This window comes from Urocitellus parryii, chromosome X (genome assembly GCF_045843805.1).
Source record: "Urocitellus parryii isolate mUroPar1 chromosome X, mUroPar1.hap1, whole genome shotgun sequence".
Taxonomy (NCBI): domain Eukaryota; kingdom Metazoa; phylum Chordata; class Mammalia; order Rodentia; family Sciuridae; genus Urocitellus; species Urocitellus parryii.
The window spans coordinates 70668274-70739673 of NC_135547.1; the positions used below are offsets into that span (position 1 = coordinate 70668274).

Below are 71400 nucleotides of genomic sequence, written 5' to 3' on the forward strand. Positions count from 1 at the left end.
GGACCCTTTGACCATCTGTAGACTAGCTCACTAGAAAAATGACAATATACACATACACACCAAGATTACTTAGTTTATCCTTTCAGGTGTTATGGACTCTCTAGGGATCCTAATTCAGGTTAAAACCTTTATTGAAGAGCTGGGGCTTAGTGTTATAGAGTGCTCCCCTAGCACACACACATGAGACCTTGGGTTGAATCCTGAACACCTGGAGTGCTATGGAACCTTGATTTCACTCTGGTAACTGCATTTCCATCAAATCCTTCCTTGGAATTTTCAGAGTGTTAAGTCTTCTCCTTCATCATTTCTTGCCACGGGAACTTGCAGATACCACTTAAGGTGTCAGATTATCACTTGGTAACTTTCCTTCCTCACCAAACTAAAGGTTCCAAGGGTTGAGAACATAGTTTATTTGTCACCTATCTCTTGGCAGCTCAGGGCTAACACAGGGTAGGCACTGAGGAGAGAGTGTGAGATGAGGACCCTAGGGTGACCACAAAGAAGGGGCTCTGGATCAATCCCTAAGGCATTACTCTAGTTCCAGTGCCCACCACAGGGAAGTCCACTCTATCTTTTCTAGGTAAAAGGATAATCTCTGGCTTTCAACTACTGCTTGGTGCCCAGTGAGGGCAAGATGAGGAGATAAACAGGAAAACCTGGATCTCCTTCCCACTGTCAGTAAGGCTTTGAGCAAAACCAGCCTCAACAAATACATTTCATTTGCTGGGTAGACTCTGTGGCCAGCAATGCCTCTCCTCTGAGGCCTAATGCTTCAAAGTCAGCTGACTCCACACTAAAGCTGAGTGGTGCAGAAATGGTCAAAGGAACCAGGCAGAAGGTATGGGTGGAGTCTGGCTGTGGAAGCAATCAGAGCCAGTGGACTCAAAGAGAATCCAGCTCCTGCTCAAACCCTAGTTATTAGTCCACCTTCTCTGGAGTCCCCACAGTAAAGGAAGAACTATTCTAGTCTGTTCCAGCACATCCTCCCTCATCTCACAAACACCAAAACTACAGTTGCCTGTTTATTGTTTTTCAAAACAAAGCAAAATAAAAAGGGGAAAAACGTTCAAAATTCCATTCTGGTGGAAAGATGAGTTGCCATGACTGATTCAGGCTGTCTCCCAATTGTATCATGGAACATCAGGTGGACTCTGGGGTGGGCTGTTGTCCTGGCAGGGATGGATGAACACTTGCATCAAGGCTGGCATCAGAAGAGCTGCAGGCCAGTTTTGAGCCCATGCAGCTGCCCCTGGCTCCAGAGAAGGCCCTCAAAATTGGTGCTGCTATTGCTGCAGTTGCCACTGCCAACACCACAGCTTAGGCCCAGGGTGCTGTGGAAAGAGTGGGGGGGTCAGTGAGGAAAGAAGGCACTTTAGGCTCCTAGAGGAGCTAAGAGTGCCTGATATGTGCATGTCTATGAGAAGGGCCCACCCTCCAGCCTGGCTTTTAATACAAAAGACTGGAGCAAATCTAAAAAGTGATTTCAGTTGGGCTCCAGGGGTGATTTTGCCCTCCCCACAGTTGAGGGAGGAAGGGAGGGAAGGAAGAGTAAACTTTTCAAAGAAAACACTATACAAAATCCAGTACATAAACCAGACTAAAGCCCACAGAGAGCTGTCTCGGTTAAGGGAAGGGGTCCCACACAACTCTACCCCCAGGAAAATAATGAAGTGGCTGCCTTAACAGGGCCTCCTTTCCAAATTCCTGAAGCTTGGGGACCCAGAAGACTCTGTGCTGGATCCCTCCCACATATAATAGCTGGTTAAAGGGCCCAAGGCCAGGCTTGGTCTTTAGGGACAGGCCCAGCACCTATCCCATAATTGCAAGACTGCCTGAGGGAGATAACTGCCCTCCCTCTCCCTGGCCCAGCTCAAAACACCCTTGCTTCCCCTGCTTCTTGCAGGTCAAAGGTCCTTCCAGCTGGATGAGGTGACAGCTGAGAACAAAGCCATCATCCTTCCCCTCAGGCAGATCCATGGTTATACTACTGCAGCTGAAAAAACCCTTAGAGATGATCTAGTCCCATCCCTCCCATCACCCACAATTTTACAGACAAGGAAACTGAGGTCCAGAGATGAGAAATGACTTGCCCAAGGCCACATAGCCAAGTCAAGGGTGGAGCTGTGGTGGGAATGCCCAGCTCCAGCCCAGGAAGTGTAGGAGCTGGGCCAAATCTGCTTCCTTCTTGATTTAACAGGTTGCTCCACCTGCCTATACCTTGATACCCCTGATACCCTGGTACTCACTAAGCCAGCTTTACCCAGGGCCAGGCTAGCTGGGACTAAAGAGAGAAGGGGTCTTTCAGACAGGTGAATCCCACTCCCATCTGGCTTCCCCAGCTATCTCCTCTCTTCTCCAAGAGGCCTACTGCCCCCTTGCCTCAGATACAGAGTCCATGGCATTGTCTTGGGCCTGGCCTGCTTCTGTGACCCCTGGGATCCAGAGCCCTCTCCCAGAATGCCCAAATGAAGAGGGGCTCATCTCCCAGGGAGTCGGCAAACAGCACAGGGATGGACTATTAATTTCAGGGGCCCAAAGGGGTCTCTCTCTGGTACTCACAGGATTCTCCCAGTCACAGTGGCCCAGCATTCCGGAATGTACAGGCCCTCTGGACGGGCTCCTTTGTGTTACCAGCATAGCCCTTCAGCAAGGGCTGCTTGGTTCCTGGCTCCCTGATGAGCCCAAGGCTCTCCCGCCTGTGATCCAAAGGCGAGTTTCGAGGGAGAACATGGAGCCCTGCACAGGCCTTGCTACCAAAATGCCTGGACAGTACGGGGAGGCCTACTGATTATTCTATGCACCTTTGGACAAATCCATTCCCCTTTCTGGGCCTCAGTTTTCTCCTCAGGAACAGAATGAAGAGCATCTGTTCTTGACCTTTTAGGAATGGGGGACCCTTCAGAGAATTCACTGAAAGCTATGGACCCCTCTCCTCCCAAAACAGACATGCAAATGTGAGCACGTGCATACGTGTGTGTGCACGTGCACATACACAAAATAAAAAAAATAAAAAAAAAAAAAATAAAAAAAACTGGACCCAATCTGCGAAGGGAGCCAAGCCAGTGCTCTGTGCTTACTTCAGTGGCACTCTATTCTAGGGGCAGGGAGTCCTAGCAAGGGCCCAGCCACCTACCTACCCACCCCACTTTGTCTGCTCCCTCTTGCAGGCGGCAGACAAAGGGGGTGAGAAATCTTGCTGCCATGGGCACTCACCCAGCCTTGCCCGTTGGGGGTTCCAGCCGCTGGTCTAGCACAGGCTGGTCCAAAAGATACATGGTGTCATAATTGTCCAGCATAAGTTCTGCTGGGTCCTCAGTCTGACCTGGCATTCGGCCTAAGGGGAACGTGTCCCATCGCACATCCTCTGTGAAGCAAAGAGAGGCATAAAGAATAGGCTTATGAGCTGTTTCTCTAACTGGTGTACAGGACTACCCACCCTGTCCATCCAACCAGCCCACTCAGCCATCTCAATATGAGCTTTCTGCATACCCCCACCCTCACTCCTCTACATCTATCCTCATAAGAATAAGTGGTGACATTTTGTTTCTGGTGGGTGGAGGAATGAACCTAAGAGTGCTATCACTAAGCTATATTCCAGCCTTTTTTATTTTTTGAGACAGGGCCTTACTTAGTTGCCCGGGCTGTCCTTGAACTTACCGAGGATGGCCTGAAACTTGCGATCCTACTGCCATACCCTCTGGAGTTGCTAGGATTACAGGTGTGCACCACAGCACATGCTCACCACACATTCTTCATGGCCCTTCTTCCTTCTCTACCTCAGGGTGGGCCCTCAGAGGTACCATGTTCTACCTGCCCCATTCAAGGTCTTCTTGCCCCAGAGGCTCATACAAAGAATACTTTTTTTCTCCAGGAAAGGGCAATCTCACATGTCCCATCCCCTACTGCCTCCCAAGCATACAAAAGCAAACATACCAAGCCCTCCATTCAATAAATGTCCTCCATTTCACTCCCTGCCTTCCACACCTAACATTCACAGGCATACAAACCAGACAACTTCAAGTTCCCAACTTTGCACACATGCATAGACAGAGAAGGAATAATGGCTGAGGGAAAAAAGGAAAGATTTAACACACTAGCTTTTTGTAGTTTAAACCAACAGCCTACCCCCAACATGCATATGCACACGTGCATGCGCGCGCGCACACACACACACACACACACACTCTCCACTTTAGGATGGACCATGCCAGGCCCTTCCTATCCCTGTCTTATTGCTTCATCATCCCCCATAGTATTATTTTAAATCATTCCTCCCCATCTTTACACAAGTACATCCACTGTTTTCAAGAGAATCCTTTGCTAGTTAACTCTTCCACACATATTCTCTTTCTGACTTCTGACTTCCTGCATCTCCCTGATACTCAAAGAATTCTTCTTTTCATAAGGCCCCTTCAACACTCTATAAAGTATCAAACCTGAACCAGCTGTTTATGTAACACATATAGAAGCCCATCCAAAACTGCTGTCTGTATATTTTAAACATGTATCAAATTATTACAGTGCATCCCATACATATGTACAATTATGTGTCAATTCAAAACAAGATGATGGGCTGAGGGTGTACATCAGTGGTAGAGCACATTTCTAGCATGTGCCAGGCCCTGGGTTCAACACCCAGCATTGAAAAAAAAAAAAAAAAAAAAGCTCTTCCTCTCTTACAAGCATTTGTCCCTGTGCTATAATACAGTTACCTTCAGGCACAGGTACTACTCCACCCATGGGCTATGTGACCATACCATCCACCCCATCGCTAACATCCCCAACACTGTCTATATCACTTGCCCTATCTGACACCTTGTCCAACTCCAGTCCTTCAACATGGACACACAGGCCACATCTAGAGGGCAGTCTCACACCATTTCATAGGCTCCCATCTCTCACTGCTGCCACTTCTTTCCCTCATACAGATAACTCTTGGCCCTCATGGGTCTCAGTGACCCTGCCTCCTCTTCAAAAACAAAAGACATATGACTATGAGTGTATGCACACACAGCTACACTACAGCCCATTTCACAATGAGTTCTTCCCCTACTTTTTTGGTCCCTTCAACATACACACACAATTCTGCTTGTACAAACATCCTTCCTTTTGCTATTTACAAAGACATCCCCCATATGCCCTTTCTTGCCCTAAGAGATATCTCTGTGCCACAATTTACCTAGTAGGTACATAGACACCCCCAACACACACACACACAGAAATGTGTTCACCCATCCCTAACACTCCCACCCAGGGCCTTTATACCCTAGCCCTTCCATGAACATCCACAGAAAGGCGAGAGATACAGCTCTCCCCATAAGCTCATTCACTGCCTTGTCTCTGGTTCCATCTCACTCCCCATCATGGCCACCTTATACCACTCCCAGGTCCAGCTGTTATGCCTCCCCCAGGCCATAGTACACAGGCCATGCCCTTTTCTCTTGTGTGTATATCACCAACCTTCCCTGTACCTCCATTCCCCTAGGCTCTAGACTCATGACCTTGTGTGAACATCTAAAATCCATATCACTCTATTCTCTCTTCTGATCATACTTCCTGTGTCTCTAACTTAATGTTCCTTCAGGTGGCCTCACCAGATTTTGTTGTGTCTCACAACCAGCCAGACTCCATGAATATACAGAAAGCACTCCTTCTTACTGCATATTGAAGCAGAATCATACGTATACTTCCTCCACTTCTCACTTTCTCCTGAGTGCTGCTGCCTGGTGGTCACACCCACGCGGTCCCCTCTAAATGTTCTCTACAAATGAAACAGCGAGCACCCAACAGTGGTCATTGGTGCTTACATGCTCCATTCTCAGAGGGAAGAAAGTCACTTGTCATCCATGTACCTGACTTTCTCCCAAGCTTGACTCATACTGGCTACCTCCTGCCACTTTCTATCTCTTCCCTAGTTCAAAGAGAAACAATCAGTGAGGGGAGAATGCATATCAGGTTCCTTACCTGAACTAACTTGCCATGCAGAACCCTGCAAAGCTCCTCGTTTCTGGACCAGGAGCCTGGCATTCTCCACTGAAGGGGATTCCTGCACAGTAGAGAAAGGTCCCACCTCCATTCTGTCTTCATCTTCATCTTCTTCCTCGTCTTCATCATCCTCATCCTCATCGTCATCGTCGTCATCATCATCATCGTCGTCGTCCTCATCATCATCTTCATCACCATCTTCATCGTCATCTTCAATTCCCTCTTCATCTTCCAGGTCATCGTCATCATCTTCTTCATCATCTTCTTCCATCTGGTCTTGCAACACCTTTTTCTCTTCCTTCTCTTCTTGATTGATATCATTATGGCTGCCCTGTTCCCCCTGCTGCTGGGCCTTTCCTTCAGAACAACAGTTAGAACCAGCTGGTTTAAGACCCCAATATAGGCTATCCAGTGTGTATGGAGACTTCACGCTGGGGGGAGCCTCTGATCCCTCTTTCACCTGGCTGTTTTCTCCATTCTGAGTATAAATGGAACAGATGCGCAGCAGCTTCTCCTGCTCCCCATCTGGCAGGACCTGTCCCATGGCTTTGAAGACACTGAGGAAATGGAGGGATGGGGTAGGAAAGATTCAAAATCTCAAGTCACTTCCTACCCCAACACTCTAGGGTTTGAACTTGGTCCCTGAGCTTCTACACCAGCCTCTGAAAGGCAGTGAGTAGAGCACACAAAACACAGAAACAACAGGACCATGGAACCTGAATAAGTTCTTTGGTTCATCTCTGTACCTCACTTCCATTCTCAGTAAAATGAGGACAATAATGATACCTAACTTCTAGGTTCCTTGAGATGAGTAAATAAGAGAGCTCACATAGAATGCCTGGCACAGTGCCTGGCACATAGTGGGCATGCAATAAATGATAGCTATTAGTCTGTACTGAAACACTACATAGAAACACAAACTAGCCAACAGGCCTGTCAGGCTGGAAATGAGAATGGCAGATCCCTCTCTCCTCTGGCTGGCTGAACAATCTGTCCTGAACTCCAAGGATATGCCTAATGTGTGCTGGGCTCCTTCTGAGTAGAACACAATATGTGATCCCTTTATGGAACAGCTACAGCCTAGCCTGGAATGGAAAAAAAGAAAAAAAAAAAGCAGCAGTTGACAAGACAAAGCAGGATGTGAAAGGGAGGCCTGATGAGCATCATAGACCTTCTAGGGGAACTATAGGAATGGGGGCAGGCAGAGAGCACAAGGAGGGAGGAGCAACTGAGGGCAGGCTTTGTGCTGGAAGTGAGGCCCAGGAGGACCAGACAAAGAGCGAGCACACTGCATTGCTGCGTGTGGTGAGAGTATCCTGGCTAGAGGGCAAGGCCTGTGCTGAGGATCTACACCAGGAAGAGAGAGCTGGGAAGGGAAGTGTGTGTGTTGGGGACCGGGTCGCCTGCCAACTGAGCACAGGTGAAGGCTGCCTGTCTGAAGATCACCATGGTCCCCGTGGTGGGGGCTGGGGTAGGGCAGCATTGAGGCAGGGCAACCAGGGAGGAGGCTGTTTGGACAGCTCAGGCCAGAATCTGTGAGGGCTGGCCTAGGGCGTTGGCAGGGGAGATGAGAGGGAGAAGCTGGGAAGGACAGACAGACAGAGAGCAGGGCTTGGTGACCGATGGCAAGGGTCAGGCAGAGGGGAATTAAAGATGATGACATTGTGCACACAACAGACGGTGCTAACAACAAAACCACCAACAGATACAGTCGCTGGGGAGGAAGAGGGCAAGCCTTCCTCATGGAGCCTTGCATAGAAGCTAGCACCTACCAGGCACCCAGGCCCTACTGGACAGGTGGGCAGGGCGGAGGGATGGGGAGTGTCCTTCCAGGTGTATGGAGTGTGAACTGCATGGTTCATGGAGGGACCACGTGTCCAGTGGACTGTCTGTTCTCTCAGCACCCAAGGATTGGTCAGATATGCCCGGCCACTGGGCTGGGGGCTAGGGACTTGACTGAGAGAGTATCTCTGCAGGCCAGTTTTGTACTCCATGAGGACTTTGGTTCAAACTGAATTGATATTGGCTGGCTGTGGGGAGCTCTTGAAAAGCTTCCAGTTTTATTAGAGGAAAAGCTAGAGTAACTCTCTGCCCTCTCACTGTAGTCCATTAGTGTGATTAATAATAAATATTCTCAGGCACTCGATATTGGCAAGAAGCCTTATCGCCACTGTTTGTTATTACCCACCCACCATCTCCAGCTATCCAGTCGGACCACTCAGGTGCAGGGTGATACAATTTCAAAAGACATTTCCTCCCTTGTGTATGCCTGGTCACAGCTCAGGACTGAGACAGTCACAGGTTCCGGCTGATGGAAAGAAGGTAGACTTCAAACTGAGAGGACCTGGGCCCAGATCCCTGTCCCACTGTCCACTGTATAAACCATGTGACTTTTGGATAAGTCACTTCACTCCTCGGAGCCTCAATATTTTATCTGCCAAAGAAGGGTACCATACCTCCATCTCCCAAGATTGCTGTGTCAAACTAAGTGAAATAATCTCTACAAAAAAACACAGCACCATGCCTGACACTTAATTGCCAGTGGTATCTTTTTATTTTTTTTTCTCTGGGGAAAACAAAAGCCAAGTTCTGTATTCATCTAATAACAGATGCTTTTTGTAACAGTACATTCTATTAGAGCATTATGAAGAACATGGGACTATAGACAGGCTACCTGGATTCTGGCCCCAGCTCTGACTTGCAGCATCATACCTGAGCACATCCCCTTTATCCCCACTCTTTGTAATGGGGTGATTAGGAATAAATTCAACTGGTTATCTGGAAAAGGCAGGATCTGTGCACAAGAAATCGTACCCAAGTAAGCCGCTGTTACTGCTGGCATGTGTCGCATCCCTCTGGTATGCTTGGGTTGGGAGAAGATCTCTGTGGTCCAGACTTCTCCAAGACCAGCAGCTTCCACTCTGCAGGCACTTAGGATTGGAAAGTACCTTGAAGGCCACCTATCCAAACCTCTCCATGCTACTCTTTTCACTCCCTCCCCCACCCCAGATACACATGCCATGTTCCTTCTGCACTTCAAAACTTCCTTTATTCTTTTCTCTGTTTGAATTGCTCAAATGCTTCCTTCATGATTCTCTTCCTGATGCCTCCAGACCCTTCCGATTATCCTCCCAGTTTCCCACCCAGCCATGTCACTTCTAGTCTATAATGCACACATCTGGCAATGTCTGGTTCAGTCCCATCACCTGGAGGCCTTGCCTTGGCTGAATGTGTCTACAAGGTCACATTTTTTAACCATATAAAAACTATTGTGCCCAGATGCCATAAGGATTCAAGAAAGACTCAACCAGGGAATCAGGGACTAAAAGGGCCTTGGCATCCAGTCTCCCACTTCATTCATTCCTCAGGCATAGGTCAGCTCCCACCAACGATAGCACTGCTGGCAAGGAAACAGCAGAGCAGTTTTCAGTTTAATGAGGCCTATTTGGTGCCTGGATTTGTGTGGTGTGGTTGGGCATGATACAGAGCCCTTGCTCTCAAAGAAGTGTAATAGAGGGAAGGAGACACTGGGGGAAGTAGACACGGCAACACAAAATCTCAGATTTGGGAAATATTCAGGAGTCAACAGGACAGGGTAGATGGTGCTGCCAGGGGAGGAAGATCACTTTTGAGTTGGGGTGGAGAATAAGATGACCAATTCTTTTGGTTACACTAAAATGTCTCCAAGGGGAGATGTTCAGCATGCAGTTTATTTCGTATAGGAGGCTGAACCATGGGGGAGGGGAATGCCTGGGCTAGATAAAGAGATTTAGGTAGGCCTTAGAAATTTATAGGCAGTAGTAATAAGCACAGGCATTTCTAGGAGGGAATAGTAAACATTTTCAATGCAGTAAACACAGAGACTAACAAGGGCCCATTGGATTTGGTATTAGGTCAAAGCAGCTCTAGAGGTGAGCACCAAATTACAGTTGGTTGAGGAGTAAGAGGGCAGTGAGGAAATTGAGATTATTAGCTGAGGACTATTCTTTTGAGATCAGAGGGGAAGGAGTGATAAGCTGGTGATAACCCAACAGAGGAATGTGGGGTCAAAGCAGATTTTTCTTGTGTTGCTATTACTGTTGTTTTGTTTTAAGAGGAGAAAAACAGACACATTCATAAATTGAGGAGCAAGAACCAGCAGAGCAAGTGAGAGGCTGGGCTGAAGCCCCAGCAATGCTGGCAGAGGTGGCTCCAGAGCACAGGTGGAGGAGCAGGCTTTGAGGAGAGGCAAGGCCACCTCATCCTGAGACTGGCGAGGTTGACTGCAGCTGCAGATCAGTTCACGAGGGCTGGACCTCAGGTCGAGGGGGCCCTGTTGGATGCCTCCATGTGCTCGAAGAAGCTAGGGTGAAATGGGAGAGAGGGAGGGGCTCAAGGTAAGTGGTAAGGGTTCAGAATAGTCAGGGAATGGGAGAAAAAGTTGTCAGAAAACAAGTCAAAAGTTCAGACAAGCAGAACTGAGGCCTGGCCCGAGATTAAAAATCATACCTCTGCAGTGGCAGCAATCCGCAGGGCTATGTTGCTTTCTCCAGCAGAGCTCAGCTACCCGGGCTGAGGAGCAGGGGAAGCAGAGTGGGGAGGATCAATCCCAGCATGGGGGTTTGCAAGTCAGATATAGCCAAAGGATGAGCAGAGTTGAGGGTGCTGATGATGAGTGGCTGAAGCAATCAACCACAGACAGGACTGGGCAGAAGCAAGGTCAAGGGAGGGAGAAAATGGAAGCATGGAGGTCTGGATGCAGGCAAAGAGCAGGTGTCATGGGATGTAAGGGTGAAAACTAGAAGAACAAGAGGTGGTGGTCACCGAGCAGGATGCTGAAATGTCAGCTTTCAGAGGTGAAATAGCTCTGAGTGATGGAGATGGGTTGCTGAGCGTAGTGGAGGATGAAAGTCATTGGAGTTGAGGAGCTGCAGTGTCAGATGGGTCACCCAAATGAAACAGATATTGCTCCAGAAATCAAGAAGAAAAACAGGTGCTGAAGGCATCCATGAGAATGAGGGAAGTGGTTTCGGGTCATGACATGACAGAGAAGGAAAGAGAGACAACCACAGGTATTTACAGGAACCAGTACAATATTCAGTTTGACCATTAGAACCCAGGGTGGATTGGGTAAAGGGGACTCACAGGAGGTATGGTTACCATGACAGGCAGGGCCAGAATCAGAAAGATCTCTGAATGTTGAGCCAAGAAGCCTTCGTTTCACCAGGAAGGCAATAGGGAACTACTAAAGTTGCTGAGTAACTACCGGAGGTACCTTGGGAAAACTAATAGAGGATACATCATTGGGCTTGGAGTCAGAGGACCTGGGTTTGATAGTAAACAGCAGCTACCATTTATTGTGCACTTACTCTGTGCAGGCCACTGTGCTAAGCATTCTCACACTGGACTCAGTTCAGCCAGGTCATAAATTGTATGATCTAAAAGGAAGAATACTCTATTCACTCCCAAGACTCAGTTCCCCCACGTGTCTATGGAAGGGGGACTGGGTTAGATGTCCTCAAAAGTGTCTTCCAATTACGCCACTCTAGGGCCATGTGGCCCTAAAGCTTGCAGGACCTCACCCTCTTACCAGATGGAATTCAAGAAACTTACAGCTGAAGGAGTTGGGGACTGGCCCAGCAAGGTGAGCCCAAGCAGGACTCAACCACCTGGGGCCAGTCAAGGGAGGCAGAGCAGTTGAATAGCCTCCAGCTCCTTCTTGCTTCCCACTGTCTTGTAGAAAATCGGCGAGCATTCTTTCCTAGGAGAGAAGAGGGAGCCTGAGAAGAAGGAACCAGTGACCCCCACCCCCAGCATTTCACTTTGAAAAGTTTGGCTGTGCCCCTTCCATCCCCCCAGATTCCCTACCCTATACCTCCCAACTGCTCATAGCATTCAGGGCACTTTGCCCCAGCCCAGTTTAGTTGGCTCTGAGAAGAAAAAGGAAAGAGGAAAATTTGTCCACTGGTGCCCACAGGGCCCTCTTAGATGAACCTAAACCTTTAACAAGGGAGGTATCTGTCTGATGATTTTCAGCAGAGAGCTGAGTATAGTGGCACTGCCTGGGCTGCCTTATGCCCTGGATCTAGGGCTAGTCTCCCTCACCAGTTTTGGTGTTGGCCACGATCAGTTCAATGGTCCATCTAAGGATGTAGGTGGGCCGGATCCCACTGTCCCCCAAGGTTGGCAGCTCAGAGAACATCCTCTCCAGCAGGGCCTGCGTGAAGGTCTGGGAGTGCAGGCCCCTGAGCAGGGGCTGCCAGAACTGAGAGAACGGCTTTGGCACCAAGACGTCATTCAAGTCCACGTTTTCTGGTTTGTGAGGGACACCCGTTGACGGAGGGGAGGGCAATGGCAGCAAGAGTGAGACAGCAAGAGAGAGAGCACAAGAGCAAGAGAGGGAGAGAGAGAGAGAGAGAGAGAGAGAGAGAGAGAGAGAGAGAGAGAGGAGAGAGAGAGAGAGAGAGAGAGAGAGAGAGAGAGAGAGGGAGAGGGAGAGAGACAGACAGACACAGAGAGGGGGGGAAAGAAAGCGGACGCGCGCGCAAGCCCCACCAACAACAAGAGTTGCCACCACAGAACAGAAGGAAAGAGAAGAGCAGAACATCAGGAAAAGAGAAACCAGTTAGTATCTGGCAACAAACAACTGACTCAAAAACAAAGTATAAAAAGAAAAAGAGCTCTGGTTCTAGCTTCATCTTTGTCAATAACTCACTGTGTGACTCTGGGTCAGTACCTTCCCCTCTCTGGACCTCAGTCTGACCATCTGTAACATGAGGATGTTGGACTAGATGACCTCGCAAGGCCATACCAGTGCCACTGCTCTAGCTGTCTAGCTAGTGGCTAAATCACAATTAACATGGCACAATAATGGTTTTAAGACTCCCCCAACCCTATCCACCACACCCACCCTACCAAATTCCAGGCCACCTAAGGACAATCCCATATGTTCACATCAGCAGAGCTCCCTGTTCTGCTCAGCCAGGAGGGCTGAGAGGCTTCCACCCCCACCTTGGCACCCAGCCCACTCTGGTATTCCTGCCCAGGAAACAGAACCCTAGGGCTGCACTGAGCTCCTAGAACCTTACCTTCATATTCTATCTGCAAAGCTGCCAACTGCTCAAATGTGGGAATGAGGAAGCCGTCATCCAAGAAAGCATCCAGCACAGCATTCCTGGAATAAGAAGACACTAGTATAGGCAGGTACAGTGGTGCATGCCTGTAGTCTCAGCTACTCAAGAAGCTGAGGTGGGAGGATCACTTGAGCCTAGGAGTTTGGGAACAGAGTAGGTAAAATAGGAAAATCCTGACTTAAAAAATGATGATGACGATGATGATGATGATGATGATGATGATGATGATAAATAAGCTGGGCATTAGTTGCACATGCCTATAATCCCAGCTACTCGGGAGACTGAGAAAGGTGGATCACAAGTTTAAGGCATACCAGGCAACTTGATGAGACTGTGTCTCTACAGTTTAAAAAGAGCTGGAGGCATATAACTAAGTGGTAGAGGCCCTGACTAGCATGTGCTAGGCTCTGGTTCAATCCTCAGTACTACAAGCTTTAAAAAAAGAAAAGGACACAAGTCTAGCAAACTGAAGCTGATATAGGACCCAGAACTAATGTTCTCTGGTTCTTTAAGTGGCCAAGGCAGCATTGGGGGAGATGGGGCAGGTGACAAGGGGATCTTAGACTTGAGCCTCCTGGGGCTAGAGCTGGGATCAGTGGGTTTTGAACATACATTTACCAAGCACATGTTATCTATGACCTGTAATGAGAGCAGTAGTGGCTGAACAAACAGATGGAGACAAGTCTCAGGCCCACAGAGAAAAGTTAAATGCCTGGTATCATGATAAACTTCAGTTCCTGTAGTCTTTTGGTTTCCTTTGGCCATTCTTGATCATTCTCTATTCCCCTACACACACACACACACCCATCTAACTGGCTGCTTTTTTTTTACATCTTAGAAGTAAAAACTGTGGGCATTCAACTGCTGGCTAAAATATGAAATACAATTCATAGGCCCTCTTCCTATTATTCTTTTTTTGCACTGGGATTGAACACAGAACCTCACACGTGCTGGGCAAGTGCTCTACCACTGAGCTGCATATGCTCCCAGACCTCTTTATTTTATTTTTGAGACAGGATCTTGTTAAGTTTCCCAGGTTGCCCTTAAACTTTCGATCTTCCTGCCTCAGCCTTTTGAGTAGCTGGGCATAGGCTCTCTTATTAGGAACTCCAAAAACCCAGAAAAAGTAAGATGGGATAAAGTAGACTATACAGGTAATCTCTAAACCCCATCTAGCTCAAACCTAAACCAGCAACAGCAAGCTAATTGCTCCAGAACTAGTGGCTTTCCAAGAGCCCCTCCCAGCTGACCAGGCCTAGAGGGTGGAAAATAGGTCCCAGGGTATTCCAAAACCTGAAGCTCCCTCCCTCCAGCAGAGTAGGCCTAAGGAGGAATTGCTGACTTTTTACCTCTCATCTTCTTAGTACAGTATCCAAGAACACTTATAGCAGCCAACCTAACTGCTCAGCACTAGCAGTCATACTATGTAGGGGCACAAGGATACTTTCCCCAGCTGCTGGACAACTGCTAGCCATCTCTTTGGTGAAGAATACAGCCAAGAATCCTAGGCTGGGCAGACACTGATAAAATACCTTTGGAAGTAGTCTTATCCTGGGGGTGAAGAGCAGACTGCAAGGGCAATCCCAACCTACATTGCAGGCTCCCCTCCAGGTCCAGTCTAGTACCTATGCCATCTACCCACATTCTGTTCCATCCCAGATTCCTTCCTACTCTCCTTAGTCTATCATTGCCTCCTCAGGTTATTAGTAAAAAGCTCCCCTTTTCATTTGAATTTAGGTAGAATGCTCCAAGAACAAGGGATGAGAAAAGAATGGGTAGATTCTCTTTGTCTGCTCTCATTAAATTGAACATTATTTCTTAGGGGGGAAAATAAGGCTCATGGCCATAGAGAAAAAGGAGCCTAGGGGCCAGGCTCTGACAAGGCCCTTCCTCTGTCCCCCAAACTACAACCACCAAGGTTGATAGCAATTTGAAAAAACAGACTAGCAGTGCCCACCATATGTCTTTGCTGTCAAACTGGAACAAGGGCTGGCAGTGAAGTGCTAAGGATCACAGGCTTTTCCTACTTGCCAAGAACACCACATCCCACCTGACAAAAAGAAACAAAGCTGGTCAGGGGATGGATGACAGTGCATATTCATTCCTCTGGTCATTCTAGTGACTCACTGTAGGCAATCCCAAGCTAGAAGCTGGCAGGGCCAGAGGCAGAGGATCATGCAAAACACGGGTCACCATGTGAAGGATCAGGATTATCTCTGGGATTTTTCCTACAGCAGGTTGGCAAGGTAGGACATGGGAATTGCTTTTAGTGAGGCTGCTACCCTCTATCCTAGTGAGTAGCCAGCCCCTGGTTACCTAGCTACATACCTGTTCTCCCATGAAATGCCCTTGAGCTCTGCCAGGATGCCTTCTACACATGGGGATAGTTTATTCCACGCCTTAATAGCCTGAGGTAAATGCCTAAATTTCTCCAGCACCTGTCAGCAAAAGAGGTTCCATCAGAAGGCTGGTTCTGTCAAGGACCCAGCCAGGCAACCTATCCCCAACCTCTCCAGGATCCCCTCACATAAGACTTTAGGACTGCCCTATGGAGACAAGGCAGGGCATGCAGGGGTGGGCCCACAACTCCCCTATTGCCTCTACCAATAAAAATCACATGACCCTTAAATGCCAGGCTTTCTCCTCCTCTCCTCTCCCTCCTCCTAATTCTTCATGGCTCCCAATAATCAGATACCCCAATACTTTGATATCCAATGGAAGCATTTGGTTGGAGATGGGCAGAAACCTTTGGGCAAAAGAGTAAGGAATGAGGGCAGACAAGGTGTTACAGAAGAAAGGGAATCAGGAGACCCAGATTCTTATTATGGTTCTGTCTTTAACTGTATATGCTATATCATTGGCTTGGGTCTGTCCTTTATTAATTCACAGCTTCAATTTCTTCTTTGAAAAGGCAGGGTTGAACTAAATCGTTTCTGAGCTACTTCCCTTCCAACTAAAACAGCACCCCTCAGGCTTATACATCTAGGGAAGCTCTTGGGCCCCACCTGCTGGTAGACTGCAAAATTACAGGACTGTGCAACTACCCATTCCCAGTTGTTCCCTACCACCCATAGGACAGATTATCCACAAACTTCATCATCTGCTCCCTTCCATCGATGTGGAGGATCATCCAATTGGACTCTGCTGCTCTTGTCTCCTTCCTAGCTTCCCCCCTCTCTTTCTGAGAAGTTCCCTCATGTTTTGCCACATTTCTTTCAAATTCCTTCTCAAGACTTCTCAGGTAGCTGGCAAGAGGGAAGAAATGGCTGGGACAGATGAGAGCATGCCAAGTCAAAGGAACTTTTCTTACCTTAAACTGCTCCTCTTCATATGATACCAGCAAGTCTCGGGCTCTTTCTGAAAACAGAATGGGGAGAGATATAGGATACTACAGCCCCTGAGGAAGTGCTGAACCAGGGAAATAACCAGTGCTAACCTAAGCCTGAACTTTCCAGGCTCATGGGCCCCTTTTTACCCCCATGGACACCTACCATACAACTCCTTATGTCTCAGGGCCTTTGCCAAATGAGCATCCACCTCTTCACTGACTTTACTATCTCCATCAGCCCTGACATCCAACTCTGCACCTTTCCCATCATCCTGAGGCTCTGGTTTCTGTTCTTTGATGTCATCAGCAGTGTTCTTCTCTTCTTCTTGGTCCTCTTCCTCTGTCTCCATCTTGTCCTCCTCCAACTCCCAGGTTTCTCTCAGGCTGTTCTCTAATTGATGGCACCAGAAGGTCTTCTGGAGCCAGTCCAGAACAAAGTAGCAACCTAGAGGAGGGGAAGAAGGAAGGCAGTGCCATAGGACAAGCTGCAGACAAGGAACTAGTAGGTCTCCAGTCCTATGGGCTTCTAGCCTCATAAGCATTATGGAAAAGCCCTAGGAAAGAGGCTTGGCTCCAAGACTCAAATCTCACATATCCAGATACAGTCTACTTCCTTATGGGTTATCTCCCTGTTCTTTGCTTTCTCCTATTCACCAGCAGTTCCTTTCCTAGTCCTAACACTGGGTCTGAAAATGAGAAGCCAAAAACATCAAGGAGTGGTAAGTGAGAGGACTAGGATACTATCCCACTAGCTAGTTACATAACTTTTTGCTAAGTCTCTTCCCTTTTCTAGATCTCATTAGAAGAGAAAAGGCTAAAACAAGGGGCCTTAAATGGGATGAGATGGATGTCCAAAGAACTCCTGAGTTCATGATACTGTGATGGCTAATGCCTCTTAACTTGCATCTCCCTCCCCTTTATGGTGAGGCCATTGAAGTACCACCTCAGGAACAAAATTTAAGGGGAGGCCAAAAAACTGTAATCAAGGCATCAAAACAGTACCCTGCCAAGTCACATTGGAGCCTGAAGCAAAAGAACTCAACGATAGTAATCCTGCTTTTATTTTTCATATTTTGTTCCTGATACATTTTTCCACATTAAAATGCTATTTATTTTGATCTCTGAGCTTTTGACAATCCCTTAAATTTTGTGCCCAAGGTGAGTACCTCACTTGATTCACCGTAATTGCAGCCCTAATGCCAAGTAAGAACCTCCTCCCTATCCGTATATCCCAAATGTCACCCAGCCAGGCCCAGAGGGCTGATATTAGATACCCCTCTGGGTACTCACCTCTGCGGCAATCATTTATATGGGGCATTTTCTTGTGGGTCAACTCATGGCGAAGTTCAACAACCCAATCTGGAATGTTCACCTGATAGGGAGCATAGAAATTTAAAATAGTATAGTTGGAAGATACCCAGGGATAAACTAGCCTGAACATCCATCCCATTGTATAGATAGAGACACTGAGGTCTTAAGAGAAGATTCCAGTCTCACAGAGCCAAGATTAAAAACCAGGTCTCTTGATTATTTTTTACTACTCTGTGGAGGCCGTCTTAAAAATAAGAAAAAAAAAAAGACACCCACCTATCCTAACCAATAACCACTCTCCTCCAACAGAGAATTCTGTGAATTAGCATTAACAATTACCTTCTCCAGCCTCCCTTTCCCCTTTCCAGGTCCCTTTTACTCCTTCCTTTATCCCACACCTCCTCCGGGGAGTGTCTCTTGATGATTGAACATGCCTGCCCTCTGGGTCTCTGCACATTTTAAATACTCACTCAGGGCAGGAATATCTGGCATTTTCATGCTGCTTGGCTGAGCTCTCTCTTCTCTCAGACTGTCAGCTCCCTGAGAGTAGGTGTTGTGACTGCCACCTCTTTCCTCTCCCCACCCAGTGGTACATTGGTACATTCAGGCTCCTCAGCTTCACTGGGCCATCCCTAGCAAGCTAGACTGGTCAAGTCCACTGATACATACTGTGAGGAGCAAGGGAGCAATTCTGCTTCTTTTGAGCTGGAAGCTGAGGCTCTAGAGTTCTTGCCAGGCTTGGTTACTAGTGAAGGGATGAGCTAGTTTGATTGTATATACCTTACCCCATTCCCCATTTAGAGAGCCCTACTGAAGAAAGAGAATTGAGCAAGGCCATTTTATTATACGTACCTCCTGAGCCAGAGACTTGAGGGAGAGCTTGACAAACTTTGGCTTCCTCTCTGAGATAAGATTCACAAACCTGGGTTTGGGGGAGAAATAAGTGGCATAGCCCAAGGAAAAGTTCCATCCAAAGCATCTTGTTGAGTTACTGACAGCTTGCATTTCCACAATTTTCCACTAACTATCCTGTTCTTAAGGTTGTTGCCAGCCAGAACATGGATAGTTCCATGCCCTCCAACATTTACAGAGAGTCTGCCCTATACTGAATCTATACAAATGAATAAGACACTGTTCTGGCCTTGCCAAGTTAAGTTAGGATAAATAATCATGACATAATATTCTAAAACATAACATATCATAGATGTTAAAACAAAGGAAATTGAATATGGGGAGAACAGCTAATGGCAGAGAAGGTAAAAGGATAAAGGGAGGACCTCAAGTCAACAGGGGGGAACGGTATGAGAAAAAGCTACGACACATGAGAAAACTCAGTGGCAACCTTTTTCCTGAAGTGAATGAGACAGCTAAAACCACTGAGTCATTTTGTTAAGTCAGGAACTCCCAGCCCAAGTCTTCACTTCCACAACTCAGCAACCTTTCAGTGTTCATGGGGGAGAGAAAAGGGAAAAGGGTGGTGCCAGGTACAGATGGGGGTAAAGTTAGGAAATCCACATTAAATCACACCCAAGAGCAATAAAGCCATTCAAAAAAGTTCCTCTGGGTGAGGAATTGAAAATCAGACTGTCAAAGGAGGAATAGATCTACAATATCACCTGGTGTAAATCTCCATCCCCCCTCCCCACCCAGCCAAGCATATATTACAAAAGGAAAAGGAAAATAAAAGAGAAAAGGCTTTCAAATTAAAAAGAAATAAAAAGAATATGTTGATGGGGGCAGGTTTCCAAAAGTTGTCAAGTCAAGCAATCAGGCTGAGCCACACTCAGGGACTCCCAGGGCTTTTTGCTTCAGGTTTTACCTAAAGCAAGCCTTGTTTATCACATGCTTACCCCACCTTCAGATCCCAAACCGTCCCCCCTCCAATTTCTACCCCATGCAGGTCTTACCTGACCAATGCCATGCCATAGAGTAGTCTAAGTTCATCAGTGCCCAAGCCACCAGTTACATCCAGGAGCTTACAGCGTATCAGGTCAGCAGTAGAAGCCACTGCCAGAGGCAATTCGTTGCCTAACCTAAAGGGCCACAGTCCAGCACCATCATAAAGATCCTTTACACTAGTCCACCCTCTACTTCAGAACCTTGGTTGTTGCAGGATATTCCCATTATATACTGGCCCAAGAGTGCATGAAGACACAAAACAAAAAGATGGGAATGACAGGGTAATGTCTGTGGGATCCAACACAGGGCATTAGGAAGCTAGCTAGGATGTATACAAGACATCTGAGAAACTACCTATCAATAGTTGTGTGACACACCCTTTTTTAACCTTGCAACCCTCAATCATTCAGCTAGAGAAGCCCAGTATCCCTTGTTAGTCTAGCCCCAATCTTATAAACTGGACAGAGACAACCCACTTGACCATGGTTTTTCAGGTAAGACCCTCTCCCATTTGCCCTAATCAGCACCAGAAATCCACACTAGGATGCTGACTTGCTCCTTAAGTCCTCGCTCAGGCCCATTGCTCTCACCGGCTCCCTCCCCAAGAAAGGGTTACTTAATGGAGGTAAAAGTCAAATCTCACAAATATGACAAGAGGTTTGTTGAGACACACCCTCTTACTTTTCATCCACCAACGGAATTAGTGCAAGAGCTTGCCTGCGACTTTCCTCCAGGCACTTGGGAAAGTGGCATCATTAAGCGATTTAGGGGAGGACTTGAGAACGGGGCCTTTTAGGAATTTGACCAAGAAGAGGTGAAGCACCACCAGCACGCAGGCAAGAGGCCTGAGTCCGCCGCCTTACCTGCTCCTCCACACTGTGATGCGGTTCAGCGCATACCGCTGCAACTTATGGTCATCACAGAACAGGTAAACCGTCACCTGCTCCCACTCCGCCCTGCTGAGCCAGGCGACCACGATGCTTGGAGCCAAGAGTGGCGATGACCCTTTCTCTTCGAAGCACTTTCCGTACCATGCACTCCACACGAGATCCATCCCCTGGAGATCCATTGCTGACCCTGTCCCAAATTCCCACCAGAACTGGGATAGATGCCTGGCCCTGTGCCACCGCGGTCCGCACAGTTCCAGCTCAATGTGCTACCCTCACTCCAAAACGCCGCCGTCCCAGCAACCAATGTGAGAGAATGACCCCGACGCAAGCCCGCCTCCCAGCGTTAGCGTAGCAAATCGAAACGTGGGATTTGGAGGCTGGCTTTACAGCCTGTGTGATTACTTCCTTGCCGGCCGGAAGTGTTCTTTTCACAAAACAGCCTCATCTAGCTGCAAGTGTTTAGCCTCTAGGTTCCGCCAATTTCCAGGTTGCTCTGGAGTTTCTGTCCCTGACCGGAAAGGGTGTGTCTGAACTACAGAAACAAAAATTATGTTGCGCCCCTTGGCGGCCGGTGGAAGGATTGTGGTGTGCCCGTCTACTTCCTGGAAATGGGCTTTCAGGTATGTTATGATTTCCGTAAATCAGGACATAATTCAGTAAAACACTTTGGACACTGAAGAAGGAATACAGAGAAAATACCCATATCGTTACCGTTGGGTTTAAAAAAAAAATCTGCTTTCTTGCCATGCCCGCCTGGAATCCCAGAGACTCAGGAAGCTGAGACATGAGGAGCAAAAGTTCAAGGCCAGCGCTGACAATTTAGGGAGACCCTGACTCAAAGAAAAAAGGGCTGGAGATGTAGCTCAGTGGTGGATAGTCCTTGGGTTCAATCCCCAGTTCTGGGGCGTGAAGGCGGCGTGGGGGGGGGGGGATTTGCCTTCTTAGCAAATACCCAGGGGCCATTTTAAATTGGTACCAGCCTATTGCACAGTGATATGAGGCCCGAATGACTAGAATGAGAGTTATCTTCCAAGGACAAAGACCTGGGTTCTAGTCTTATCTGAATCTTGCTGCTATGTGGTCTCTGTCCCTCTTTGTGTTTTAGTGTGGTTTTTGTTTGTTTGTTTGTTTGTTTTTCCATCTCTACTATAAAGGTTTTAGGCTGGTCCCTCATTCTCTCCCATAGCTTAAAAATGTTGGATTTTTCTCTGCCAGCATTCCACTGCTGTTGGTTTCAACATCCACAAAGGTATGTATACTTAGTTTCTCAGCATTATTCCTTGGGATTTGAGGATTGTAGAAGGAAAGCGTATCATGAAGCCCTTCTGATTTTACAGGTTGTTTAAAATATATTTAAGACTGTCTCAATCCTTTTCTCAGAAGTTATTTTCCAATTTAACACTTGAGAAAGAACAGTTGGTGCAATTTTAATATTGCCAGGAGTCTCTTAACACTTAATAGCAATAAATCACAATTCATTCTCTGTATGTGCTGCTTTCTCCGGTCAACTTACCCTGGAATGTAATTTGCTTATGTATCTTTTAAGTCTGTATGTCTTTGCCCATCTCCTATCCCTCCCTAGAACACACTCCTTCCTTCCCTCTTTCTCGCAAACCACTATTCACCTTTAAGATTCAGGATTCTAGTCTGTGGGGTGGTATATGCCTGTAATCCCAGCAGTTTGGGAGGCTGAGACAGGAGAATCCTGAGTTCAAAGCCAACCTCAGCAACTGTGAGATACTAAGGCAACTCAGTGAGACCCTTTCTCTAAATAAAATACAAAATAGGGCTGGGGATGTGGCTCAGTGGTCAAGTGCCCCAGAGTTCAATCCACAGTACAAAAAAAAAAAAAAAATAGATGCAGGATTCTAGCCAGGTGTGGTGGCACACACTTGTAGTCCTAGCTACTTGGGAAGCTGAAGCAGGAGGATTGCAAATTTGCAACCAACCTAGGCAATTTAGCAGGACCCTGTCTCAAAATAAGAATAACAGAAAGGGCTGGGGACGTGGGTCATTAATAGAGTACTTACTAGCAGTGCAGGGCCCTGCTTGGTTCACTCCCCAGCACCCCACAAAATTCTGGAAGCTTTTATCAAATCCAGTTTCCCTGAGATAATCATCTGTGAGTCTGTGTAAGTCATGAGGAAGGATAGAGAGGGCCTTAGGGAATTTGCCATAGTAGTGTGGTCCTTTGCAGTTAGTTCATAAATATTTCATGCCCTTCTCTGAACTCTACAACATTTTATATTTCATTCTACTTTCAGAAGGCGAGAAAGAAACACTTGTTGAATGCCTACATTGGGCCAGGACTTATGGAAAGTACTTGACAACCTTGAATTTCATCTGAACCAGCAGTAAGAGTTGATAAATCCTCCCACTCTTTTGTGTTCCAAAATTGAATTGCAAAGGACTACATTGCCCTGCTCTGGCAAATTTGCTAAGATAAAACTCTCTCCATTCGTCCTTGGGACTCCCTTAATACTCATGGATAACTCTTTTGTTTACCTGCCTCTATAAAGCTCTGAGTTTCCTTAATTGCCCTGTGTATTTTGTCTTTTCAATTAAGTTGGTTTTGTCTTCATTAATTTACAGATAAGAAAGCTGAAGTTAAGTTACATGGTTTAAGATGGAACCATTAAGAAAGAAGGGAGCTGGGGAAAAAAATCAAAGAAAGAAGATGGGTACAGTGGTGCATACCTGCAGTCCCAGCTACTTGGGAAGCTAAGGCAGGAAGATCGCGACTTCAACACCAATCTAGGAAACTTAGTGAAACCCTGTCTTAAAATATTTTTTTATACTGGGAATTGAACCTAGGGTCATTTTACCATTGAGCTACATCCCTTACCCTTCTTGTTTTTATTTATTTTTATTTTTTATTAGTTGCACATGACAATACAATGATCTTGACAATTCAATTATCTTATTTTTATTTTGAGACAGGATCTCACCAAGTTACTGAGGACCTCACTAAGTTCCTAAAGTTGGCCTCAAACTTATTATCCTCTTGCCTCAGCCTCCCAAGTGGCTGGGATTACAGGTATGTGCTTCCACACCTGGCTTCAAAATAAAATTTTAAAAGGACTAGAGGGGTAGTTCAGTGGTAGAGTGCTTGCCTAGTATGCTAATATATGTGAGGTCCTAGCTTCAATCCCCAGTAATGCAAAAAATAAAATAAAAAGGGAAAAGGAAAAAAAAAACTGTTGATTTCCTCTGAAGCCCATGCTCTGCTACAACCTTTAGACAAGGGACTAAATTTACCTATATTACAGATCTGCATCAGAACAGACAGCTTCAATGGCAGGGGCCCCCAGTGTTTAACACAGTCTCAGGTCCCACTTCTGTTTAATCCTTATTTACTAAATGATTCCCAAATAAAACACATCAACTCCCAGTAAGATAGTGTTGCAACATTTTTCAACCTTTCTTTTTGATAAGTATTAAGAACTCAAGCCTCTTTTTCATAAAATAATTTTCTCTTGTTTAGTCTCTCTCTTTCATACTGCAGTAACAATATGTTTTAGTTCCCCTCTGTGCTCTAAAAGCAAAACAGCACTATGGATTCAAAATTCCCACTCAGTCCCTTAATCTACCTAAACAGGGCCTCCATTCCTTCTTCAAATTATGTATTCTTCCATGAAGTACAAGCTAGTTGAGACAGGCAAGGATCATCTATTTTAGGAGTCTATCACTATCTATTTTTAAAAATTTTAAAAATGTTTTTGTAGTTGAAAAGAAAAAAGAGTGGATTTATTTTATTTGTTTTTATTTTTATGTGGTGCTAAGGATCAAACCGAGCGCCTCATATATGCTAGGCAAGCACTCTTCCCACTGAGCTACAGCCCCAGCCCCTCTATTAGTGTCTTTCTAAGGCAAGTACTTTTCAAATATTTTTGGATCCAGACTCATTGTAAGAAAGACATTTTACTTCATGACTCTTTTCATATATACATATGTGTAACTAAAACAAAAGCTAAAAAAAACTTACATTTACTAAGTGCAATTCAAGCTGGCTGTGGTGACACTTGCCTGTACTCCCAGCTACGTTGGAGCCTAAGTCAGGAGGATCACAAATTCAAGGCCAGCCTCAGCAATTTAGTGAGACCCGGTTTCAAAATAAAAAGGGATGAGGTGGTAAAGCAGTGGTAGACCATTTCCCTAGCATGCACAAGGCCCTGGATTCAATCCCCGGTACTGCTAAAAATAAATAATTAAAATAAATGAACTAGACACTGTGAAGCACACTTTTAATCCCAGCTACTCCCAGCTACTTGGGAGGCTAAGGCTGGAGGATCACAAGTTCAAAACCAGCTTAGGCAACTTAGCAAGACACTATCTCAAAATAAAAAAGTAAAAAGGGATTGAGATGTAGCTCAGTGGTAGAACACTCCTGGGTTCAATCCCAAGTACTGGAAAATTTTTTTTAAAAAATGCAATTCAGCTCTGGACCTGGGAATTTAGCTCAGTTGGTAGAGCACTTGCCTAGTATACATGAGGCCCAGTGTTGGATCATCAGCACCACAAGAGAAAAATGCAATTTAATTCTAGTTTACTTAGTTTCATTTAAAAAAAATGCTACTCATTATTGCCATGTAATTACATCATGGACATATACAACTAGCACCTAAAATTCAAAACATCCCCATATTCATCCTAGACACCCACCTAATACAGTAATGAAACCACTCCTTACTGTCTATATAACATGACTTTGCAGTTCATTATCATTAGCATGACATTACTTTTCCAGAACTCCCCTGTTCAGGCAAATGGACATATTTTTCATTAAAGGATTATCACATCAACTCTTCAATGGAAAGCATCAACAGAGACTTTCAAATTCCGTAATCCTCTTTCCTCACCTCAAAATTCTTTCCTTGCTGTTTCTACCAAACCTGAACAGTTCTATCATAATCCTTACCTAAATCTAATCAAGTCCCTGCATTGAAAGACCCACCTTGAGAATTACACTTCTCAAATTCTGGCCTGGCCTTCCACCCTCTGAGCCCAAGCTTTGCAAGATGGTATTTTCCTTTTCCCTGTAAGCAGTAAACAGCTTTGTCTTATCAACAGCCTAGTGATATTTTGGAAGTCAGCACAGAATACAGATATAACATGGGGTTTGTTGTGAGTTGTGGGGAAACTTACAAGTAAGCAGAGGAGTAGCAGAGTACACACAGTCTCCCAAACTCTCCTGTTCCATGGCATAGTCTGGTCATAGATAACCTATGTGAACTATATAGTCAGAGTACAAGCTAAGAGGGACCTGCCTGGTTAGGCAGACTATACTACTATGAGCACTCCAAGAGAACAGAAGCTCCACCTCTACACTGGGAAATTGAGACAACACCTACTTTCTCTAAGTAACAAGAAATGTATCAGTGATCTCTCAAATCAGGAACAATGCTAGGGAGTGTGCACACCCAGGGCCAAGGTCTGCATACAAAGGGCCCTAGGAACAACAGCCTTGCCCTCCAGGAATACTGACATCAGTGAAAAGCCATGTCTTTCCACAGCTGGCTCAGTCTAGAACAGTGAGCTCTCAGCTGAACCACAGAAAAGAGAAAGAAAATGAACTTGCAGGTCATCCAGATTTATCTCTCATCAGTTGTCCCAGAAGTATTTCCATAAATGACTATTGGGTTGCAATCTGTAGTTTAAAAAAATACTTCTCAATTTTGGGATGATTAATATGTTCATTATATCGGTGTTGGCCATGGTTCATAAGTGTCTGCATATAAGAAACTCATCAAATCTATCTTCTTTCTTTCTTGGGCTCTCCCATTGAGCTATACCCATTTTTTGCACTTAATTAAAGTTTGCAGTTTATTATATGAAAATTATACCTCCAAAGCTGTGAAAAATTAATTAGGGGGCAGGTGAGAATGAAGGGTATAGAAGATGTAATAAGATTGTTCACTCATCAATAATTGTTAAAGCTACTTTTTTATCTTTGAAATTTCCTTTAAGTTTTTTTTTTTTTTTTTGTGTGTGTGTGTGTGTGTGTGGTACTGGGAATTAAACCCAGGGCCCTTTACATGTTAAGCAGGCGCTATACCACTGAGCTATACCCTCAGTCCTAAAAATTTCCTATGTAATTTTAATACAAATTTTGCCACACAAGTGTTCTCCCCCCCCAAAAAAAAACTCTCAAAAAAGAATAACAACAAAATTCTGTCCTAAGAGCTGAACCATGGCTGTACAGTTATAAAGAGAATGGAGAGTTAAAGTAACCTCAAAGCTCCAGCAGACACAGTTTCTTTGGTGTCTTATGCTACTCTGGTGAGAGAATTTCTAATATCCTGAAGACTGAAATCTGAAGCTATATGGTAATTATACATTCAGTAATTCATTGAAGAACTTTAAATAGAGCACCCATGTGTACCAGTTATTATTCTAGGCATGAGGATACAGCAACAAACAGAACACATTCTCAACCCTCATGGAATTTACATTCTATTGGAAGAAAGAAAATAACCTACAAGAAACCCTGTGATTAACTATATGGTGAAATTTCATGTAATGATCAGAGCTATGAAAAAATGGGTATGGATAGATAAGAGAGTACCTGGAAGTTCAAGGTAAGCCTCTAAAAATGGGTTCAGTCTGGACCCAGCTTCTCCTGTCTGAGCTGATTGGTCTACTTCATTCAATTTAAAATTGAAATAGCAATGCTGACTTCTGTACCTCATTTTGTTCATCTGTTTAATGATCCAGTGCGTCTCTGTGTTGAGACTTGTATATAGGGTTGAAAACCAGAGCTTGGGGGCCTGGTATCAATGAGGTGGAGATTGTTAAATTCTGATCCTCTACTGACCATGGTTTGGGAAATACTCCACTTAGGGAATCAACTGTTTTTGAATCAACTGTTATAGCTACACTTATTTTTTAATTTTTAATTTATTTTTTATTTTTGTGCATTGCTGGGGATCAAACCCAGGGTTTCAAGCATGCTAGGCAACTACTCCACCACTGAGCTACACCCTCAGCCCTCAATTCTTCTTTAATGGCTGCATAATACCTGGTAGCCCTGTTAGGAAGAGTAAACAGGCTCTTTTAAAAGAAGCCTTGAATTGTACAATTTGCTTATTTCCATAGTGTAAATTTCTTGCTGTGGGATATTTCAAGCTACTGATATAAAATTACTAAATGCAGAATTGGGAAGAGATTCACACAATTGGCTTTAGCCTGTATGAAACAGCTCAAGAACAGCACTGAAGGTCAGAAGTAGGGATTAAACCCACAGCCTCCCACATGCTAGGTAAGTGCTCTACCACTTAACTACACCTCCAGCCCTGGGCTCAGTCTTATCATGCCAAAACTGCAATATAGCCAAACGTGATACAAAACAAAACATCTTTCAGGGGCATTGCAATATTGTAGGAAAAGAACTGGATCCAGAGTCAACCAGTCTGTCTTGGAGCCAGATATGGGCCACTATCCAGCTCTTTGGATCTTTACCTACTTCCTCTACCTCTCCCAGCCTCAGGGTCTTGGGGGTTGCTTTTGGTTTGCTTGGGGTTTTTTTGTTTTTGTTTGTTTTTGTGGTGCTGGGGATAGCGTCCAGCACTTCTCATATGCTAGGCAAACACTCTACAGCTGAGCCACCCTCCCAGCCCCAGAGTCTTTAGTTTTAGCATTTATTGAGCTAATAATATCTACAACTAGATTATGGCTTCTCAAACTCAATATTGTTTACAAGGGTTTGGGGGGAGTTTGTCTGTTTGTTTGTTTGTTTTTTGGTAGTGCTGGTGATTGAACCATGCTAGGTGAGTGCTCTACAACTGAGCTACATCCCCAATCGCATTATTGATACTTTGACCCAAACAATTCCTTGTTGAAGTTGTCCTGTGTATTTTAGGATATTTACTAACATCTCTGGCCCCTAGCTCATAGTAGTACTATGCACTACTAAGCACACCATACCAGTTGCGCTTTCTCACTTCTCAGATATAACAATGAAAAATACCTCCAGATATTACCAAATATATTTTGGGGGTAAAATCTCCCAGGATTGAGAAGCACTTCCCTAGATCATGGAGTTATTGACAGGAATAGACATAAGAAGCACATTACAGTTTGTTGTATTTTTTTTTTGTTGTGTTTTTTACAAATATTTAGACTTTTGATTAGAGAAATACAGAAACACTGGTTTGTGAGTCAAACAGATGAAGGTATGGGATAATTATGCCTTCATTTGGAGAGATGAGAAGAAATGGATGAAAATAGAGTGACCATTTGTCCCAGTTTGCTGGGTTTTTCTGTGATGCAAGACTTCTAGTGTTAGGTCCAGGGGAAAACAAGGATATCACTCTAGTTTTTAAAAAGTCATTATGTGCCAAGCACTACATGCTATGTGTACTATATGCTAAGCACTGTGCTAGGTACTTTACACATGCTATTTATTTAGTACTAACAAACCTGTGGTGAAAGTAATATCCTTATGTCCTTGGAGAAGCAACTGAGGCTCCATGCAGTAGGATGGTCTAGCTAAAATCATAGGCATCTGGGTAGGTTCACTTAAAGCAGGTGGAAGTGTTTCAGAACTTCCAGAACTGTAGATTCCCTTCTACTCCCTCTGAGGTCTTCCTCTCTCTTTCTTTTCTTGGCCCATAATACAGAATCCCTGTCAGAATGCAGCCAGTGACTTGCTGGTGATCACATCAATACACAGTTCTAAACATATCATGGCCAGACTCTTTAGAATGAAGTGAACTGGAGTGAGCCTCTTGTGAATATCAACAAAATCATCTCCAAGGGTAAGGAAATGGTCAGGAGCAAGGGAGGAGTCACAGGTACATTTATTTACAAAACAATCTTGGTTCCTTCTTAGCCATTGCCCCTTTAGTAGAAGGTGGGAGTGGGAGAAGTGATCAGAGCAAATCCCCTGTGCCCTTCCAGAGCTCACATTTTCTCAGTGCCCCATCATTTTCCAAGAGTCATCAGCATTACTTCCCAGCCCTAGCAAAAAGAGAGTTTTACCCCTGGAAAACTCTTCCCAGTTGCCTGGCATCAAAAGACATTCCCAGGCCTTTTGGAAGGAAGCTGTCTTTCTGAAAATGAGGAATTTCTTTAGGGAAGTCTGAGGCTTTCTCTGCTAATTATGGGGAAATGTATTATCTGTCTGTGCTCTCCTCTCTGACTGCATTTTTGTGTCCTGAACAGCTATCCTTGTTATAGCCTTAACAACTTGAAAACATACTTGCATTTGCTACTGGTACTTCCAGTGGAATCCATGAGTTGCTCGTTTCATTCCCATGAGTAACTTTTGATAAAAGGCCCAGGATTTATTATTATTGTTGTTTGCCTAACAAGAACTGCCTACTGTTGGCACAGTTTTACCTGTTCTCTTGAGTCCAAGGCTACCAGAGAATAATGTTCTTCAGTATCCTCCCTCTCGCTCCTATTCTCTGGCCTCTAGCCAGCCAGAGAGATTTCAGAAAGGGCACTGAGGAAGTGTGCTCACAGAGATTCACTCTTATACTTCAAACTTTTGATGCAAACTCTCCCAGACACATGGACTATTGGAACTAGAGGGACCTTCAGATATCAGCTAGTTTAATTCAGTCTAGAATCAGTAAAGCAGTGATCACCAGAAAGGGCCAGGGTACTAGATCAATAGCTGCCAAAATCTAAATTATCTTCAGAAGATTTCTTACTGTCTGAATATTATCCTATCCCTATAGCAGATAAGGAGATTGAAGTTCTAGCAGGGAGTCTGGCTTCTTGATACCTTGATCTAGGAGAAGAGTGTTCTGCTATCCCCCAATCCATGAAAAGGTCAGTGTTTGTACTCAAGTGCTTACTCCCCTGCAGGAAAGCCTTGGAGTAGGGAAGGAGGAAGCCTGGTCATCAGAGGGTCTGTTGAGTTCACTGTTGTCTCAATGTCTTTCACTGCCAGGATTTTTGTTGTAGTTCATTTAGCTAGCTTGAAATAATTTTTAAGTTGAATAATTGACTTTTCTCTAAGGTTTTTGCTTCTACATCCTTCTTATAGTACCTCCACAAGCCAACAGGCAGCAGTATGTGTTAAGACTAAGGATCCAGGCAGCCTCTCTAGTTTTATTTTGTTGTTTCCTGAATGTGTGGGTTGTAATTTTTGGCACATGAATACAATATATTGTCCTTGAAACTTTTTTTCTTATTTTTCATGAAAGAATGAAATAAAGAGCAGGAACTTGGAAGACTTGCAAGTGAGGATTCCAGCCCCACCTTGAACTAATTGCATAAACCTGAAAAAGTTGCAGACTAGATTTTCTAGCTGCAAAATGAGGGTTTATCATACTCACTTCAGGAAGTTGTTGGAAGGATTATAAGAAATGATGTTGATAAAGTACTTATCATAGTGCCTAGAACACACACTTAATTTGTGTTCAATAAAGTGGAACTATTAATGTTGTAATATTCTGTGGTGTTCTGTTAAGAGCACTGAAGACCTCTAGGTACGTTGCCCTTAGTCACCTAGGAAGCAGTACTCTTTTCCCATAATACCTGTCCTTGCTTCCCAACCTCATCCTCTTGTGTCCTCCAAACCCATTTTGGGGAATGGCTAGGATAATGGGAAGCGTAATGGTTAAACGTTCTTGCTTCCTACTAGGCTGGATATGTTGCTAGTATCATGGGTATGTATAGTTTTGCTTTTTTCCCTTTTGTGATATTCAGGGATATTTGAATAAATTAATAAATCAATGAGCTCCCAAACACAAAGGACTGAGCACTCAAACTCTTTCTGATTGTAAATGGGTTTGAATTACTTCTGAAGAAAAATGGAATTTGGAATTTGCTTTTTTCTGCCTGAAACTTGCATGTTTTACCAGTATTATGTCCTTGTATTTGTAGTTTATTTTATGATTTTTAAACTCTTCTATAGGCATTATCTAGTTTAATCCTCCCTCTATCCCTGGAGGAGGAAAATCAACAGCCTGTTTTATAGACAATGTATCTGTGGCTCAGACAGGTTACATATCCTACTCAAGGTCACATAATGTGTCTGTAGTGCATGGGCAGAGGTGGCCAAGTAAACAAGACTTCTGACAGTGGGTTCAGTGTGCTCCCAAAGACATTCCCTATTGCCCCTCAAATTTTCTAGAATCTATAACCACACTGTCTCCTATCTTTGAGGCTTCTTCCCTGAAGACATAGGCCAATCTATACATTCAGTGAATCCTGAGTCATAGTGCTGCCATCCTGCACAGAATTTTTGTGTATGGTAGCAGGGTGAGGAAACAGAGAGGGCTGGAGTCTTGAGATTATGAGAATTTGTTTGCAGAATGCTTCAACCTGCAAATTTCCTAGGGCCTTGAGATCCTTCTCTGTCTATTGGCAGTCATCCCCCTCTACCCATTCCTCAGGCTCCAGTTACAATTCTGGCTTCTTTTACAGGCTAAGCTTTTACATGTGCTACAGATTATCTTGAGGACACAGGACAGTGTCCCCTAGTGTAGGAACACCTCAACAGCATGTTGGAAGCCAACACATATGCCATGTCACCAACACATATGCCAGCAGAAAGTGAGTACTGGTGGGGAAAGGGTGGTGAACCCCAGCCAGCAGCAGCTCTGAAGAACACCTCTGAACCCACAGTCCATATTACATCAGTGGTTTCTGGGGATTGTGGAAAAATGACCTGGGAGGGTACAAAAGGCCTGGCCTTGGAGTCAAGAGAACAGGATGGGTCATAGTCCCACACTTGCTGCAAGGCAAGTCAACTGCATCTTTCTGGGGCAGAGTTTTCTCCTCTGTACAATGTGAGAACTGCCCCACATGATCCCTCAGGTCCTGTCACCATTGAAATTTCATCCCCAGGGCTAGGCATATAGCTCAGTGGTAGAGCTTATGCTTAGCATGTGAATGGCTCTGGGATTCAATTCTTAGCACTAAAAAAATTTTATCACCATTCTAGTCTTTGATATTAGTTCCTCTGGGATTCTGTCCCTTCAGAAGTGCTGAGCACAGTGCCTGGCATTTAGGAAGTCAGATATTATTATATGAACTATCATTTATGCCTCATAACAGCCCTGTGAGTTAGAGACTATAATTATAAGCATTTTGCAAATGGAAGAAAGGAAGCCCAAAGTAAATATGTCACATTTCTAAGGTCACATAACTAGTAAACATTTGGAGTTACCAGCTATGTGATCTTAGTCACGCTGCAGACGTAGGTCCCAAATATCAAAAGTTGCCTCTTTTCCCACCATGAGAGGTATAGAGAGAGGGAATCTAAAGGTAACTCTTGTCCATGCTGGATCTGACCAGGTAATCTGATTCAAGAGCACACTCTCTTAATTCCTGTGCCGTTGACAATCCCAGAAGCACTTGGGGTGCTGGCTGGGCCCAGGATGCCAGAGAATAAGGAAGAATACCTGAAGGAAGGTCTTCTGAGGAGTCAGTTCTATCTTCCCTTGAGACATGGTGGGAAAGGTACAGAGTTAAGGAATTCCACAGAATACAGGAGCCTGGAAGGGTCAGAGATTTAATTCCTATCCATTATAGCATAGAAAGACCCCCGGTAAGCTCTTTTCAATCCCAATAGCAAAACAGTTTGAACAAAGCTTCCTTTCTCACCTGCCCACTTGCCCCAGCCTGGCTCCAGAGCCAGGAGAGTGTCTCATAACAGGGTCCCTCTACCCTGTGAAAGGGCCCCTGCTTGGATTTATACAGGCAAGTCTTAGAACAGTGCCACCTGCCCTTTCTGGATAATAATAACTCATGGATTTATAAGGTAAATCCTAATTTTCTTTTTTAAATACTTTTTTAGTTGAAGTTGGAGACAATATATTTATTTTATTTATTTATTTTTATGTGGTGCTGAGGATCCATCCCAGTATCTCACACATGCTAGGCGAGTGCTCTACCACTGAGCCACAGCCCCAGCCCTTAAATCCTAATTTTCATATACATATATCACTTTGTTTATAAAGCACTTTCTCACTTACCTCTCTTGTTTTGCTGTTTTGCTTTTATGTGGTGCTGATAATCAAACCTAGGGCCTTGCAAATGCTAAGCACATGATTAAGTGAACTGCATCCCCAGCCACATACCTTTCTTGATTCTCATAATAGCCCTGCAAAGAGAGTCTTCTTCCTGTTTTGTCAATGAAGAAACAGACTCCTCATTGAAGGGACTTGCCCAAAGTCACACCATCTGCAATGTAAATCCCAAATCCAGACCAGTCGCCCCCTTTCCCACCATGCTTGGAATGAAAGGGAATCTAAAGCTAACTTTTGTCCATGCTGGATCTGATCAATGCTCTTCAAGAAGAATTTGGCAGCAAATTCTAAAGCAGGTGACCACACTGTGGACTCAGTATGCACTATTCTCAGGGGGGTGAGAGTCTGTGGATACTTGGCCTCTGGGGACAATCCTCTGTCCTTACAGTTACCATCTCCCATCTTCGCTTAGGCCTTTTCTAAAGTTGTTTCCATAGGGGAGCTACCATTAGGCTCATGCGAGAGAGAACTCTGAATTCTCTCCATCCATCATATAGTTCTCTCCCACTGTTTCTTTGCAATAGTCCCCTTGCTACTCTTGAGGGAAGGATAGTTTGCTGTGCAGCTATAGCTCTCCCATAGGAAATGAAGATGGCCGAACAAGTAGTGGTGTCTGGGGCTTGCTTAAGGAGCTGTAGAGTTTCTGTGCCTCTCAGTGCCTATCTTTTAGGGACAGGCATATAAATTTGAAATCTTTCACTTTCTCGTTTCCAGGTATTCCAAGGAGTCATAGGAACTGAATTCTTACTCACTATTACTTGTGAACTAAGTTTCCTTGTGGTGTGAACTCTGCTGGCCTCCCCAAACAGGTCTGTGAGGTGGGGTGGGTGGGCAGTAAAGGAGAGGATGCTAGCCCTCTTGCCATTCAACATACTAGGTTGAATGGGCCTGTCCTTGCAGAGCCCCCAAGAACCTTCAGCAGAAGTAGGTTGGATGCATCCCACTGTTCTGCTCTTACCATATGGAAACATGTCTCCAGGATAACCTTTCTGCACTGGTTTGTCTATCTTGCCACTGATATTGTATTCTACTTTCAAAACAGCCGCTATATATCTGGTTCCTTCTCTCCTTGCCCTCCTCCACCCTGTCCTTCCCCATTTTTGTGGGTTGTAGGAGACTGAAGTCAAAAAACCTGGATGTTGGCTCCTTTCCTTGCTCTGAGAATCAGTTTTCTCTCTTTCTAATGTGTACTTACTCCAACCTAGATTGAAACAGAAACCTTGCTTCCTTCTTGTGGCTCTGGTAAGATGATTAAGGACCATGTTCTTCTGTCTTCAGTATGTTCCACAGTCTCAGATGAGGATTGTAAAAGTGGAGATTAATATTCACTCATTTAAAAATCATTCTGGGCTGGCCAGGGTGGTACACACCTGTAATCCCAGCTACTTGGGAGACTGAGGCAGGAAGATTGGAAGTTCAAGGCCAGCCTCAGCAATTTAGTGAGACTATGTCTCAAAATATAAAGGGCTGGGAATTATCTCATTAGTAGAGTGCTTGTCTAGCTTGGGTTCAATCCCAAGCATGGCAAAAAAAAATTGGAAAAAAAGTTTCTCAGAGGAAATGATATTTGGGCTAGACCTAAAAGGATGAATGAACACAGGTTGGCTCAGTGGATAAGGGTAGAAAAAGGAAAAATCAAGTCTTAGAGAAAATCTGGAGTCAATATTCCAGGTTTCTGGAAGTTTTAGGGGCAAATCTGCTTCCTTATCTTTTCTTACATAGTACTGAGGATTGGATCTAAGGGAGCTGCACCACTGAGCTACATACCCAGCCATTTTTATTTATTTATTTTAATTTTGAAACAGGATCTCACCAAGTTGCCAAGGATAGTCTCTAGCTTATGATCCTTCTGTCTCAGCTTGCTAAGTAGCTGAGATAATAGGTGTGTATCACCACATCTAGACACAAGGATCCTTACAGGGAGGCAAGAGGGTCAAAATGAGAGAGGTATTGAACAAATTGGAGATCAAGAAAAATAAAATAATTTTTAAAAGAGTTTAGGATGGAGCTCAGTGGTAGAGTACTTGACTAGCATGTGCAAGACCCTTGATCAATTTCCAGTATGAAAAAAAGTTAAGACTCCTCATAGTTATATTAAAACCACCTAGATAATCCAGGATAATAATCTCTCCAGCTCAAAATCTTTAACATAATCAGATCTGCAAAATGTATTTTGCCATATAAAGTAACATTCACAGTTTTAAGGTATTAGGGCATGGACCACTTTTCTCAGAGGCATTATCCAATCTAAACAACTAATTAGATGGGGGGATGAAGAAATGGAGTTGTTTAGAAAATTTTTACTCTTTATTATTGAAAATTTTATACACTCACAAAGTAAAAACAGTAGTGTAATATATCTCCATGTACCCATCTTGACAGTCTCGTTTCAATCACCTCTCCCACTCTTGGGGCAAGAAGATTTTATTTTATTTTTGTTTTATTATTATTATTATTATTATTATTATTATTATTATTATTATTATTTGTGTGTGTTTGTGTGTGTGTATGTTGATGGAGATCAAACCAAGGGCCTCTCCTGAATGCTGAGAAAACACTAAGCTGCTACTAAGCTGCTTCCCAAGCTCATGAAAGACTACTGTGTACAGTGCTCTGCCTCTAGTCCTTGCTGAAGTAAACTGTTTGGCACTAGTGAGAAAATCTGTTTGGATTTAACCAAGGTACACTCACACTTTGACTTTAACCTTGTCTATCTCCTAGTAAAAGTGGCAAAAAAAATTGATTTTGGCAGTACTATACTCACTTTGCAGGGGGGAACAGTAGGTAAAAGTTATTTCAAAATCAACTGGCTTTAAAAAAAAAAAAAAGCAGTATGTGGCCAGATGTGGTAGCACACACTTGTAATACCAGCTACTGGAAAGACTACAGCAGGACAATCACAAATTGGAGACCACTTTGGGAAACTTAGCCAGACCCTGTCTCAAAGTAAATAAGGGATGGGGATGTGGTAGAGTGCTTGCTAGCATGTGCAAGTCCTGGGTTCAATCCCCATACCAAAAAATAAAAAGCAATATGTATACATAGAAAAGTATTTAAATGATGTAAACATCCAGGCTTCCAGGTTGGGTAATCATTGATAATAGTTGCTTGTGTGTTACTTCCAGAAAATATTAGTGTTTATGCAGATCAACATGAATGATACTTTGTTTTGTTACACAAATAGACTCAAACCAGACACACATTCTCTGTGTTGTTTTGTTTGCTTGAATGTATTTTGATGATGTGTTAGTCAGTGTTCTGTCACTGATGAAATATCTAATAAAATCAACTTAAAGTGAGAAAGCTGTATTTTATTTTAGGTTTTAGAGATTTTAGTCCCTGGTCTGTGGCTCTATTGCTTTTAGGCCTGTGGTGTGGCAGAACATGATGGTGGAGGGATGTGGCAGAAGATAGCTACTCACCTCATGGCAGCCAAGAAACACAGAACATGAGGAAGGGACCAAGAAAATGACAGCCCCTCAAGGACATGACCTACTTCCTCCAACTAGTCCTCACCTCCTAAAGTTTCTTCCACTTCCCAATAATGCCATCAAGTTATGAATCCATCAATGAATATTTCAGTCCACTGATGAGGTTAAAGTCCTCATAGTCCAGTCACTTTCCAAAAACCCCACCTCTGATCATTGCTTGCACTGGGGACCAAGCTTTCAACACATTAGCATTTTGAGGACATTCCAGATCCAAACCATAAGAGATGGCTTTCCAAATCAGTATAAATATGTTTACTTTATTCTTTTTATAAAGCTTGTAGATCGAGGTAGAATTTATACCTTAATTTAATTAACCAATCCCTAAATGATTAATTTTTAGGGATTTTTCTTTTCAACAATTTGCTTTTACAAACAGTACTATAGTGCACATACATCCAAGCACAGATATGACACATCAGCAGGCTACATTGCTAGGAGTATAATTCTTAGGACAGAGTATGCACACGTAGCTATTTTGTTGTTGTTGTATTGCAGTGCTGGGGATTGAACCCAGGACCACTTTACCACTGAGCTACATACTCAACCCTTTTTTATTTTGAGATAGGGTCTCACTAAATTGCCCAGGCCAGCTTTGCCTTATGATCCTCCTGCCTCAGCCTCCCTAGTCACTGGGATTATAGGTATGCCCCACCAAGCCTGGTTGATTGTTCTTTTTCTGTGCATTCCCTGATCATGCCCCTTTTCTCTTTGTATTATTATTCACCTTAATTTTATCAATTTATATGATGTCTTTGTTGTTGAGGAAAGTAGCCCCTCCCTGCCTGTTTCAGATATTTTAAATATATGTTCCTAGCCAAACATAGTGGCACATACCTGTAAGCCCAGTGGCTTTGGAGTCTGAGGCAGGAGGATCATAAGTTCAAAGCCAGCCTCAGTAACTTAGTGAGACCCTGTCTCAAAATAAAACATAAAAAGGGCTGGGGATGTGGCTCAGTGGTAAAGCACCCCTGGGTTCTATTCCTGGTACCAAAAAATAAATAAATAAGTATATGTTCCTACTCTATTGCTTGTATTTTATGTGTATATGTGTGTGTGTGTGTATGTATAAAATGTATCAACATTTTGCATTATAGTTTTTGTATTTTGTATCATGTTTAGAGTTTCTTCACTCACATAAATTAGGCAAGTTTTGCCCAATTTTCTTCTTATGCTTAAAGTTTCTTTTTTTTTTTTTAACACTTAAGTATATCTGAAATTCCCTTGATTTATACTTAACTTTTCAAGCTTAGCACCCCTAGATATGTTTTCTTCAGGCTAGTGTTTTCAAACACTTGCACAAAAGGACATTTCAGAGAAATAGTAAGTGCCCTTGAGTTCCTGAGGATCAGGGGAGAAGATTTGGTGCTAGCTACAGTGTCAGATCCAAACCATAAAAGATGACTTTCCAAATCAGTATAAATATGTTTACTTTATTCTTTTTATAAAGCTTGTAGATCGAGGTAGAATTTATACCTTAATTTAATTAACCAGTCCCTAAATGATTAATTTTTAGGGATTTTTCTTTTCAAAAATTTGCTTTTACAAACAGTACTATAGTGCACATACATCCAAGCACAGATGTGACATATCTTTTTTGAAGCCTTATGTTTTACCTTAGTCATACCAGTTTTTCATTATGCCTCATGTTATATTTGTGTTTCCTTTAATATAAAAACAGAAATTTAAATTGTTTATATATTGAGTAAAAGCACTACCCCCAAGAAGATGGGCCATTCCATGTTTAGCCTATGCCATAGCCTCCTGTGGCACTGGTCCTATTGTATTCTCTGGGGAGAGGGTTCTGTTCAAAGCCTCAGGCTCTTGGTCTATAGTCAAGGTGCAGTGCCATTAAGGGAGTATATACAGCCAGTGTTGCCTTTATTAATTTTCTAAGGCTGTTTTTACAAGGTACCACAAACTAGGTGGTTTAAAAACAACAAAAATGTATTATCTCACTGTTCTCTAGATCTAAAGTCTGAAATCAAGGTATGGGGTTTCTTTCTGGAGCCTCAGAGGGAGAATCTGTTCCATGCCCCTCTCCTAGCTTTTGATGGTTGCTGGCAATTCTTGGCATTCCTTGGTTAGTGGCAGCCTAACTCCAGTCTCAAACTCTGTGTTCGCATGTGTTCTCTCTGGGTGTCTGGGTGTCTTTCCTTTTCTTATAAGGACACCAGTCTTATTGGATTAAAGGCCCACTTTACTCCAGTAAAACCTTATCTTAGACTAACTAATCCACAACAACCTTATTTCTAACTAAGGTTACCTTCCAAAGTTCCATAAAGGACTTGATTTAAGAGTGATAGGAGATACTTTCCAAGCCAGTACAGTGCTTTTTGTTAGAAAGTACTGGTTCAAAGAACAGAGTGACCCTGGGTTATGCCTGCCAAATTTTTTCTGACTACTCATTATACTTTCCTATCAAAGCCCTCACTAGGCACAGTGATACATGCCTATAATCCCAGCAACTCGAGAGGCTGAGACAGGAGGATTGCAAGTTTGAGGCCAACCTTGGCAACTTAATAAGGCCCCCCAGCAACTTAGTGACTCTGTCTCAAAATAAAACAAAAGGGGCTGAGGATGTATCTCATTGATTAAGCACCTCTGAGTTTAATCCTCAGGACCAAATTTAAAAAATATATATATTTATTTTTAGTTGTAGTTGGACACAATACCATGATTTTATTTATTTATTTATTTATTTATTTATTTATTTATTTATTAATTATGTGGTACTGAGGATCAAACCCAGGGCCTTGAACATGCTAGGCAAGCACTCCACTGCTGAGCTATAACCCCAGCCCCAGGACCAAAATATTTTTTTTAAAAAAGTCTCCCCATAACTCTTTGCTGAGGATCAAACCAGGGCCTCCCACTTGTGCTGTGCAAATGCTGTATCAAAGAGCCACACACCCAGCACAAAAACCACTGTTTATTTTCTTTATTTTAAACTTTTGTTTGAAAGAGGGTTTTGCTATGCTGCGTAGGCTGGTCTTAAATTCTTGAGCTCAAGTAGTGCTCCCACCACAGACTCCAAAGTAGCTGGACTACAGGTTAACATCACTATGCCCAGATAAACTTTTTTATTATGGAAAATTTTAAATGTATACAAAGGTAGATTAATTTTAAATGTATACAAAGGTAGAGAGTAATGGATCACCCACCCATGTATCTATCATCCACCTTCTGTGAGTGACAGATTAATGATTAATAGTTTCTCCTTTACCCTCCAACTCAATTATCAAAGATATATCATTTTATTCATGTACATTTCAGTATTTCTAAGACATAAGGTCTCTTTAAGAAACCTATCCATTATCTGGGTGCAGTGGCACACACCTGTAATCCCAGCTTCTCGGAAAGCTGAAGAAGGAGGATCACAACTTTGATACCAGTTTCAGCAATTTAGTTACACCCTATCTCAAAATTAAAGTTAAAAAGGGCTGGAGGGGTAGCTCAGTGCAGAGCACCCTGGGTTATATCTTCAGTACCACAAAGGAATTAACAAAATAAAAGTTGATTTTGACATAAAGCATATAATTATACCAATTTCAGTTTATACTAGAACTTTTTCTAAAAGAATCTTCTGGGGAGAAAATAAAATATCTGGTTTTATCTCAGGAAACGTTTTTAGAAACCCAATTCATGTGACTTTGCTCAGGCCCACAAAGCTGAAGGATGGATAGTGATGATCCTCTTCCTCAAACCCAGCCCATGCCTAGCCCTTCTACTTCCAGATAGCTGACACTGTCAAGCATGCTTACCAGCATCTTTTCCTGTCTGTATTACTAAAGTAAAGGAGACTATGCTGAAGCCCACCTCTCACCTGGTGGAGTACCATGTACAAGAACTGTTCTTATGGTTATGGAGTTTTCTGCCACCATTACCAGGTAGTAGGTTTGAGACCTGAATGGTCATAGCCTGTGGGGTATAGGCTTCCAGAAGGGAGTTGAGTCAGATATGGTTGAAGATTATTGATAAAGTCTCCTCAGGATTGAGGCTGGAATTCCTCATATGTTAGAACCTAGGCTAAGAGGGCTATGGATTTCCAAGTTGTTTGCCAGAGACCCACAGTAAAAACTGTATTTTACCTCTCCTTTCCCCCTACCCTTCTCTTTCCTTCATTCATTTTCTAGATATCACACACACAGACACATCTTAAGTTTTATGAAACTGATACTTACACTCACCATGTATGATATATTCTGAACTTATCTATTTTCTCTACTTTATTCACTAAAAAAACTGAACTTGTAAACATTATTTCAAAATTACCTGTAGATATTTTTGAAATGAACTGTCGTAAATGCATTGCTCTAAGGAAGGCTTAAGAATTTAGTCCTGGGCTGAAGATGTTGCTCAGTCACATTGTATATGCAAAGTCCTGGGTTTAGTCATCCCCAGCACCAAAAATAAAATAAAATCCATCCTGCTGAATCCCTTTGCCTAACGATTCTTTTCTTTGTTTTTTGTTTGTTTGATTATTTGTTTTCATTGTTTGTTGTTTTGCTATTGTTGAGGGGAAAATCAAATTCAGCATGGTATTCAAGGCCCTTCAAAATCAAAGCCTCTACTAATTTTTAAATTTTTCCCCTACTTTCTGCCTCTCCACTCCCCCTCTTTTTTTGGGAGGTGCTGTGGAGAAAACCCAGGGCCTTATGCATGCTAGGGGTAGTGCTCTAACACTGAACTATATCCCCAGTCCCCCTCATGTTTTAATTCATAGATCCTTTCATTTTTATGGAAAACATACGGTCCTTTTATGCATCTGTGCCTGCTTTTTTTCAGCTGGAAATTGAATCCAGAGGTACTCTACCACTAAGCTCTTGAGCTATATCCCCAACCCTTTTAATTTGTTTTGAAACAGGGTCTCACTAAATTACCTAGGTTGGCCTCAAACTTGAAATCCTCCTGCCTCAGCTGCTAGAGTAGCTAAAATTACGAGTATCTGAGGTTATAGGTGCATACCACCACACTCGGCTTTATCTATACCTGCTTTTGCCCATGGCATTTCCTCCACTGGGACTGTTCTTTATCCTCTTTACCTAGAATATTCCTCGTCATTCAAGATCCAGTTCAAGTGCCCCCTTGTCTCTGTGACCTGGTCAACTACCCCTCTTTTGATCTCCACTATCATGCTATGCATCCCTATAACAGCACACATTTATGCATGTATGTTCTGTACATGATTATAAGTATAAACACTTCCACATTCCCAAAAGGACTCATGACAATGATATAGAGTGTACTATGATTCATGTGTTACTCAGTGCTTTTACATTGAGATTGAGTCTTAATCTCCACTATGCTCCTAATGCTGAACACAGTGTCTGGCCCAGAGTAAAAGGGCTTTGGAAATGTTTGTGAAATGGATGAAAAAAATGAATAAGTTCTCTGCAGCCTGGGCATTCATTAGACCTAGCTTGTACCAGGTATTATAGCACATGCCTATAATCCTAATAACTCAGGAAGATGAGGCAGGAGGATTACAACTTCAAAGCTGGCCTCCATAACTTAGTGAGACCCTGTTTAAAAAAATTGCTGGGGAAGTAGTTCAATGATAGAGTACCTTGAGTTCAATCTCTAGTACTGTGAGGGAGTAAAAAAAGACCTGACCTAATTTAATTAAATGGTGCTGCTGGCCCCCAGGATGATTATGGATATAGTTCTGAAAGACAATAAGTGCCAACTCCTGGATCTGCTCCAAGGTGCCCAAGCTACTGCTGGAAAAATTGGAAAAGAGGTCATCCCCAGAGAAGATCTGGCCAACAGTCCCTACTCAGAGTCTCTGGATTTGAGTTGCTACCAATGCTTCTTTCCCAAGCTAATGAGGGGCTTGAGCAATAAGAGTTAACTAGTAGGGGATGAAATTTGGGCCAGTAGAAAGGATACATAATTTCTGACAGAAGCCAAGGAGCATCTGGTGGAAAGAAGATTCTGTATCTGGACCAATTCCTTTTATACCAGTCAAATATTCCCTTAAATGAACCCCCAAGCTCTTCACAGTTATCTCCTTACTCTACATAGAACCTGGAGAGCTAGAACAGAGTAGGCAGTATTCACTCTCCCTGGGTATATAGAACGAGAGAAGTTAGGTATCTTGCTGCATTGTCACATAACCCGTGGAGATATCACCTACCCTTCTGCTTCCAGCTCAGGAGACCCTCACTCCCGACCATGGTCATGAGACAGCCACATCCTTTTGTCTGTCTGTCTCTTTCAGGAGACAAATACCATGTTTGAGGTACTCTTTGGCCTGGGGTACTCAGAAGCCATAAAGGCTGTGTATGCTTGCAATGTGTTTACTTTGATCACCCGGATCAGTTGCATCTTTGTGGTCAACATGCTGGATAGCTGCCTCCCATTGCAGGATTTCATTGATTTCTCAGAATTGTGTGACAAGTAGGATTAAAAACCAGCAGGTTAGTGGTCATCACAGGAATGTTAAGGAATGGAGGAAGAGAGGTGTCTTCTAAAGGTTAGGGTTAGGCCCCCAGAGAGGGAAAGTGTTTTGATGAGATCTGAGGGACCAGTTGGCAGAGTCTGGACTTAAACCTGCCTCCTGACTCCAAAACTAGTGTTCTTTCCTTGTTTCCAGGCCTTCTATTCATAGAAGACTTTCACTGTCCACTTGTACACTCTCACACAGCACTACCTTGTTTTCATTCTAAGCTGGGATCATGCGCTTGGGAGATAAAAAGTAAAACAAAACAAAAAACAGGAACAGAAAGCAATATTCTGGGTAAATGTAAAGGTGGTACTGAAATGTGTAGGTAAGCACAGAGGGTAAGAGTATATGTGACTGTGGTTTTGTTTCTATATATCATTGTATGGGTGTGCACAGGGGTATTGCTGTGTGTATACAAAGGAGGTATGAGTGTGATGGAAGGTAGACATATTTAGCCCAAAGAGAATGGGTGTGAATATTGTGAGTGTGGCTGGATGTGTAGGTATAGTTTCAGTTGAGTGTGTAGATACATAATGTAGGGTTTGTCTTTATGTTCAGAGGTGGCCAATCCATGAACCAAAAGTTGTAGATATTTTTTATTGTATACATGTATGTGTGTGTGTACACATATATCTGGGGAAGGTGCATGTTTCTGACCCAAGAACAGGTTGAATGTGAGTATATAATAGTATATTATGGTAAACTAGAGTGATTCAATGTGTTTGTGGGCCTGAAGAGTGTTGGTAAGTCATTCAGAGTTGTGAGTCCAAGTGTGTATCCTGTTCCTCTGGACTTGGGTACAGAAGATGAGTACTATGAAAATAAGGCTAGTATATCTGGCCTGGAGCTGAGGATCATGAAGCTCCTAGAAACACATCCTTCATCCTCCATAAGGTGAGGCTGAGCTGTTATTATATTTGGAAATTTGGTGGGTAGTCTAAAGGACAAGAGAATGTTATCTTACTCCATGATCAGGTTTGCTGTAAGCTCATTTCCTTGTTCTTTCTTCCCGCTCGTGGACTAGAATAAGAAAATGCTTCCTTTTCCCTGCCTCCTCCTTCTCACAGTACTCACAGTGTCTATTAGCAGCAAGCTTCAAATTGTCATCTAAAGTCACTGGATTATCTATTCCCTGTGGTAACTTGATGCTTGTTTTTCCAGGAAGGTCAGAGCCAACCTTTCCTCTTGGGGCTAAGCTTATTAAATAAATTCCTCAATAAAATCCTTAGTTGGTTGAAACCCACCAAACTGCCTTGTTATCTATCTCCTCCAGGACCCAAAAGTTTCCTGTTCCATCTATCCTTTTTACTCTCCCCTTCCTACTTCCTCTGGCTAGGCCTGGGCCAGAGGCCCATCTCCCCCCCTTCTAGAAAATGGGAGTTGAGAACAGTATGTGTGTAGGAGAGAGGAATTGCTGGGGGAGTTCATAGCCCAGAACTGGAGCCAGAGCAGCTGCCTGGGTCCCTCATGTCAGCCCCCTTTCCTTGTTCCATAGACTGTCAAAATCACCTTCTACTACCATGCCAATTTCCTGCCATTGTCAGAACTCCAGAGGATCTTTTTCCGGACAGACTGGGATGAAGTCCTGCAGGCTCTGTAAAATGTCTGGAAGTACTTTGTAAGGAACATTTAATGGTTGAAACTGGACAAGGTTTTAGCCAAGGGCCTGGGCTTTGGATTCACTTATGCCTCTCTGGGCTCTCTGAGGCCTATGACAGAGACCCATGGCATGGCAGCTAGGACCTGGGTTGGCCCAAAGGTAACTGAATGTTAGCCCTGGTCATAAGTCTATCCTTGGCTCCTTCACGTAAATGGAGAACACATTATTGTAAAGCAGATGTAACTACTGGTAGCAGCTGATTTACATAGAGCTTCAGGAAGTCCTACATGTCAATATATAGACCCCATAGCTTTCTCCTTTACATCAATTTCACCTTTCAGGTCCTGACAACCACAGCCATCCTTCCTCTACTCTGGGTTAGAAGCAACCCTTAATAGTCTCACTCTCCTCAGCCTCTACCCTAGAAGTAAAAATATGGGAATATAACTCTAGCTAGAGAGTTTGAAAAACTTAGGTTTGATCCTTCCCTGTTCTGTCACCTTAAGCAAACCTCTTTACCTCTCTGGCTTCAGTTTCCTCCAGCTATAAAATAAATATCTTGTAACTTGCCCTGCTCACCTCCCAGGGCAGTTGAAAGGCCATGCATGATCTTTGAAAGATTCATATAAGCGTGACTTCATGCAAAATAAGCTCGATGACACGGGCTAATTTCCTTGAGAAAGTAGGCTGTTCAGAGCCCTGAACAATGTATCTGGACAGTGATTATGTTTGCAGAACTATATACAAATGACTGCTCTGGTCTTGAGCTGACAGCACAGTTGATTTTTGAAATATTCCATACAACCCTTCTTACAACACATTGCCTCTTTAGGGAAATCCTTAGTTCTGACCCTAAGCCCCTTCTCAAATTGTTTCTGCATTCTTTTGGGGTTTTGAGGCTGGCTCTGGTTGCTCAAGCAACATCTGTGAGCCTCTGGCTTGAAGGAAAATGACTAGCCAAGATCTTCTCTTAACCCTTTCCTTCCCTGGCTTTTGCTTCTTTTAGGACACATTGTCAACTTGTTGCCTGTTATTTCCAGGGCTCTGGAAGAAAAGTGTAGCTCTCCTGTGTAAAGGTAAGGAGGTTGGGTGATCTGGATTGATGGAATGAAAACAAAGAGACTAAGGGTGTATGGGGTCTTAACTTGCTTTTCAGGGTCCAAAATCAGAATTCTGTACCCTAAAACTGCCTCTTCACCATCTTCTGATGTGGGTGCAGGAACATCCCTAGATGTCCCCCACTAAACTACCAGGATTTTAAAAATGTAACACTGGGAAGCATTCATGGTTACAGAAGACTTTGGTACCCTTATTTTTCTCATCTTCCCTTAAGCTAGAGGCATATAGGTGTGGCCAACTTGCTGGAGTAACTTCCCTTTCAGTTTCTTCACCTCCAAGGCAGTGGTGGTAGAGAAGGAGCAGTGTCCTAGATGGGTCTTGAGATCCCTCTTCAAGCTGTGAGTTTATCTCACTAATGTATACTTTAGCAGGGCCATATTTATTAGGTATTCTCTTGGTGGAGTGTTTTCATGGAAGCTGGGAAGGGGGAATCACATTTTGGCCCACTACTCACTGAGGAGGCAGGCACTATCTATCCAGTTGTTGAGGTGCCATCCTCCAATTAGACTAGATAGCAGCACTACATGGGGTACAAGTGGAACGAGGAGTGATTCTCTAGCAGATATTCAGCCCTATGACTTTTTTAAAGCTCCCTGTGCACAACCTTCTCCCCCTTTGTTTCCCCTTAACTTCTTTGGTCCCTTTACTGTTACTTACTACTCTCCTTCCCCAACAATCCTCCCCACCATTCTTGTATTGTTTAGCTTCCTGCCTATCACTCTTTGGCCACAAACATCTGAAATGAATACTCACAAATGTATTCAATTAAAATGGCTCTACAAAAGATGTCTCTCTAACTCCTGGGGGAAAATGAAGCAAGGTAGAGAGGATGCAGATGTTGTAGAGTGATATATTGTTCCCAGGATCTTTAGAATGCAGTTGAAGGGTCAGTGAGGATTTGGAGATCTTGCCAACCTCGGTTGAAAAAGACCCTACATCTTACCTTTTCCTTACCTTCCTTTCTGTTCCCTGTCCTTGCTCCTTATAAAATCCCTTGACCTCCTTTGCTTTGAAATAGACTGAGGCCTCCTTACTAGAGGGTGTCCTCTAAGAGGAGGCCAGGACAAGAAACAGGAGAACGGCTTCCCTCAGCATGGAAATAGCTCTCTCCTTCACCCCACCAAAATTTTCCCTAGATTAAGAGAAGGAAAGGAAATAATTTCCATTCCTATGCTTTCCTGGGTCTCCCCAGAGACAGAGGGTTACTGACAAAGACAGTGAGTAGATGGTGAGTATATAGGCTGGATGAGATGAAGCCCCTGCTAGCAGAGGGGCAGCAGTGTATAGAGAGTTGAGTTCTAGATTAGGAGTCAGAGCCCTTCATATTTCCATGGGCAAAGTAAGGAGGGAAAGGGGAGAAAGAGAGGAAGAAAGCAAAAACAAGAGAGAGGGAGAGCAAGAGAGACAAAGAAAGATTGAGATCCCATAGGATCCTGTTCTTGCTTCTTAGAGATGGGATCCAGGCCTGTCAAAGGCAGATGGGCAGAGGGAACAATGGGGACTGTGGCACAGGAGTACCTCTGTCCTTTCTGCTGAACATCAGGTGAGATGAGAATACCAGAAAATCAAATGAAGTCCAGACTTATTGTCTCCATGAATCAAAAGTCAGGAGTGGAAAAGCAAAACCTTTAGTTGGAGGAACTGTTTATTTTGTCAGTTTTATGCCAAGAAGCTTGCCTGATTGTTTTCCACTGAAGTAATCAGGTGAATCAAGTTGACCAAAACTGACCAAATGATCTGCTTAGTTTTAATGTCATGTAGACACTAACTTCTCCCTGAACTCCAGTTTTCCTACAAGTAGTCTTATGTATAACGGCTTTTACTTATATAATAACAACACTGACAAAATTATTTCTAGGGCTAAGTTCTCTGGTTCTGGACAATCCCCTTTCCCTGCCCCCAACTCCAAAAGTTCTGCTCAAGCTGGAAGGGATCTGGATTCCTCTCTTTTATTTCAGTCTTTACCATTCTGGCAAAGAATGACAAGTTTATCTGCAATGTGGGAACCACTAACATAGATGGTCTGAACAAAGCTACCCTAATGGAGCAGTACTCAAAATTGGGATAAGACCCCAGTGCTGCTGCCTGTTACCAGCACCCCAAATCCTAAGTCCAGCCTAGCTGGATATTCTTTAAGTCTTCTGGGTTCCATTAAGTTGGCTAGGCTTCCCCTTTCCCTCCCACCTCAGCTCTACCCATCTCCCTGATCCTCACCTTGGCCCTTATGCTTTTATAATAAAGATTTATTTTTAACTTTCCATGGTGTGTTATTTATTCCCTATGCCCAAAAGGGTTTTTTCTCTTCCCCTTGATTCTTGATTTTGTTATAATATAAAAAATGTCTGATACAAATAAGATAGAACTATGTAAGAACCCCAAATTGGGGAATAGTAAATACCCCAAATGTCAGCTCTTCTCTAAACTCAGCCTAAACCCTATGTCTCTAGTTAATGCCCCATACCTAATAGGCTTTGAAATTTTTGGTGATTTCCAGGTTATGGCAGGAATTTATATACTGCTACCCTAGTCACTGAAAATGGGAACTATGGAGTGGAAGGAGTAGGGAGTTGAACATTGTTGACTACAATGATCTGTGATCCCTCCAGCACTGAGATTCTGAGTTAATTAACTTCATCTCACTGAGCCTCATTTTCTTCATTTGTAAAATGTCCTACCAACCTCACAGAGCTATGAGGTACTAGTTAGATGGCCATCCAGGTAGAAACCTGTCATGGCCAGATTGCTCCTGTGTTCTAATTGAGTGTTAGACTTGAAAGTAGCTGATTGATGTACTATATGGAATCTCTGTGTATATAAATGGCTTAGATGATAAGAGGTAGAACCATTTCACCTCCAGAACCAGCATCCTCAATGGCATCATGTGCTCTAGGCCTATGGGGGAAAATGGATAAAAGAGGAACTTGTGGTCTGAGTCCTTGGCGTGGGGAAGGGTGTCTTACTTTATTCCTAGGAGTTCCTAGCCAACCAGGAAATTGATTTTCAAGATCATTTCACTTAAACATCAGTTGGCTGCATAAATTCTACCCAAGCCCACAAAATATTCTTCGGCCCCCTGCCTAAACCTCTTTTACTGCCCCCCACCGGTGCTTTCTATTTTCCATCCACAATCATCTTTTGCTCCCCCTCACCCAGCTTTCTAAGCACCCCTCCCTCTCCAGCCTGCCAGCAACCAGCTCACTCAAGGCCCCATCCTTTGGACAGATTCCTGGAACTCACAACCCAGATGGGAGAGGAATGAAGAAAGATTCATTTACCCCAGGACTCTTGCCTGATTTGTTGTTGGGCCTCTGCCTGATTTTCAGTCATCTGCCCCCAATTTCATTCCGGAACCTGGCTAGGGCCAGGCCTCATTTTCCTGGCAGCCCAACTCCTCCCCCCCTCTTCCTTCCATCCAGGCATTCAGCCACAGGCCAACTGTGGGTCAAGTACAACGGCTCATTCGAGGGGCCAAGCAGGTGGCCCTGGCCTACATTTGGCCCTAGGGAGCTTCTTGTTTTCTCCTAAACTTCCAAGAATCTCCATTCCCAGATGAAGCATGCTGTCAGATCTTGGCAGATGACAAAACCTGTCCTCCTTTCCCTCTTCTGCCTGAGACTAAACCTCTCTTTCCTCTGATGTACAATATAGAAGATCCTGCTAGGATCTGGACCAGGAAGGCTTGAGGGTCAACTAGAGGGCAGTTCTCTGTGCAAAGAGGAAAATACTCAGCTTCTGAATCTCCAAACTAGCATGTTAATATTCCTGAGGTAGTCCACCTCTCTATCCCTGATCCTTTGGTCTTTGGATCTGCATATTCTGGGGAGAAAAGCCTATGCCAGAATGTGAAGGCACTTCTTAGCAGCCTGGATGTGGCAAAGAAATATTCAAATTAGCAGCCAACCTAGCATTAAAGACTCAAAAGACAGATTTCTAAGCTGGTTCAGGGAAGAAAGGTCTAGGTCCCCTCTTCCAAGTCCCTTTTATGGAGTGGCACATATCTGTAATCCCAGCAATTTGGGAGGCTGAGGCAGGAGGATCACAAGTTCAATGCCAGCCTCAACAGCGTAGTGAACTCCATCTCAAAATAAAAAAAAAATTAAAAGGGCTGAGATATATCTCAGTGGTAAAATGCCCCTGGGTTCAATCCCAGTATGAAAAAAAGAAAACAGAAAAAAAAGGAAGCCCAACTCTCTGACTCCTAAGCTCAGTGCTATCCTACTCCCAACCCTTCTTGGTAAAGACATAGTGATCATGAGTGGATCCTGTTTCTTTCCTGCAGAAACTGGAACCATGTGCATATCCGGTGGGTTATCCCAGAAGGTAACTCCCATGTACCCTCATCCTTCAGGGGAAAAGGGAGAGCAGGGTGTGGCTGGAAATTCCACTTTCGAGGAATAGGACTATTAGGTGAAACTAAGCCTCTTAGCCACTGTGTGGCACCATTTACCCACTTTTCTATGTACAGTTAATGGCTGTGTGCAAAGCAAACTCAATTTATGCAAACTTTTCAGGGATCTGGTTCTGACTTGGTTAACAATTGGATGAGGGTGTTTGGGCAAATCTTGTACCTTCTATGAGCCTTCGTTTCTCATTTTGTGAAATAGGAGGCAGATGAGGGTCACTCAAGTCCCTTCCAGCTTCATAATTCTGCAAGTATGTGAGTATACTCCCAGTGGTCATCTGAATGATGCAATTTTGTGCCTTGGGGCCACACAGGGTGAGTACAGAAAAAAGCACAAAGGCCAGGGTATGTGTAGAGCTAAGATGAAGAGGGGCATCAGGGAAGCAGGAGGGCTTGGCAACACATGAACCTGGATTTCTCCTGAGCCTTCCATGGTGCCAAGAAAAAGATGAGGGTGCCATTCATTTGCTGAGTAAACACTAACTGACCACGAACTTGGTGCCAGGCACTGTGTGATGGAAGTGAAGTTGGGGTATAGGTGGGAGTGGAGTGGATGTTGGGTGGGACAGTAAGGCGAATAAACCCCCAAAGTGTTTACCAGCCAGTGGGGAAGTAGATAAGTAAACAAACAACCAGCACACAAGAGAGAATGGAGCCTCTACTAAAGAGAAACACAAACTGCTGGATGTGGGGAGGTAGGAAGGATAAATTCTGACCAGATAAGGAAGATTTCACAGAGAAGGAACCATTTTAACTTGAGTTTTAAAAGATGAACAGATGTCTATGAGGAAGGGGTTAGACAGAGGAAGATAAGGAGGGAGAGGGAAAGGCAGATATTCTGGAAGATGGGAAATAGGTATATTTATGTTGTTTTGGGAAAATAGGGACTAGTCTGAGGTGCATGGATGGAATGGAAGAAGAGTTTGCAAAAATGGTTTGGAGCCAGATTCTGAGTTTATGGAGCCCTTTTCACATGCCTAGTTATTTTCAGAGTGTAAAGGACAGGCTTCCAAGATGTGCACAGTTTCAGTCCTTAGGGAAGGCAAGACCTATTCTCTCATGCATACATAAAGGTACAAAAAATTAAACTGAATGGGGCAGGCAAGCCTGATTGGAAACATGGCACACATCAAAAGAAGTAAGAGCCTGGAAGGGCACCATGAGGGAAAGTACTCTTCCTGTAGCACGTATTCCACTCTCCTACTCTCTTCTGAAACTCAGATGGTAGAAACTTAGAAGACCTGACCTATAAGGAACAGGAAGAGGCCCTGTTTTAAGGAAGGGAGAGCCATCCTAGGAGACCTGGAAAACTTCCCATTCAGTGACTACATTTGCAGGACTCCATCTCTAGTTTGTTTTCCAATTAGACCTTATCAACCAGGGACAAATAGCGAAAAGCCTGAGGCATCACAGGAGCTAATATCTATGCTATTAGGATAATAAACTAGGTGGGATTTAGGTTAGACTTAAGGAAGGAAGAAGTCTGTGTTCTGAGAAGTTCAGGAGTTCTGTAACCATGAGAGATTAGAATGTGTTTCTTCGATAGCTGATGAGTGACCACTTAATGCCAAGCACATTGCTGGAGGAAGGAGTGTAGTGAGGGAGGTTGTACCTTGTTCCACCCTTTGGGAACTCACAGTTAAGATGGGTATACTATACAGAATAATTCTCCCACAAAGATGGTCACATCCTTAATCTCCATGAGTTATGGGTATACTATATTCCATGGAAAAGTGAAATAAACATTTCAGATGGAATTAAGGCTGCTAATCAGATGACCATAAATACAAAATGATCCTTAATTATCCAGGTAGGTTCAATATCATCACGAGTCCTAAAAATTGGGAGAAGGCAGCAGGAATGGCAATCAGAGGTGTAACAAGGATTTACCCTTATGTTGCTGACTTTTAAAATACAGAAATGGGGGGCTGGGGTTGTGGCTCAGAGGTAGAGTGCTTGCCTGGCACGCATGAGGCACTGGGTTCGATCCTCAGCACCACATAAAAAGAAAATAAAGATATTGGGTCCACCTACAAGTAAAAAATAATTTAAAAAATACGGGAAGGGGCCACAAGCCAAATGATGCAAGCAGCCTGTAGAAGCTGGAAAAGGCCAAGAAAGAGCTTTTTATCCTAGACCCTCTATAGAGCCTCCAGAAAAGAATAGAGCCTTGCCAACAACTTGCTTTTAGCCCAGTGAGACCTGTGTTAGATGTCTAAGGACCCCGAAAAATAAATAAATGAGTAAATTCATGTTATTTTCAGCAACTAATGGTGTGGCTTATTTTTTGTTTGTTTGTTGGTTGGTTTTTTGAGGGATTGAATACAGGACCTCTCATGTGCCAGACAAGTGCTCTTCCACTGAGCTATATATCCCCAGCCTTTTTTATTGAGACAGGGTGTCACTATATTGCCAGGACTGGCCTCAAACTTGTGATCCTTCTGCATCATGAGTAGCTGGGATTATAAGCATGTGTCACCACACCCAGCTGTTTGTGACAATTTGTAACAGCAACAGTTAGAAAACTAATATAATGTACACATACATAATAATATTCTAGCATGAAAAGTGTTCTAAGAGAAAAAGAAAAAAGAAAGCATGTTGTGAGAATGCAGAGGGCCAGGAGCAGTGGCAAATTCAGGTAGTCCTAGCAACTTTGGAGGCTGAGGCCGGAGAATCACTAGTTCAAGGCTAGCCTCAGCAATTTAGTAAGACCTTATCTCAAAATTAAAAAAATAAATAAATAAAAGGAACTGGGGATGTAGCTCAGTGGTAATGCACCCCTGGGTTCAATTCCTAGGAGAGAGAGAGAGAGAGAGAGAGAGAGAGAGAGAATGAGAATGAGAGAGAGAGAATATGCAGAAGACAGGAACCTGTCTTAGAGGGAATGAATCAAGGAAAGTTACCCAAAATAGTTGACAATAAGATGGATATGGAAGAAAAAGCAGTTTTTAGCAGCTGCAGGAGATGAGACACTGTCTTGAAGACAGAGACACTGTGTACAAAAGTACCAGGCATGAAAGAGGCTGGCAGATTTAGAGAATCAAGAAGCAAAAATGGACTGGAAAAGAGGATGGGCAGTATGTATGGAGAGAAGGGGGCTTACAGGGGTGACAGAGAAAACTGCTGCCTCTACCTTCTCCAATCTGAAAGTGCAAATTGCCCAAGTTATTGTCTGCCTTTCTTAACTGACTTAAGAACTTAACTCTGTAGAGCCAAAGCTTGTCACAGCAAAACTCAGAGGCCCCTGGTACCACTACCCCTTTCCCCATTCTAGCCATAACGTCCACTAAGGGGACCATGCTCTTCCACCAGCTCCACAGCAAGGCAGTGACCAAGAAGGAAGAGACAAGAGCCTGATTGCATGTCTTGAAACTCTCAGTCCATCTGGGGCCTGACTCTAAGGGAATGGGCTGAAAAGGAAGAAGAGAGGAGGGTGTTGTTTTGTGGTAGAAATCTTCATTCCTCATAGAAATTTCTGGAGAGGCATGGGGGCTGGGCCAGGGGGTGGAGGTAGGAACTATCTTGGAATTTAGAATCATCTGGGTGCTCCATTGGCAAACTCTCTGTAGCAAAATATGAAACTGACTCAATCCTGGGGAGGGGTCCAGGAGGCAGGGGTGAGGCAGGATAGCAAGAGGAGGGGATGTGGTTTGTCTCCCCTTAAAGGGGTTTGGGACAAAGAGGCTTCTCTCTTGTTCCTCTAACCTTCCTCTTCTTCCATCCCTACCCCCATCCTTGGCACCAGGGCCTCTGGAGCAAAGGGAAGAAAAATGAGTGGGCAGAAACAGCTGGATGCAGCCAGGAGCACATCTGGCCTCCCTGGGCCTCATTCCCCCTTCCCCCAACACTCTTTCCTCCTTTTCAGGTTTCTGATGGGGGTCTATAGTGGAGCTGGGGGGGAGGGTGGGAAATTACAGCGAGGCTGGGTGGAGGTGGGGTTGGGGCGGGGGAGAATGTTGTTCTAAATATTAGCTGGGCTTGTGAGGTGGCCTCTTGGCTGGAGCCTGACCACCTAACTTCCTGTTTTTCCTACAGCTGCCTCCTCCCCTCCCTCTTCTCTGGGCTGGAACTGAGCCGGGGAGGAAGGAGGAGCAGCAGAGTTGGCCAGGGTCGCTTTTCTGATTCCCTGCAGGCTGGGGGCCAGGACGGCCTCCCTAAGCAAGCAGGCGGAGGCACATATAGCCCTAGGTCCCGTCGTTGAATCTCAGCACTTGCTCCTCTGGCCACAGCAGGAACAAGAGGCTCCTGGAAAGCCCCAACTTCTCACCAGCTCTTCCATGAGCACACCCTGGTCCCAGGGCCTGAGATTTCTCCATGCAGGAGCAGCCAGAAACTCCAGAGGCGGCGGCAACGCCGGACACACCACCCGCCCAACTGCCTCCAGCCCCACCGCCCAGCCAGCTGCTGGTCCCTTCTCTGCCAGTGTTCGTGGACCACGCAAAACAACCAAGTGAGTGAGCAGGGACTGGCTGGGTGGGGGAGTGGGGTTTCTTGGCTGGGGGTGTCTTCCTGTGCTCCTTTTTTTGCCCTCAGGGACAAACATGGGAGACAGGCAGGCTGTCTGTCAGGGTTCGGGGACACTGAAATGTTGGTCTGAGTAGGTGTTTTGACAACTCCTGGTTTGCCCTTCTGTGCTCCTCTTGCCCTCTCTCTCTCTCCTCCACCCCTCCACTCTGTTTTTATCCCTCTCTCTTCCCAGGCAAGGAACTCATTAAGCCCAAAGCAATTTTAGGGCGCCCAGTAGAGAGACCTGCAGAGGCTGCTGCTGCTGCTGCGGAGGCTGCTGGTGCTGCTGCTGAAGAGTGCCCGGCATTGGGCACCAGGGGAGTTGGAGTCAAAAACCATCGCTGTCAGGTCTGCCGGCCCCCTAGCCAGTTCCTCAAGTCAGGCACTTCCTACTCCCTGTGGAGACCTAGGGATCTCTAAGGCCCTCCAGTTTCCCCTGCCACCTCCATCTTCATTCCTCATTCCTGGTACTTAGCCTCCCTTTGTGGCTTCTCTTTTTATTCACTTCTCCAACCAACCCCATCTCACCCTACCCACTCCCTAATTTTCAAGGTGATATTAGAGGATTAAGAGAGGCCCCTATCCCTATCTTGATCGGTTAGTCTGCAATTGCCTGTCTGTGACTTACCCTGCTGTATACGGTGGCACAATTGTTCTCTCAGAGCCACCAGGAGTCTCCCAAGACCCCTGACTGACATCTGTTTCCAGGCTAGGCTGGTTTTTCTCCTGGAACTGCTAGGCCCAGGAGAGACTCTGGCTAGTCACTGTGACTACACCTGAGAGTTTGCTGTCCTCCTGTTTCTTGAAGACCCAGGAGGATCTTGGGCAACCTCTCGTGGGTCCCTGGGCTGCCACATCACTTTTGTGGCCCTCAGCCCCCTCCCTGCCCTGGCCAAGCCAAGGAAGGGAGAGGAAGGCAGGAGGACCCTGTCCTAACCCCTGTCATCCCTCCTCTTGCCAGCGGATCCGAGCCAGCCGAGAAGCAGGCTCACGGTTTGCCATGGAGGGCTTGGATGATAAACTGATCCTGAACGTGGGGGGCATGCGCCACGAGACCTACATCAGCACCGTGCGGGCCTTCCCAGGCACCCGCCTCTACAAGCTGACCGAGCCACCCCCGCCTGGCAGTCCAGCTGCTCAGGGTCCACCGGTCCGAGAGTTTTTCTTTGACCGTAATCCTGAGCTCTTTAGCTATGTGCTGGGCTACTACCGTACTAGGCAGCTGCACTGCCCCAATGACGTTTGTCGGGATGTCCTAGAGGAGGAGCTGGCTTATTGGGGCCTGGCGGAAGCGCCTTTGGCACCTTGCTGCTGGCTCAAGCTAAGTGGCAGGGAGACCCGGACCCAGGACTTCCTCTCCTGGGAGGCCTGTGAGAACGCCCACCTAGATGAACGTCTTCTGCTGAACCCCATGGAAGGCCAGGGACTGCGGAATGCTTGGAAGCCATGGCTCTGGGTGCTTCTTGATCAACCCCAGTCTTCCCTAGGAGCAAAGGTAACTCATTAACAATGTGTAGCACCTTGTTATACACTTTTATCTATGAAGGGCCTGGCCCTGCCAAGTTGCCACAATAACTATGCACTTGGCATGGTGCTTGGTGCCCAAATCTATAACCCCCCCACAGGAAAACTTGAGGGGTTTTCCTTAAAATGGAGGGGGGAAAGGGTGGAAGTGTCAGTAGGGAGGTGGGGATGACTGGTAAATGAGGTTTCTGACATTCATCTTTTTTTCCCAGTGCCTTTCCCTGATCTCCACACTCTTTGCTGTGTGTGCCCTGGTCATCTTCTTCCAGGAGACAGAGGTTCAGCTGGATTACTTCTCTGCCAACTTCACTCCTATGGGACATGGGGCGGGGGTGGGGGGAAACCAGCAGCAGCAGCAGCAGCAGCAAAACAATGGTCTTGTTTATCGCCGTGCCCCCCACCTGCTCTACCTGGAATTACTCTGTGCCCTTTGGTTTGGAACTGAGCTTTTTGCACGAGCCATTTCCTGCCCTGATAAGGTGCGCTTCCTGTGTAGCCCCCTCAACCTGGCTGACATCTTCTGTTTGTTCCCTGTGCTGGTGGAATTAGTGGTGGGTGACAAGGCTGAACGGCAGCCTCGCCTTAGCCTCACCCTTGGGGCCATTCGTTCTCTCTATGTCCTCAAGCTGGTTCGTCTCCTGGGCTTTCTTGAAAAGTCCCTGGCCCTGAGAGTCCTGGTTCATACTCTCCATTCCTCCTGGAAAGAGGTGTGTGCCTTTCTCCTGATTTGGGTGGCTGAAATTTTATTCTTTGGCTCACTCTTCCTCTATGGGGAGCTTTTGGGCATGTCAACCCCAGGACAGAGTGAGCTCCACTTTGGAGACATCTTTACCTGTCTCTGGTGGACTGTCATAACTCTCACCACTGTCGGCTATGGAGACGTCTACCCACTCTCTGCTATGGGCCAGCTCACTGCTGCTGTCACAGCCACCGTGGGCATGTGCACTGGTGTCTTGCTGGTGCCTGTGCTCCTGGTCCGCTTCCAGCGCTATTATGCTGTAGCCCTGGCTCGCCAGAAACTAAGGCCCAGTGGGATCCTATAATAGGCCCATTGGTCAAGAGGGGTGGAGCCCACCTTCCTGTACTTCCTCTTGCCAGTTTTTGGTTACAGATTAGGATTTCTGGCTTTGGATTTGGCAAAGAATCCTTCAGGAGCAGCCCCAGGTCATGGCAATTCCTGCTAGTCAGGAGCAGATAAATATCACCTATAGGTCAGACTCCTCATCCTCATCAAGGGAAGAAGGAGCTTAGGGACAAGGCTAGTTACTTCTTACATTCCCCTGCCCCACCCTAGGCCCTTCTCTGAATACCAGAATGACCAGGAAGAATATAGTTCTTCCTGGATTGGTGCTATATCCCTCTCTCAACTAGATCTCCCTTCACATTCACTCATCCCTTGCTGCCCAACTGGACCCTAGTCTAGATGGGAGACTTTTGCATGATGGTAGCCATAGTATATCAAGATTGGTTGCCCATGTCAATGGTGATTGGCTGTGGGTATCAATGATAATTGTCTGTGAATATCTGACAGCAACTGGTTATGGGTATTGATGACAATTTGTACTTTCAGTGCCCAGGAATAGCCAGATTGTAGCATTGCTCTCTCCGTACTGCTCCTGGGACAAATGTTCCTTAGAGGCAGAAGGAGGCCTTTGAAGAGTCTCAGAGACTCCAATCAGATGCGGGTCAGCCACGTCTGGACCCGAAGCACTCTTAAGTCCATAACCTCCTCATCCCATTATATCCTTGCCCAATTCTGCCTCATCCCCTCTTCTCCCCATCTTTGATTTTTTTCATAATATTTTAGATTTAGTATTAGCCATCATTAATCAAAATATATTAGTCAATATTAACCACAGTATCTCAGTCATGATAACAGTATGTAGTCACTAATAGACATAAAATGTTATCATTGCATATTGTTTGGACAGGAATGAGGAAACTGGGATTGTGGACAAGAGTACACAAACAATTTCCTCTTCCATATTTTTTTTCTTTTTTTTTTTTAATTTTACTCCTTTACAATTCTTTTTTTTCTTCCAAATACTTTTCAGTACCCACAACGGGTCTACCTCCAATCCTCGCTGCTATTGAATATTCCCACCTTCCAACCTCTTCCTCTTTTTTTTTTTTTTTTTTTTTTTTTTTTTTACTACCTGTGTGCTCTTCCCTCCTGGCTTTCCCATGGTGTTCCCCACCATGCACCTCTCTTGGAACTGGCTTCCAGGAGGGACAGAAGGGACCTACTCAGGTCTAACTTCAAATCAAGCCACTGGGTTGTCTGAACAAGTAACCCAGGCAACTAGGCAGAGCCGGGAGGTTGAATTGAGCCCTCACTGTTGCTGAAGCTGTGAGCATAATTCTGTTTACAAAACTTTTAAATAAAATATCCTTTGATATCTCTATTCCATGGTTGTCTGTGCTTTTTCTGGGGGAGGCATGCGGGTATCAGCAGGGGTAGAGTGGTACAATAAATGACAAGAACATTTAGGCAAATTATTTGATAGGGTAAAAAGCAGTTTGCTGGGCTGGGCTGGGCACTTACCTAGCATGTGTGAGGCACTGGGTTCAATCTTCAGCACTACATAAAACAAATAAATATAATAAAGGTCTATCAACAACTAAAAAATATTTTTAAAAAAATCAGTTTGCTGCCTTCCATGTGTCTGGTCCTTACAATAAACTATTATTAGTCACAGATACCTTGACTGGGAGAGGAAAAACTTTTTGTTTGTATTAGGAACAGGTTGGGGAAGGGAAGAAAACAGGTCCAGGAGTTGAGGAATAGAAGTTTGGATATCTTCTTTAGGGCATGCTTCTAGAAATCCTGGGTACTTATACAAGGTGGGAGGTTGTTAGGGGAGGGGTTTCCATATTAGGAGCACTGAAAGAGAACCAGAATCATGGAAGACCATCAAAGACAATATTTATATTCTTACTGCCTGGAAGTAGAAGATGCTGGAGCAATTTACAGCTTTCAGCGACTGTTCTAGTCCACTACCCTTAAGGTACAGATGGGGAAAAATAAAGTCTAGATATTGAGGTGATTTTTCCCCAAGGGAAAAAGTGACAGAGCTGGGAGTTCTGTGACCTCAGAGAAATTATGCATCAATCTTTATTAACTCACTAGCATCATAGGTGAATGATTAGAATTTGCAATAAAATTAAGCAAGACTGCACCCTGTTTCAGGTAGTGGAAATGGTGGTGGTGGATGAAGGGATGGAATTGAGGCTAGGATGTTACACAGAATCTTGGCAGCTTGAGTGAGAAAAGTGGGATGTTAAAGTAGGGAGAGAAGCGCATTAAATGCCATGGCACACAATAAAAAGAATCATGTAGAATGTCAGGTAGATTCCAGGGAAAAACCTGGAATCTCATCAAGACCAATCCCCTCCTAATTGGGGTGGGGGGGCTGAGGCTCACAGAGAAGCTGGCTTTATATATTGACATGGTTTATATACCGAGTCAGGAGCAGAAATAGAGTTGCAATCACCCTGCCACACAGGAAGTAAGACTATTTCCTGTTATTTTCCCCCTTGCATCTTGCCTGGACAGTCAAGACATTAACTAAAAGGGAAGGGAGAGGACAGCACAAAGATTCATGGCCTGCCTGGTACTTCTATTATGAAACACTATAGAATGACAGCGATGAACAGCTTAGTTTGTGCTTGTTTCTATGACAGAACTCTATATCTGAATCCATCCTGAGCCTCTAGCACATAATGCCCTCAAATCCCCTAGAACTTTAAGGCCTTTTCTGAATACTGAGAATGTCCCAGTATTTTGTCTCTTCTCATGATTAAGTTCTCACTCCAATACTAAAGTCACCTCTTCTCCTTAGTTGTGAATTGCCCTTCTTCTGAGGAGGGCAGGGACAAGATGGGTGTTATAGTTTAGATAAGTGTCTCCCAAAGGCCCAGGTGTTAAAGGCTTGGTCATCAGCCTGTGGTGGAGGAGGTAGTGGAACTTTTAAGAGGTAGGACTTAGTGGAGGAAAGTTAGGTCATTGGAAGCATGTTTTGAAGGGAATTTGGGAACCTCAACCTCTCCTCTCTCCTCTCCCACTTCCTGGCCACCATGAAGTGGGCAACTTATTTGGCCACATGTTCCCACCATGATGTACAGAGCTACCATAGGACTAAAAGAAATGAGCCAAATGACCATAGACTAAAACCGCCAATACTGTGAGCCCAAATTAACTTTCCTCCTTTCTAAATTGATTATCTCAGATATTTTGTCACATCAACTGAACGCTGGGTAAAACAATGGGAATGCTGAAACATACCTTTAATTTGAGTAGATCCTGCCATATGTAAAGAAGAGTTCTTTCCTCACATGTGAAAACTCCTCAGCCATGAGCTAACTTTTTCCCTGAACCATTCTCACAATTCAGTCATACTCCACCCCAAATATTTGTCTTCATCCCCCTTAACCTGCCCACTTTGCCTATGGCAGAGACCCCACTGGTCCTACTGTCCACACAGCCCTGGAAATCCTCCTGTTTCTTGTGTCTGGTGAGAAGGGTCAGATGCCAAGCACATACTTCTCATCTGGATCTCTCTCATTAGGAGAGACTGAAAAGTTTGTGGGCTAACCCCGTCCTATGTCTGGCCCTATCTAGTGAAGCACACAGTTGTCTTCTCTGTCTTCCTCCTGCCTCAGCTCTTTAACAGTTGCCTCAGCGTGTTGTCTACTTCAGCCTGCACTTTCAGCTTAGACCGATAGAGGGCAACCATGGCCAGTTTATGAGAAATTATTTTGGGTGTGGCCTCTCCCTCCCTTCACTTCCTTTTGAGTGCTTGTAACATTCTAGAACCACAAGCTCTCTGCATCAAAGTATGTGTTTAAATAACTTATTTCAGCTCCCCTCGTAATAAAAAGAGAAACTGAGGCCCTGAGAAGGGGTGAAACAGTCTAAATTCAGACAATGATTCACTCTGTGGCAGTTAGGGCGAAAACCCAGATTTCCTGAATCCCAGTTCAAAACTCTTGGCACACACTGCTAAGCATCAAATCCAAATGCCTCTTTTTTATAGTTGTGGAAACTGAGGCCCAGAAAATAAATAGTCTAAGATTATAAAATTGTGACAGAGATAAAACTTGAACCCAGGTCTTCTGAATCCTAGTCCAGGACTGTTGAAACATAACATTAGGCATCTAGTTCATGCTGTCTTTTACAGATGATAAGGGTCAGAGAGGGATTTTCATTTGCTTGAAGTCACAGTAAATTAGTGACAGAAGTATAGACCAAGGCTGGCTGTTAGAACTGGGAATCAACAGAAATTGGGACTCTGATTTCTGGTCTTCCAGATACCCCAATGACTTAGAGACCTCCCCCACTCCAAATCGCAGAATTAAATAGCAGAGGTGGGGGTGAGGTCCTTACTTAAGCCCTTTTGTTGTCAAGAAGCTGGAATATAGGGTACAGTTTGTATATGTGACTGTGTAGTGAGGTGTCTGCCTACCCCTCTTCTGCACCCCCTCCACAGGAAAAAGAAAAAAAGAAACTCTCAACAAAAGGCTCACCTCATTTCTCCCCTTTCAAGGCCTCCCGGCTTTGAGAGTGAGAGGATGACTCATTCGGCGCCCACAGTCGCGCTGCAGAGAACATAATTGCTAGCTGGGACATCACCATAGCACCCAGCCATCACATTTGCAGAGCGCTGTCTTGTTTTTGTCAAAGCTCTTTCCTATCTTTTTTTTTTTTCACTGCTACTTCCCCAAGCCCCAGGGAGCCAGATGAGGCATACACCATTACCCCTTCTTTTATAAAAAAGAAAATGATTTATGGCCAGGGTGGGGGTGAGGGGGCGTTTGAGCAAGTTTAGAAGAGACTGATTAAATCCCTTGATCCTTTGATTTCCAAGTTTCTGGAGTGTTCTGCATAAATACCCAGAGCCCCAGAAGAGGCATCAATGTCCCCCAAGTATCTCCTGGCATTGCTCTCTCTCATCTATTAATCACTTGGCTGGGGCCAGACACTGGGTTGAGATTTAATTGGAGACAAAGGAGACTCAGATTCTGTCCTTAAGTATCACAATCTACATATTGATTAGGTCACCACCACACCCAGTGGCCATCCTCAGTTTTCTCTTCTTCTCTTGGCAAAGGGCAAAGTGACCTAGACAATTTCTTTCAGCTGGTGGCATTGAACCAATTTTATATATATATTTTTTTCAGAGCACTTGATTAAGAGTCAGGATATCAGCATTCTCATTTCAGTTCTTCAATTACTTGACTGTATAGCAATAGATTAGTCCTTTCTTTGTGGACCTAGTTTTGCATCTGCAAAATGATGAGGTGTGCGGAGAAGTAGGAATATAGTTGCTAAGAATCATTGGATTAGATCATTTAGGAGATGAATACCATTTGTGATATGTAGGCAGTGCCCTTTTCTTGGGTGAAAGACTGGAGGGTAGGAGCTAACAGGCTCTGCTATGGGACACTTCTTCCTGCTACCTTCTTCCTTAGCTCTGTGAACCATTCCTCAGAGGCAGAGGACTTGAACTTCTTGAAGACCTCAGAAGGACCCCACTTCTACTTCTGCTTACCAACAATATTCAGGAAGCACCAGAATTATTTTGGATGGGAAGCCATTCAATCAAAGCCATTCAGTCATATTCTAGGGTTGAGGATGGATCAGAGAGATGGAAAAAGAGAAAAGCATAGGGGCTGAGGTTGTAGCTCAGCAGTAGAGCACTCATCTAGCACGTGCAAGGCCCTGGGTTTGATCCTCAGCACCACATGAAAAATAAATAAATAAAATAAATATGTTGTGTCCAGTTATAACTAAAAAATAAATATTAAGATTTTTTTAAAAAGAGAAAAGCATAAATAGGCAGAGAGACAGAGGGGGGAGAGATAAGAGGTCAAGAAGGAAAGACTGTGGGAGGCAAAAAGCTAAAGGACAAAGACAGAAAATAGGAAGAGAAAGAGACAAAACAGGAAGACAGGGACAGAGAGAGGGAGAGATAGAAGAAAGAAGGAAACAGAAATGGGAGAAGGGAAGACAGAGAGTAGGGAGAAGGGGAAAAATTGAGAGGGAGGCAGGGAGAGGGAGAGGGAGAGGGAAGGGGAGAGAGAGACAGCAAGAGAGAGAGAGAGAGAGAGAGAGAGAGAGAGAGAGAGAGAGAGAGAGAGAGAGAGAAACATACCAAGTCCCCAAAGGCCTTCTGACAGGAGCTGCATAAAATCCTATATCTTGAAATAATGGAAACCAGAACTGAAAGGATTTAAAAATCAAGGCCAGAGAAGGTTTGACACTTATTCATAGTCACACAGCAACCTCATGGCAGTATGGAAACTCAAACCTATGACTAGAATAAGGTAGCTTAATACAGGTTGGCCTGAGATTCCAGAGGCCTGCAGTTTGTCAGTGTTTCTTTGTAGGACTTCAGGCAATGCACAATGTCTGCCCCAGAGGAAGCACTAGCATCAGAGGAGTACTGTCCTCATCTCCCCATTAACTCTCCCCTGAGGACAAAGACATCCATTCCTGTTAAGGCTGACTGGGGTAAGTCCAGTTCTGTAACACAATGTTTTACAGAAATTAGTAGAAGACTTCATGGAGAAAGTAACTTTTGAGTAGGGCCTTGAAGGATGAAAACATCAAACAATTTTCAAATGGCAACATGTAGTTATCCTTCTTTAAAAATTAAAAATACAGGAAAATATAAAGTGGGTAAAATTTTGATAGATGCAGAAGGAAGTGTTCTTGCTCAAGGGAATACTACAAGGAATAGGAGACCTGTGAGTGGGCACCTGTAGAGAGCTGGGCAAGGTGCAATTTGCCCTCTGAAGGGGAAGGAGCAAGAAAAGGAGCACGAGAGCCCCAGGTTTTGGTCACCCTATGAATGTCAGGTATCTGGGTTGGCTTGTGCTGTCAGTAGGAAGGAAGGGGAGGATTTTGAGCAGGGATGAGACAAGAATAAGGCTGAGCTGTAAAAAGTTTTCCTCTGGCAGTCAACTCAATTGAAGATGGATTAGAGGAAAGATACTGACATCAGGAGCCCTGATAAAAGATCTTTGTTGTAGTCCAGGCAACAGGTAATAAGAATCTAATGTGGTGAGGTGGGGGTGGGTATGGATGCTGGGACGTGGAGAGGTGACTTTCTAAGGCTTCTGTAGATAAATACTCTAAATCTTTAATTAATACCATAGGTGGGGTAGGAAGGAGAGAGATGAGCAAGGTGTCATAACGTACTGCCTCCAACTCCCAGACAACTAGCTGTCTTTTCCTAGCTTCTGATTGGAATGTGTGTGTGTGTGTGTGTGTGTGTGTGTGTGTGTTTTCCGTGTGTCTGCTGCTCAGAGAGTATGTGTGTGTGTTATTTTGTGTGTCTTCCAATGTGCGAGTGCAGCCTCCTGCGTATGCATCTGCGTATGGATGTGCGTCTCCAAGCGTCTAACTGCGTCTGTACCTTGCTGTGTGCGTGTTTTGCCTAATCCACGCTGCGGTTAAATTGATTGGCTAAAGGAATGACTTCACATTGCCTTGCACATCTTTAGGTGCCAGAATAAGCATCCTTTTCCCCCAAACGTGTCTCTGAATTCTGTTTGCTAATCTAGGCTGTGATGAATTTGATTGGTTAAAAGAGCTATTTCGAATTGTCTGTGCTCCATGGCACAGCTACGGCTCGAAATCCAATTACTGCTGGCTGCAGGAATTACCATAATGCGTTTGGCTTGATTTTCCAGACAATAATTTAGGACCTCGCTATTTCTCTATGCAAATCTACCCAGCTAAATGAAACCGGAACTGGGGAGGGTTCTTTTGTTTTGTTTTGTTTTTGTTTTTGTTTTTGTTTTTTCAAGCAAAACTCTGGCCCAATGAGAACACCGCTGCCTTGTGAAGGGAGCCTGCAGGGGGCTGAAGCCCCAAAGGACCCTACATGTCTGATTATGATTTGATTCTACTTGCAGACCGAGGCATGGGATCCACACAGGCTCTAGGTCTCTTATAGAATTCATACCATCTCTTTCATTTCCTTTCAATTTCAATCTGTGAATTAGGGAATGTTTTCATCATGCTTTCCTCTCATCCCCAGTAGCCACCAGTTCTACCAACCATACTAGGCTCTCAATAAATCTTTGTTATTCTGAATTGAATTATAGCTGTTTAAACCAAGGCCCAGAGAGAAAGAATTTATCCAAGCTCTCATAGAGAAATTAAAGCTCAAACCCCAGTTTCTGAATACCCTGTCAATAACTCTTGCAACTATATCATCCTGCTTTAGGATGATTCAGATTCAGACCTCTGGCAGTAGATGGCTTATACTGCTCCGATCAACTGTGGGATTGAGTCCAGTCCCTTTCCCTCTCTGGGTCTCAGCACTCTCACCTGCCCCATGGAAAGATCAGGCTACAAGGTCATGAAAGAACCTTTACAGTTCTGTTTGTGAGAATTTCTGACCAACACTGGGAACATAAAGCAGTGGGCCTTTAGGTGGAGTGCTAACGGGAGGAAGCATTTAGGGACTACTCTGAAGCTGTGTGTCACACTCTCCTCCCTCTCTCCTGACTCCAAATCTCCATTAAGAGTAGTAAAATTATTTTTCCGGTTTGGGAAATCTTTCTCTGACCCATAAGCTTTTGGGTCTCTGGGAAGTGGGACAGCATGTCCGGTCTGCAGCCTCTAATGCCTTATAGGGCAAGAAAGGCCTAAGTGGCTGGCTGGGCAGGTGGGGCATAGTTGTTCTGGAGAAGTTTCTCAGTTCCGGAGGATCTAACCCTGGTGGGGAAGGGGGTGACTGCCACTTAGCTCTGGGTAGGTTGGCAGGCCTGGCTGAGCCGGTGTGTTCTGGAAAGGCCAGGAATGATGTCATGGGACGCTTTGGGCTGCAACAACAGGAAACCACCGAGTGTTTACATTGGCTCTCAGAGCCCAGGCGGCCTGTTTTTTCTACACTTCCTCAGTCTATCTGTTTCCTCTGATTCAAATACTATGAAGAAGGTCTCACTGCACAGGCTAGGGAAATCGGAAGGGAGGCCCAAGAAGAAAGAGCCTCCTTCCCAGCCCAGAGGGGAGATGATTAGGAGGGAAGGCTGGATTTACCCTAACTGGGACCCTGCCAGGGACAAACCTTAGAGGAGGGGAAACAAGGCAATTTGGATGTTCTCTGAGCACTCTACAGCTACACAGAAAGGAACTTCAGAATTCTCCCTACGACCCAGGTTCTAAACTTGGAAGCCATCTTTTTATCTCCTCAAATCCAATCGGTTACTGAATCTTGTGAATTGAATTAGTGGATTTGTGTGCAAAGTGTTGTGCTGTACATGTTTGTGTGGTGGTGTGATACAAAGATGGAAAGGACAGTTCTTGCCCTCAAGATGTTGACAATAGAGTGATAGACATCTCCCATTTGTTCTATTCTCTTCATCCTTAGGGCTGTTGTCCTAGATCAAGACCTCCCATCATTTCCCATCTGTATCCAAGCTTCTCTTAATGGGTCTCCCTGTTTCCAGTCTTTCTCCCTTACATGACTTCTTCATATTATACTAGACTGAATGGCTTACTTCCCCAGCCTCACTCTCTCCAATCGAGTCTCATAAGCTGTACAGCAGGGTGGTTCAGAGTGTGGTCTTGGTCCCATGAAGATCTGAGTTGAATGCCTACCTTACCACTCACTAATGCTTATATAGTGGCCTTGCCTTTCCAAATACCTATTTTTCTAGCCTCATCTTCTTCCCTGGCAAATGAGGATAGTGACTACTTTATAAATCTGTTGGAAAAATTAAATATAATTATGTATAATGCCCAGCACAGAGTTAACACTAGATAAATGACAGCTCTAATTATTATCCCTCACATGTGCTATATCCTTTTCCACATCAACTCTTTTATGCCATTTTAAACAGAATCCTGTCCTATAATGACTATGGTAACTTGTAGGGGGCTTAGAATTCAATAGAATAGCCCAATAACCACATGGAGGATAGTGAAGGGAAACACTATGCCTAAGATTACAAGGAAAATGAATTCCAGAGCCACAACCAGAATACTTTACATATATTAACTCATATATTAACTTATCTCATCCTTACAACTGAAGGTGGGTACCATTTGTTTTAAAATTTTTTTATTCTGATTTGTTATATATGACAGCAGAACACATTTCAATTCATATTATACATATAGAGCACTTTTTTTGTATCTCTGTTTGTATACAAAGTATATTCACACCATTTGTGTCTTCTTCATACATGTACTTAGTGTAGTGATGTCCATCTCATTCCACCATATTTTTTACCCCTTCTCTCCTCCCTTTCCCTCCCTTTCCTTTGCCCTATCTAGAGTTTGTCTAATTAAGAATAAAACAACAATAAGTGTTGGCAAGGATGTGAGGGAAAAGGGAAACTCATACATTGGAGTGCAAAATGGTGCAGCCAATCTGGAAAGCAGTATGGAGATTCCTTGGAAATCTGGGAATGGAACCACCATCTGACCCAGCTATTCCTCTCCTCGGTCTATATCCAAAGGACTTAAAAACAGCATACTATAGGGACACAGCCACATCAATGTTTATTGCAGCACAATTCACAATGACTAAATTGTGGAACCAACCTAGATGCCCTTCAGTAGATGAATGGATAAAGAAAATATGGTATATATACACAATGGAATATTAATCAGCAATACAAGAGAATAAAATCATGGCATTTGCTAGTAAATGGATGGAGTTAGAGAAGATAATGCTAAGTGAAGTTAGCCAATCCCAAAAAAACAAATGCTGAATGTTTTCTCTGATATAAGGAGGCTGATTCATAGTGGGATTGGGAGGGGGAGCATGGGAAGATTAAACAAACTTAAGGTGGGTACTATTATTGAACTCATATAATGGAAGAACAGAAAGGCTCAGATAGGTTATATGACTTATCCAAGGTAACACAACTAGAAATGAGAGATCCAGAATATGAATCAGAATAGACTCACCCTAAGCTGTTGAGCACTTGAAATATGGATAATGTGTGTATCATCATCATCTTCACTGTCATCATAGTTAAATTAATAAGTAATTAACTAAGTAAGCACATACTCTGTGCCAGGCAACTACTCTGAGTGTATCACCTGGATTAATTTATTGAAACCTTACAACTTTATGAAGTAGGCATAGGTACTATTATCATTATTCCCATTTTTCAGGTGGGGGACACAGGCACAGAAAGTTCAAGTGACTACTGGATTGCAGAACTAGAATATAAGCCAAGGCAGGCTGGTTTTAGAATTCAATCTCTTAACCACTACTCTATATTATACAGAAAGTAGCATCTATGGGAGTCAGTGTTGGGTTATATATGGGGACTAAGAGCAGATAAAGATGACTTATGTGCTCCTTGGTCAGGGAACTTTGGTCATACAGTAGGACATTGATCCAACTAGAAATACTGAAGAGAGATATACAGGGAGTAATGTGAAAATTTTGATTTGATTCAAGGTAGAATTTGGTGCATGTGGGATATAAGGGAAGATATTCATTCAATAGAAGGTTGGCCATATGGTTTGGAGCTTAGAGAAGAGTGTAGGGCTAGAAATAGAATATTGGAAGTCATCAACATAAAGACAGTAATTGAAGCCACAGGAAAAGAAGTGATTTCCTTAGGAGAAGTGTGTAGAATACCAGGAAATTCTATATATCAACATAAACTATAGATTCTCTGATAGTGGAATTTGAGATAGAGCAAATACTCCTTTTGAGGGTGGCTGTAGATTGTCAAGAAATAAAGAGAACAAGTAGGGCAAGGAAAAGGGACTGAACTAAACATCATTTTTTTTTTTACCCAATCCTCATTTTCCCCAATCAGTTCTACCTCAGTAGATGGCACTACTATTGACACAACTAGAAAAATGCAGACTAGGGGTCATCTCTTACCTTCGTATGTCCTTCACCTCTCATACCCAACTTGTTATCAAGGTCTGTGGTATGTTCTTTCAAAATTTATCCTAAAAGGGAAATAGGGAGAGGAAGGAGGAGAAGGAAAGAGGAAGAACGGGGGATTGTAATGGATCAAATTATATTCCATGCATGTATGATATATCAAATGTACCCCACTATTATGTATAAATATAATGCACTAATAAAAATATCTTTAAAAAAGAATAAAATTTTATCCTGAATTTAATCTCTGCTCCTCACCTTTACCACCATCACCCTGGTCCAAGCCATCATTATACCTTGCCTCTGTGACTGAAGTAGCCTTCTTCCTGGTCTTCCTGCTTCCAGGATTACTTCCTACAATCAACTCTCAACCCAACATCCAGAGAGATAATGTTAAAACAAAAGTCAGTGCTTCAAACCCCTCAACAATTTCCATGGTTATTCCAGCATACTCAGAACTTATAATTCTATTAAAGATGCCTCAAACTCTCTCTTAGACTCCACACTCATGTTTGATATCTCCTGATAAACCAAAGGCAGCCATATAAGAATGTCTGTTTCCCCTCACTCCACAGCCTGTTTTTCCAAATTTTTCAATTTATAAATATATATACATACACACACACACACACACATATATATATATATATATACACATATACAGGAATTTTTGCATATATATACATATATGCATATATACCTATGCATGTGTGTAATATATATAATATTCCATATATACATGCATATGCATGTATATATCCACATATATGCATGTGTTATTGTAAAAAAAAATTAAAAAATATGTATATATATATATATATATATACACCTGCATGTATGCATGTATAATATGTATGTGGAGTACATATAATATGTGTGTAAATATATATGAAAAATTATGCATATATAAATATAGATGTATATACATATATCGTGCATATGTATACTATATACATGTACATATATGTATATATGTAGTTGTATACATATATGTATATATGTAGATGTACATATATCTACATATATACATATACACATATATAGATATATATACATATATATATATTTATATCCACCATCTATCCAGATAGCAAGCCAAAAATCTCACTTGTCTTTGACTTCTCTTTCTCTTGTTTTTTAATTAATTAATTAATTAATTAACCTATTTCTTTATTGGTACTGGGGATTGAATCCAGGGATGCCTTACCACTGAGCTATATCACATTTTTCATTTTCATTTTTTAAATTTTTGAATCAAGGTTTTGCTAAATTTCCCAGGATGACCTTGAAATTATGATTCATCTGCCTTTGTCTCTTGAGTAGCTGGGATTATAAGCATGCACCCCTGTGCCCAACTGCCTTCTCTTTCTCTATTACTTCTTCCCCTTCCAATCTATCAGCAAGTCCTGCTCCACTCATAATATACCCAAATACATCCTCATCTCTTCATTTACTTCCCACCAATCAGTTTCAAATCTTTATCAACTCTCACTTGGACAACTGCTTTAGCTTCCTAATAGGTCTTCCTTGTTCTGCCTTTCTACTCTACAACCCATTCTTCACAAGGAAGCCAGAAGTACCTTCAGAAAGCACAGGTTATGTCATTTCTCTGCTTAAAAAACTTCCAGTGTCATCCTATCACATTATGACCACAAACCAAATTCTTTGCCATGGCATGCAAGGGCCCACCTGAACTGGAATCTATCTTTTCAACTCCAGCTCCTTTTATTCATTCCTTTTCTCACCACAATCTACCCACCCTGATCATTTTTCTGAGCTTTGAACAGTCCAGGTTTTTTAATACTTTCCTTACTTATCACCTAAATTACTCCTTCCTAAGGTCTCAGATAGTCATTGACTTTGGGAGACTCTTTTCTGGTTCCTAGAATAGAAAATTTCTTCTGCATGTTACTCTCACAGAACT

General features: G+C 43.8%; 2 protein-coding genes across 8 annotated transcripts; one reads left to right on the forward strand and one right to left on the reverse strand.

The window, feature by feature from the left end:
* Positions 1-560: 560 nt before the first annotated feature.
* Las1l (LAS1 like ribosome biogenesis factor) lies at positions 561-20816 on the reverse strand. Of its 6 annotated transcripts, XM_077793708.1 has the most exons (14): positions 20499-20816; positions 19644-19769; positions 18589-18658; positions 17716-17797; positions 16589-16870; positions 16408-16454; positions 15426-15535; positions 13053-13138; positions 12680-12730; positions 12070-12276; positions 11578-11725; positions 5965-6542; positions 3214-3364; positions 561-1331 (listed from the first exon to the last, which is right to left on the reverse strand). In XM_077793708.1, exons 1-14 carry the CDS (start codon positions 20702-20704, stop codon positions 1208-1210), a joined length of 2268 nt encoding a protein of 755 aa, XP_077649834.1. In that variant the 5' UTR covers positions 20705-20816; the 3' UTR covers positions 561-1207. The 6 variants fall into 6 exon arrangements, with proteins under 6 accessions (XP_077649834.1, XP_077649831.1, XP_026235279.1 ...); XM_077793705.1 differs by lacking the exon at positions 12680-12730 and having other exon boundaries at positions 16685-16870; XM_026379494.1 differs by lacking the exon at positions 12680-12730.
* A 155-nt stretch (positions 20817-20971) lies between these two features.
* LOC113175239 (voltage-gated potassium channel KCNC1-like) lies at positions 20972-59006 on the forward strand. Of its 2 annotated transcripts, XM_026379497.2 has the most exons (6): positions 20972-21145; positions 46054-46123; positions 54801-55021; positions 55271-55425; positions 56039-56572; positions 56814-59006. In XM_026379497.2, exons 3-6 carry the CDS (start codon positions 54886-54888, stop codon positions 57642-57644), a joined length of 1656 nt encoding a protein of 551 aa, XP_026235282.1. In that variant the 5' UTR covers positions 20972-21145; positions 46054-46123; positions 54801-54885; the 3' UTR covers positions 57645-59006. The 2 variants fall into 2 exon arrangements, with proteins under 2 accessions (XP_026235282.1, XP_026235281.1); XM_026379496.2 differs by lacking the exons at positions 20972-21145; positions 46054-46123 and having other exon boundaries at positions 54549-55021.
* The last annotated feature ends 12394 nt before the right edge of the window (positions 59007-71400 follow it).

Coding starts and splice junctions, on each gene's coding strand:
- Las1l (XM_077793708.1), bottom strand. CDS start 20,704: ATGGATCTCCAGGGGATGGATCTCGTGTGGAGTGCATGGTACGGAAAG. Junction 6,543..11,577: donor AGTCCCCAACTCCTTCAGCT/GTAAGTTTCTTG, acceptor CCATTTCCTCAG/TGTCTTCAAAGCCATGGGAC. Junction 1,332..3,213: donor CCCCCAACGGGCAAGGCTGG/GTGAGTGCCCAT, acceptor CTCTTTCCACAG/CACCCTGGGCCTAAGCTGTG.
- LOC113175239 (XM_026379497.2), top strand. CDS start 54,886: ATGCAGGAGCAGCCAGAAACTCCAGAGGCGGCGGCAACGCCGGACACA. Junction 55,022..55,270: donor GGACCACGCAAAACAACCAA/GTGAGTGAGCAG, acceptor CTCTCTTCCCAG/GCAAGGAACTCATTAAGCCC. Junction 56,573..56,813: donor AGTCTTCCCTAGGAGCAAAG/GTAACTCATTAA, acceptor TTTTTTTCCCAG/TGCCTTTCCCTGATCTCCAC.